This window comes from Rhododendron vialii, chromosome 4a (assembly GCF_030253575.1).
Source record: "Rhododendron vialii isolate Sample 1 chromosome 4a, ASM3025357v1".
Taxonomy (NCBI): Eukaryota; Viridiplantae; Streptophyta; class Magnoliopsida; order Ericales; family Ericaceae; genus Rhododendron; species Rhododendron vialii.
The window spans coordinates 16,340,566-16,412,065 of record NC_080560.1 but is presented as its reverse complement, the minus strand read 5'-3'; the positions used below and the strand labels follow the sequence as shown (position 1 = coordinate 16,412,065).

General features: G+C 39.5%; 4 protein-coding genes across 6 annotated transcripts; all 4 read right to left on the bottom strand.

The window, feature by feature from the left end:
- Nucleotides 1–29,230: 29,230 nt before the first annotated feature.
- LOC131323740 (uncharacterized) lies at nt 29,231–29,950 on the bottom strand. The gene is made up of 2 exons (XM_058355584.1): nt 29,825–29,950; nt 29,231–29,707 (listed from the first exon to the last, which is right to left on the bottom strand). The coding sequence occupies exons 1-2, from the start codon at nt 29,948–29,950 to the stop codon at nt 29,231–29,233; spliced, it is 603 nt and encodes a 200-aa protein (XP_058211567.1).
- Nucleotides 29,951–36,065: 6,115 nt separating this feature from the next.
- Nucleotides 36,066–39,349, bottom strand: LOC131322553 (transcription factor ORG3-like). The gene is made up of 3 exons (XM_058353913.1): nt 38,835–39,349; nt 37,539–37,907; nt 36,066–36,410 (listed from the first exon to the last, which is right to left on the bottom strand). The coding sequence occupies exons 1-3, from the start codon at nt 39,201–39,203 to the stop codon at nt 36,348–36,350; spliced, it is 801 nt and encodes a 266-aa protein (XP_058209896.1). The 5' UTR covers nt 39,204–39,349; the 3' UTR covers nt 36,066–36,347.
- Nucleotides 39,350–43,196: 3,847 nt separating this feature from the next.
- On the bottom strand, nt 43,197–58,227 carry LOC131322458 (uncharacterized). 2 transcript variants are annotated; one of them, XM_058353781.1, is made up of 16 exons: nt 57,851–58,227; nt 56,500–56,598; nt 56,303–56,394; nt 55,720–55,820; nt 50,557–50,647; nt 49,544–49,602; nt 49,323–49,443; nt 48,811–48,879; nt 48,531–48,583; nt 48,314–48,422; nt 46,729–46,899; nt 46,453–46,611; nt 45,852–45,944; nt 45,117–45,299; nt 44,780–44,991; nt 43,197–44,029 (listed from the first exon to the last, which is right to left on the bottom strand). In XM_058353781.1, exons 1-16 carry the CDS (start codon nt 57,981–57,983, stop codon nt 43,633–43,635), a joined length of 2,142 nt encoding a protein of 713 aa, XP_058209764.1. In that variant the 5' UTR covers nt 57,984–58,227; the 3' UTR covers nt 43,197–43,632. The 2 variants fall into 2 exon arrangements, with proteins under 2 accessions (XP_058209764.1, XP_058209766.1); XM_058353783.1 differs by lacking the exons at nt 50,557–50,647; nt 55,720–55,820 and having other exon boundaries at nt 57,851–58,082.
- A 2,258-nt stretch (nt 58,228–60,485) lies between these two features.
- On the bottom strand, nt 60,486–67,204 carry LOC131322784 (uncharacterized). Of its 2 annotated transcripts, none has more exons than XM_058354245.1 (8): nt 67,054–67,204; nt 66,182–66,456; nt 65,803–65,895; nt 64,165–64,309; nt 63,917–64,027; nt 63,754–63,836; nt 63,616–63,673; nt 60,486–60,838 (listed from the first exon to the last, which is right to left on the bottom strand). In XM_058354245.1, exons 2-8 carry the CDS (start codon nt 66,425–66,427, stop codon nt 60,759–60,761), a joined length of 816 nt encoding a protein of 271 aa, XP_058210228.1. In that variant the 5' UTR covers nt 66,428–66,456; nt 67,054–67,204; the 3' UTR covers nt 60,486–60,758. The 2 variants fall into 2 exon arrangements, with proteins under 2 accessions (XP_058210228.1, XP_058210229.1); XM_058354246.1 differs by having other exon boundaries at nt 66,182–66,452; nt 67,054–67,195.
- Between the last annotated feature and the right edge of the window lie 4,296 nt (nt 67,205–71,500).

Sequence of the window (71,500 nt, the reverse complement as noted above, 5' to 3'; positions counted from 1 at the left end):
TAAGGCATTAATACTCGCGCGAGTGTATGGAACTATCGCGCGATGGTTCATTTGCATGCAGGTTGATCCACGCATGCAAGTTAGCCATCATTCGTGCCAGTCTCATACAAAGCCCTGTTTTGGTGTTTTGATCACAAGTGTTGAGTTTTATCCCACTTTTATGTTAACATTCTATCCATCCACGCTATTTTCCATCACATCCTGCAAAATGTTATAGTTTTGAGCCCGATTAACTGTTTCCCCGCCCTAATTGGCTAAAATTGATTAATCAAAAAGAATCGCAAACAAACATCTTTCGCAAATGCCTAAGTAGAGACCGATCTCCGGATTGGGCGAGAGGGGTGCCATAAAACCCTTCCCCTCTCGTAACCTAGCTCCCGAACCCAAATATGGTTATGACGGACTGGTTCCTTAACTTTTTCAAATCAATCAGCAAGGCAAGTGCTTCGAAATACGGTTCCTTGGGTGACGGACCTTCAAACCTGAGTGGCGACTCTGTATTTTGTGAGCACTTGCTTCCCCGCTCGCGCTCCCTCGATCTGGGCCCTTGCGTTTTGGAATCCGGAAATTCCAAGGGCACGCTGCCCACAATATAAAAGTTATACATACCTCTTCTCTCTCAACGTAGAAAATATACAGAGAGAGAAGATATACTCCATTCAAACAAAACCACTACAATCTACAACCACCAAGCAACCTACCCGCTCACTACCACCTACAATCTTCAGTAAACTTCGAAGATCAGTAAGAGTAAGCGTACCAAGTGATAGGTAAAGAGTTCCAATCCCTCTAAATGTATCGAATATTCTCTATTTTGATGTAAATAAGGGTTTTAAACCCCAATCATCAATAAAATTAAATTATTCTAGTCTGTTTCTTGTTCTTTATTCTTCATTAATCGGAGGTTTTACTTTTTTTTAGTATGTAATTAACGATTTGAAATCCAAATCGGAAATAGGAGCCTACATATAAACAATCAACACTGTTCGCTTGAACAGTGGATATTTGAGATATAGATTTCGAAGTGTGGGTAAATTCTACAGTTTAAAATTTATGTCTACAGTTGCATTTAATGAGTCTGTTTTGTATAAAAATAGACAAAGTCAACCGATGAGGCTATTGAAAATTCAGACTTTGTAGAGTTTAAGGGGATCCCTGACAGTAATGTCTTACGGCCTCAAGATATTAATATACAACCTACTCCACAGGCATATCCAAAGACTCCTCCACTCAGGAGGTCTAAACGTACCGTTAAACCATCAATGCGTTATTCTCCTGCTTTACACTATTTGTTGTTAACTGATAGTGGTGAACCAGAATGTTTTTAGGAAGCATTGCAGGTGGAGACCAAGGGAGAGTAGGAGCGAACAATGGATGATGAGATGGATTCTCTCTCATCAAACCAAACTTAGGACTTAGTTCAGTTGCCCAAGGGGAAGAGAGCTTTACATAACAAATGGGTATACATGCTTAAGGAAGAATCTGATGGGAGCAAACGGTACAAGGCGAGGTTGGTAGTAAAGGGTTTTTGAGTAGAAACTAGGCATTGATTACACCGAAATCTTTTATCCTGTGGTAAAGATTTGTACTATCAGATGTGTACTTAATATTGTGGCTGTTGAGAACTTGCACTTAGAGCAGTTAGATGTTAAAACTGCGTTCCTTCATGGGGATTTGGAGGAGGATATTTATATGCATCAGCCAAAGGGTTATGTTGTCAAAGGGAAGGAGGATCAAGTATGTAAGTTTCGAAGGAGTCTGTATGGGTTGAAACAGGCGCCTAGACAGTGGTATAAAAGGTTTGATACATTTATGACAGATACAGGGTTTAGTAGATGTCATGGGGATCACTGTTGTTATTTTAAGAAGCTTGGTAAATCGTATCTCATACTTTTGTTGTATATAGATGATATGCTTGTTGCAGGTTTAAGCATAAATGAGATTGCTAATCTTAAGGCACAGTTGTCCAAGGAGTTTGCAATGAAGGATTTGGGTTCTGCGAAGAAAATCCTTGGGATGCGAATCAGTAGGGACAGGATGAACCGGAAGTTGAAGTTGTCACAGGAGGAATATGTTGAAAAGGTGCCAAAAAGGTTCAACATGGAAGGTGCTAAGCCTGTTAGCACACCGTTGGCAAGTCACTTCAAGCTTTCGAGGGAAAAAGGGAGAGTAACTGATGAAGAAAATGACTATATGGCCAAAGTTCCATATGCCTTGGCGGTAGGTAGCTTGATGTATGCTATGGTTAGCATGAGGCCAAACATTGCTCAAGCAATAGGAGTTGTCAGCAGGTTTATGGCAAATCTGGGCAAGGAGCATTGGGAGGCAGTCAAGTGGATTTTGCGGTATCTAAGAGGTACTTCTGATTTAGCTTTGTGTTTTGGGGGTTCTACTATTTGTTCGCAAGGATACGTGGATTCGGATTTAGCAGGAGACATTAACAGCAGGAAGAGCACTACTGGGTATGTTTTTACATTGGGAAGTGCAGCGGATGATTGAGTCTCACGACTACAAAAAATAGTAACTATTTCCACAACAGAGGAGGAGTATGTTGCAACCACGAAGGCGTGCAAGGATATGGTATGGCTAAGGAGCTTCATGAAAGAGTTAGGTAAGGAACAGGACAATTGCAAATTATTCAGTGATAGTCAGAGTGCAATACATTTGGCGAAAAACGCAGCTTTTCATTCGAGGACCAAGCATATCGACATAAAGTATCAATTAGTTAGCTCTTCGTTGGAAGATGGACACAGTTCACTTTGGAGAAGATTCACACAAGGGATAATCCGGCAGACATGTTTACGAAGGTGGTTACTGTGGAGAAGCTGAAGTCTTGTTCAGCTTCTATGGGTCTCCAACCTTGAGTAGGAGGCTGGATGCTGGTAGTGTTAATGATAGTTGATGATTGGGTGGATGTATGAATATGTCTTCATGTCGGAGATTGTTGAGATGTGAAGACAATTTGGAGTCGCAGTAAAAATGGCCCGGACTGTTTTGGGTTCCGCCCAGGGGTCGGGCTTGAAAAAAAAGACGCGGATTTTGGTTTTTTTAGGATTTTCTGTGTATTAGCTTGCTTGCGCATATAAAAGCAAAGCTAGAACTGCCTCCTATGGTGATTTTAAAGAACAATATATAGCTGCAGGACATCGTTTGGGAGTTGATTTCGGGGAAAATTGATGTATTAGCTACAAAAAAAATCGATCGACGTTGAAGCCGAGGAATGTACATAGAAAAAACAAATTTGCAATTTTACGGAGAAACATCGCTGCATGAAGTGTGGGTGGGTGCGTTGTCTGTGTGGGTCATGGGCGGGCCGTTGTTGCTATAGTTGTTTTTAATGGATGGATGACGTGCGTGGCGGTGGTGTGTCCTGTTTTATTTGTGGTGTTCAAATGCATATTTGGGGACAAGTATTTGGCTGTTTGGGGGTGTGGTTTTACCCATTCTAGCTAGGAATGTCAAACCGTTTTTTAAGCTAGGAAGATTCCGAATTGAGCCAGTGACGTACGTATCGTCAAGTGAACATAAAAATAGGTATTTGTACGTGGTCATGCTTTTTTCCAGCAGATATTTTTCGCTATCGATGAATAATTTCGAAAATTCGATTAAAGGAAACCCATAAGATGACAAGCATATTCTAAACAGTACGATATAGACTAATCAATGATCATGATTATCGGTTCGAGAACCCTTGCATTTGGACAATCTTTTTCTGTTCCCAAAGGGGGGCCGGGACCATTATTTTTAGACCTGTAACATTATGTTACTTAATTTCAAAGCCGACACTGAGTTAGAATTTGAAGTGTGGTCAATTTCGGCTTTCAAAAATTTAGTACAAATTTCAGGGGGCCCTCCAATATTATTATGTGTCCCTTGTAATAGTCCAATTTCGAACTCAGAAATTAACGGCTCAATTTCGAACTCCCAAGGATCGAAAACTTATTTCATGACAAAACCAATGAAATTAATTTTTTAAAACTATGGCAACGTATTTTATGAGGAGCGTGTCATTTGCCGAAATAAATGTAGTTTGAAGAGAATGTTGCTGTATCAACTATGTCACGAAAGGACTCTTCTACATAAACAGACCATGGGTACCAATCATGGGAACCGACGAGCACGCGGGCCCACTCCGGAATCCGCACGGATGATCCGAGCCATTTAATAACTTTAAAATAAAAAACAGTGTGGGCTAGTATAAAATCAGCTCAATCCGATATGTATAGGTGTTCGATCCAATCTTTTATTTGGTTCACGAATCCGAAAAAGGCATGAAAAAAAATGAAAGATTGGATTGAGCACCTTCACATATCGGATTGAGCTAATTTTTCATAAGCTCACTCAATTTTTTACTTTAAAATTATTGAACGGCTCATATCATCCGTGCAGGACCCGAAGTAGGCCCCACATGCCCGTCGATAGCCTTAGAGTTTCCATTCACGAAAAGATTGAATGGATTACTCATCATATCTACTGAGCATGAGATGGTGGATAAGACGTTTGTTCGGGCACATCTCCTACCCATACTCTATATCTCTATTTGAGAGTATCAAAGTATTTCACTTCATCCTCTCAATCCTCCTCCATTTGAGAGTATTGAATTTTGATCTTTTTTATTTAGAAGGTAAGAGAAATTATTGAATGGCTCAGATCATCCGTACAGGACCCGAAGTAGCCCCACATGCCCGTCGATAGCCTTAGAGTTTCCATTCACGAAAAGATTGAATGGATTACTCATCATATCTACTGAGCATGAGATGGTGGATAAGATGTTTGTTCGGGCACAGTTAGAGCATTTCCTATCCATACTCTATATCTCTATTTGAGAGTGTCAAAGTATTTCAATCCATCCTCTCAACCCTCCTCCATTTGAGAGTATTGGATTTTGATCTTCTATATTTAGAGGGTAAGAGAAAATATAGAGAATCATCTCCATAACATTATTCACCTTTTTAAAAGACTTTTTTATCCTTGTAAGCTTTTCTTACTAAATTTTTATACCAACCAACCATATCCTTATGAGAGTATAAAAAAAAGTTTTTTTTCCGTAAAGTGATTTTAGAGGGAAAAATAGAGGGTTTGTGGTTGGAGTAAATAGGAATAGTGATTTCCTCTAAAATCACTTTATGAATAAAATAAAGTATTGGATTAGAGATGCTCTTAATAGGGCAGTTACGTACTGCTATTGTTAAAACTGCATGAAGAGTGATATTTTGATATCTATAATTTTAAAATCTCGTAATGTCATTTTTTTGGAATTAGCAATATTTAGGTGGTGATGATTTTTAAATAGCTTGATTGGTTATTGTTTAAGGATTTTTTTCTTAATGATAAATACTTGTATTTATTTGTTCTTGCAAAGGAATTTTATCTACTTATCTTTTCTACATTAAGACTTGTAAAAAGACTCCATCTGTAATTTTTACTTCAATTCCCCATAAAGTTAGGGCTGACTGTACCTATTTCTTTTCAATCCCATCCAAAAAGAAGTAGAGAAGTTTTTCGTGAGTGATCCGCCAGCTACACGTAGCTCAATTAATTTTTTAGAATCAATTTCACCGTCCATTGTCCATATAGAAAATAAAGTAATGGTAAGTCGGTAAGTCCAACAATAAAGGTTTCAAACCAAAAATCCAAAAGAAGCGAACTCTTCGTCTTCGGTGTTTGATCACTAGGTCAAAAGTGGAGACTTGATAATGAGCCTTTTTATGAAAATTCCTAGATTGCCTAGGTACATACATCAGCTTTGTATGAACTCTCAATTCAACAATCACTAATCAATATATCAACCAATCACACAAACATGGCCTTCTTCGTTTGCTGGTTTTTGGTATTTTAGTTTTGGTATTGAGTGGAGAGAGAAATAGGATAATGATTGGAGAGAGAGAGAGCGCTAATGAGTAAAGAAAAAAATGAAAGTAATAATTGGATAAATAAGATAATGATTAGATAGAGAAATACGCTAATGATTAGAAAATAAAGTTAAAAATGAGAAATTAACAAAGCCAAAGCAATCAAACACAGAACACCAACATACAGTATATGTGAAAAACTGAATGGATAAAAATTACGGGAATAAATTAAAACGCTTCACTCAATGTGTAGTTATAAGCAATCTTACATACAATTATAAATCCTCACGAATCACCCTAAGATATGCTTGCCGAATTCTGTTTCACCACACTCAATGCTTAACCGCCGTTGCCTTAAATTCACAAGCCTTCCGTTTGATTCCCGGAGATCCACCAAATAATAGCTTGAATCAATGACGGGATCGCTTAAGTTCCACATGAATTGATCCAAGTACACCGCTCTTGTTTATTTTATTTGCGCTTAATGACAGTATTATAATAATCATGATAGTTCTACATCATGACTTAAATGTAAGTTGTTAATTATTTAACACCATTATAGAAAATTTGCAATAACATCTCCAGCTAAAACTATAACTTCACCACCATTAATTTGGTTCGCTCCTTGGGTTTAAATATCTATACATTTTTCTTTTAGGGTCTGTTCGGAAATTGAGGACAGGGAGAGAAATTAAATATGGAAAATGATTAAAAAGGAAAAGGCCAAAAAAGTAGGGAGAAAAATTTACTATTCGTTCTTCTCTACTTTTTCATGTTAATTTCTTCTCTTTTTCCACTATCTTTTTTTTTTTTTTTTGACAAAAGTGAGGTACTGTATTGACAAAGCTTAACGGCACTTACACAACGAAATTCATTACAAATAACTTAGACGAAGCCAAACTAATCATCTAATTGATAAAAAATGAGAAAGAACAAAGCGATTGATGTCTTTCATCTCCAACCCAGGCATGGCCTGACGCACCTTCTGCTGAGCGGAAAATTCATATATCCTATAGCAGTCTCAAAGAGAGATACATTGCTAGCCAAGAAAAAAATACAACAAGAACCCAGACGATCAGATGAATTTCGATCAGAAATGAACACACTAATGAATTTCTAGCAAACCCCTAAGTACTTATTTCACATTTTCACATTCAAAAATAATGTAAATGGAAAATAATTTTTAAATTTTTTTTGCACCGTATAAAAGATCTCGATGAGATCTATCAAACTAGATCCATATTGGTAGAAAAATTATTTGCGTAAACACATTATTTTTGAGCTTGAAATTGCCTTCTTAAAAAATAAGGACTTATATTGAGTTCCGGAACGGGGCCTAATAGATGCATATTAATCTTCTCAAGCCCGAATGGTAAACAATTCGCCAAAAGGCAAACTTTATTACTCTCATAAAGAGAGACAAAACTCTCCCAGATCTTGCTCTAAATCCAGCCGCCCAAAACCACCAAACGGATTGCAACCCTCACTGTTGCCACAAGGACTCTGGCAATAGATTACATGCGGACAAACGACTCCGGTAACGACGGAGCCCGCCGAACAGAGAGGGTCAGATCTGAGGGAGGAGAAAACGAAAAGAAAAAAACTATAGGGAAGAGGGGGAAGCAAGAGGAGAGCGGAGGAGGGAGAGTGGATGGAGGAGGAGGAGCCCGGGGAGGAGGGAGAGGGGCGCCTCTCCCCCGGGCAAAAAAGCAAGACGGCTGTGGCTTCTCAAAATCGCCTTAGAGCTCTCAAAACCCTAGGAGGAGGCACTTTTGGTTGCAACGGAACAAGGGTTTTTGTTTGTGAATTAAATTTCTTTTCTTTTCTCTTTCTTTCCATCAGTTCAAAACACTACACTTATTAGTATTATCTTAGGTCCCGTTTTCACTAACAAAAAATTACTAAAAATTTAACGCATTTTATCATCTCGTTTTCATTAACAAAAAAAATTTCATCTCGTTTTCAGTAACAAAAAAATTGTCAACAAAAATTGATTTTGATACAGTAACTCTACCCACAAACCTATCAACAACTTAGTCACTACCGCGCGAAAACAACTTGACATTTTTCAACAACTTATTTACTACCGAAAACACCTAATAACTTCTCAACCACAAATAAAAATTTATAAATTTTTCACTATCGAAAACACCCCGAAGCCAATTTAACAACATGTACAAGATTCCACCGGCCTGTGCGACTTGACATATATACCATTGGCATTTTTAAATGGTATAATAATCAAATCAAGGGTAATGGTTATGACTTTTGAGAGGGGTACGTACTCTTAATTCTTTATATGAGATTCAATGCATCTTTCGCTAAAAGCATACAAGTTGAGATATGCTGGGGATTTATTCTTCCTCCCTACGTGACCACAGAAATATCGGCTTCTTATGACAACTTGACTAGACAATAATTATATTGCTACCTAATTAATAGACTATACAAAAATCGCTTGTCAGTTCTCATCATGCTTTCTTGCAAGCTAGCTAGTTAATTTAATAAGTACTTACTTTGGGATGAGATTCTTCGGTCATTTTACGGTACTAGACCGAATAGTTTTTCGGGTCCACTCCGGTACCATCTTAGTTATCCAAACTAACTGCAATATAGATCCAGGAGAAGATCTTCCGCAAAAGTAAATTTGATATATAATCGGATCAATAGAATATATATATATACTAAATACAATTGCAAGTATGGCCATGACCATGAGAATAGTTGTCTATTTTTGAAGAAACAAAATCGTTTCCACAATTTGATATTAAAAAATAATACTTTGGTGAGACAGAGATAATGTAAAACTAAACGAAAAATTTAACCTCTACAAAGTCATCATGAAGTTGAATCCACATATATAAACAAAGGAGCATAAACTAAAGTACTAGAATTGAAACTACATAAACTGAAAGCTTCTTTAGCTAATAAGCCAGTAGCCCTATTTGCTTTTTTCCGCACTTTGGCAAATCTCCCGCACATTTGCATGGGTCATCATCAATATCCTACAATCACAAGTCCGAGCACTCAACGTCGTTACAATTTTGAGTGAATTAACCAAATCAATAGCACATTTGGCATCCATTTCAACAACGAGAGTTGTGATTCCAAGATTTAATGCCAAGGATAGACCATCACGAAGAGCCCAAACTTTGGTCTTTGTTTTATTTTTCTTCCGTGTCTTTAGATCAACGGCTTGTCATTTGATCTGTAAGAGTTTTGTCTTTAGTTTTCTCGAGAGTTATTAATTTTGTCTTTGGACGAATATTTCATCTGCAAATCGGGTTCTTTTAGGGACGATGTTGTTTCACAATTATATCTGTGTGAATAGTGTTCTTACCCTACATGATATTTTCGACGGGGCAACTCGTGGTGGCTTGTCAGATCTGTATATTTTGGGAATTTATAGGTGCGTCCTACTTGGATAGAGTTCATCTGATTGTCTGAGTACTTGTTGTCTTTTGTCTTTAGATATCACTTTATCTCTTTTAAGGCTGGTGATTTTAGGTAGGACTATACAACAGATATATTATGAGTGCCGCTATTTGCATCAAGCTCCACGTGTGTGTCGGGATGAAAGACATCGATTGCCTTTTGTTTTTCTCGTTTTACAATTACTAGATGATTAGTTTGGTTTTGCCCAAAATATTTGTAATGAACTTCGTTATGTAAGTGCCATTATGGGTATATATGAGCATGTACATACCATGCACATATGGATTTTGTGGGGCCCACCTCGGGTCCCACAAAGATGACCTGAACTGCCGATTATTTTTGAAACTTTTTTTATGGAGCCTTGTAAAATATTAGCTCAATCCGATATCGGTAAGAATTTTGTCTGAATTTGTTGATCGCGGAACTACTTAATTGCTTAGTTTTGCCCTTACGAATTCTGAAAAAATTATTACCGATATCGGATTGAGCTAATGTTTTACATAACTCAATTAAAAATAATGGGTAGTTCGAATTATCCTTGTGGGGTCCGAGATTGGTCCTACAAAATTCATATATGCATAGTATGTATATGCTCATATATACCCATATCAGTACTCGTTATTAATATATAATATTCTCCATTTTTTTTTAAAAATAAACAAATGACATGAGGTATATAAAACCGAATCAAAACATGATCACCTCAGTTAATTCTAAATGTCCATTCACACACGATACTTCTGTAAAATCTATGTTTCATACTATTATCATTCAAACCTTTTCCCATGTACCCAGGGGTGGGCATGGTCCGAATTGGTTCGGTTTTATAGTAAACTAAGAACCAAATCAACATATACGGATTGTGAATTTGAAAAACCAAACCAATCCATAGAATACATAGAACGAAACCAATCCAAACCATAAAAAAAAATGGTTCGGCTACGGTTTGAACCACGGTTTACCTAAAAATGGGATATCTATATTTATAAACTATTTAAATTAGTACTGAGAGACATATTATATTAGTCATTATTAGAATAAAACTTGATTTTTTCCTATGTAAAGAAAAAACTAATTAAGAGAAAAAATAATGGCTAACAAAGAGTGCATATTATTGACCTGAAAAGAAATATATGGACGCAATTTGCCAATTTATATTTATTACGTCAGGTTTAGATAGAATAGAAATATAGTTTCAACATAGAAATTTAGAGTATTAGATTAGGAAATTAATTACTATGACTTAGACTAACTTTATTTGGTGTACATATATATACATACATACGGTTCGAATCCCGGTTTAGATTGATTTGAACCGAATTCGCGTGATAGATGGTTTTTTTCTCACCCCTTAATTATACCCATTATACTTTAGGAATTTATAAGTAGTTTCCAAAGATCCTACACGACCTTTTTGTTAAAAAATAATTATATATAAACCCAATGACGGTGTGTACAGCCGTGCTACCGCGGTACAAGTGGTAGGTTGAATAATACTCCTATAAAGTCAAGCTGCCTACCCTAATAAACGAAAACAAAGTAATCGGTCAGTGTACCTTCTGGGTGGGGGTCGGGTCCCTATTAAACCTCAAAAATAACACGTCAAAATTTTGATTGTTGTCCTGATACACTGTACTGTACTTTTATAGCCCACAGAAAACCTCGGCGGTTTTTCTTTGCAAAATACTACTACGTACTAGTAAAACGAGACCACACGTGTGTACATACACGTGAGTTATGCTCGAGTAATGGTATAATTGTTCTTGGCTAACTTACAAGTTACTTCTGCAAGGGATCAATTTAATTATGCATATTTTGATGAGTTGTTTATGGATCAATTTCATCATGCGTCTACTGGCGAGAAGCCCAGTTAAAATCGAGACAAATATTTATTATGCCGACAATCAACCTCAAAATATCGTACGTCCACCGGCAGAAAGCGCAGCTAAAATCACGACAAAGTATTTATCATGCCGACAATCAACCTCACAAAATTGATAGTTGGTAAAAAGTAAGTTAATTTGAAACAGACTGCCCAGTAGTTGGAAAACAAGTTCCTATGCTTAGAAACTAACTAATACCATCCATCCAACCGGACCTGCTCATGTCGAGGGAAACAACTACTCCTCCACCATTGGTTAATTATTTCCAAACATTTTTTTTGTAGGTTTGTAGTATTTCTAAAAATTTGAATAATAAAAACTACAAGACCATTATAAATTCCTTACAAATAGATTTCATCACAACAATCAAAATCGGATGCTACCCAATCGGCCCATCCTTCAAACTGAACACCTTTTGCCGATGAGAGAGATAGAGAGACTATGCAGAGGGAAAAATTAAAAAGTGAACAAAATTTAGCCCCCAGATCACTTGTACCAACAACATACGTCTGTCTGGAAAATACTTATGTGCAATCCTGCGACTGAAAATGCACGAGAAGAGAGGATTTTTCGATACAGAAGATACGAGCTAGTTCTTTACAAGATTTAGAGAGAATAGGCAGCAACATTGGGCACTTTAGAAGCAGACAAGACAAACACTAGTACCAAAAGTGCCATTATCAACATCGGAATAACGAGAAGCGTGGACGGAGGCGGAGGAAGCGGCGCCGGCAAAACCAGCGGCAGCACCACGAGCGACGCCGTTAACACCACCATAACCACCACCGACCCAAAGCTGAACATCAACCCAGGTGACGACCGTTGATGACCAAACTCGTAGTTAATCATCATCATCTTCCACCATCTTGGCACCATGGAAACACCAAAACGCGCAGTTTGCGTCAAATAGACAGTGATGGTGAAACAGATGTGTGCTCATATTGATATGGGCATATACCCATACGCAGATTTTATATGGGTGTCTGTATATGCAAAGGTATAGAGAGAGAGAGAGAGAGAGAGAGAGAGAGAGAGGTGGGGTTGGAATTGGCAAACGATATGAATGCAGGGGGAAAATGGAGCGAGGGATGTGACTTTGTTGGTAACGTCAAAAGGGAGACGTCAGCAGGCCAACCCAAGAGTTTATAATTCAAAACATGGGCTGGCTATATACATCGTACCTGGGGATATTTTCGAGATTTTAATGAAGGGCAATATCATAGTTGTTACAACAACTTGACTTTACTTCTTTTTTTCTTTTTCTTTTTTTGGGATAAAGATTTCATGCTCCCTTGGTTTTTTTTTTTTCCTTTTTGTTTAAGCTAGTAATTAATTTATATAGAATAATTTTTTAGTTTTATGTTCATTTAATTTTTTTTGCATTTGTTAGTTTTACGTCAAATTTTTATGTGATATGAGAGAGTAAGAACGAGAGAAATCGAAAAAGCAAAAAATTTAACTTTTACACGAGTATTTTAAAAACTATCTAAAGAAAATCTCAAAAAAAATTGGCATAAAACTAACAAACGTAAAAAAAAAAATTGAATAAGGACAAAACCAAAAAATCGTGATTTATAAGTTAATCACTAGCGTAAACATGGTTTGAAAAAAAAAAGTCAGATTATTGGTTTATTGAAGTGCAATAATCATATTCAAAAAAAAAAAAAAAGTGCAATAATCATATGTATGGACTAAAAAGAATTCCTCACACGATTAACTTTTTTTTTCAGCTAAACCACCTTGGCTAACAGGCCAATAATCGAACGAGAAAATCGGTGTGCTTAATTATTTAATTCGAAAAAGCTACGCCCACCGAGAGTGGACTTACCAATTCTTCACTGACGATCACATGGAGCTCACTTTAGATTCTACACAAAAAATTTCGAGCCATTTAATAATTTTAGGAAAAAATATTTGAGTGGATCCATGAAAAATTAGCTCCGTTCCGGAAATAAAAATAAGTACTTATTTTTTAAGAAGATAATTTCAAGCTCAAAAATCATGTGCTTACGCAAATAATTTTTCTATCAATATGGATCTTATTTAATAGATCTCATTGAGATATTTAATACGGTGCAAAAAAAAACTGAAAAATTATATTTCATTTACATTATTATTGAGTTTGAAAATATTAAATAAATACTTATTTTTTAAGAAGGTGTTCTAAAACGGAACCTAAAGTTTAATCTGTAACGACCCTGATTTTTGGTAAATAAAAATTTCGTTAAATATTTAAATTTTATCTCAATTACTTGGATTTGCTACTAAAAATTTTTTTTTAATTTTTATAATCCGTCATAATTAGATTTGAAACTTATAAAATTATATCTTTCACGCCGAGCAATCTAGTCATTCTCTAAAAATAAGTATGCTTATAAAAGCACTTGTATATTTTCCTAACAAGTTAGATAAAATCTTTAAATTATATTTCTTGGCTAGAAATCCTACTTGGCGAGTAAGGTTAGTTTCCAACCGACTTGTTGGACAAACCAAACTACCATTTCTCTTAGTTACAATTCCCTAACCCTAGGTGGACCTTTTTGACCGTCTTTGAGCCTTTTGAACCCCCGAACCCTAATTGAACCCTTAGACTTTTAGAGGTAATCATTATACCCCATGACAAGTCATTTCCAACCCTAATTATGACCAATATTCCTTTACCCCTTGGTCCATAATTGTTAGGGGAATTTTTGTCCCTTGATTAATAGACCTTTGACTTGTCAATAAGCATGACAAGACAAGTCATACAAAGAATCCCATCATTTTGCTTCCAATGGAAGCAAGGCTAGCTTTGTCATGCATGCACACCTATGTTCTAGTCTTAAAATCCTAGACTTACTTTCCTAGATTTTCTTGGATGTATATAGATACACAAGAGAGAGAGAGAGAGAGAGAGAGAGAGAGAGAGAGAGAGGGCCGGATGGAGAGAGTGGGGTGGAGTGTGTGCATGAGTTTTGATTACTTACACAAGCAACATTATAGCCTTAAGCCTATTTTTGACCACTTGCCAACCCATTTCTAGTCTTTCAAAGTACAAAGCTAGGCCATGATTATATTCTTTCTTGCAAGCAACCTCCCCATAGACTTGACAAGTCCAAAACCCTTCATGATGGCCTAAGATTTGGCCTAAAATGGAAGTGACAAGTCATGCAAGGCTATGACTTGATTGAAAGACTTGAATTGACCACGCAATGGAGCAAATCCATGGGAGAGAGAGAGAGAGAGATATGGCTGGCCATAGAGGAGGGAGGAGGAGCTCAAGTGTTGGCTATAAATAGCACCCCATGCCTTCCATTCAACTCACACCCTCACTCAATAACCATTTCCATTTTTCAGACAGCTTACTGCCCTTCACAAATCTTCATTTTTCTCCCGCTTAAAGTAGTTTTTAGGACCAACTCCCTTCGGAAAAGTTGTAGAGCACTTCGAAACCTTCAAGTTAGACCCAAGAACCATTCCAATTGGTGAAGAAACGACAAAGATATTGGCATCCGAAATTCGGTAAAAATCTCGAATTTCCATTTCCAGACAGCATACTGTCTCTGCCTTTATCACCATTTTTCTTCTACCTAAAGTAGTTTCTAGGATCAACTTCCTTCACGAAAGTTGTAGAGCACTTCGAGAGCTTCAGTTTCGACCCAAGAACAATCATATTCGGGCAAATATTGACCGAGTTACTGCCATCCAAAGTTCAGTCCAGATTTGCAAGTTTCACCGCCCGTAGAAAACTTTCAACTAGCTTATTCGGCCCCGACTAGTTTCGGATCAAGGTAGATTTTCTCTACTCACTTCCCTAAGTATACGTAGAACCCTAGTCCAATAACTCTACGTATAGTATAGAATCTACGTTAAAAAGTAGCATGTTCTTGATTCAAAGTATCACTATCGTAGATAAGATTATCTATTGTTTGGTTTCAAGTAAATAAGCTTATCGTTTAAAATGCATGATTGTCAATAAGTTTATCTCACTAATGGAGGTATGAACATGTTGGATAAATGACTTTGTCTTAAATAAACATATCTTGTATTGAATTTCTCAAAAAGTAAGATATAACGATTTTCGAAGGATAAGATTTTAACGCTTGATTTGAAGTATTCATATTTTGATCTTTTCGAGCATGCTTAGTAATATTGAGTTGAATGATCTTGCTAGTGTAGTTTCAATAAATGATTTATGCTTATTTTTGTGAAAAGTTCTACCGCGGAGTCTATGCATGAAAACGTGACACGGAAATCGAAAAAGTTAGAAACATGACACCTAGGGTGTGGTTAACGAAAAGGCGTGTTTTGAAAAGGTGAAATGTTTTGGAAACCGCAATATGGCCGGACATGGTAGCCCATTGTATGGTGTGTGTTTTGTGTGCCAATGGGAACCCGGTGCGGCGGAACCATTGTGAGGATACTCGGGAGACCGGAACGGCGGAACCGAGGTTGGGTGTGTGGCTTGGTTATCCGCGGTACGGAGCCAGTGCAATCGTGTGCCAATGGGAACCCGGTGCGGCGGAACCATTGTGAGGATACTCGGGAACCCGGAACGGCGGAACCGAGGTTGGGTGTGTTAAACAAATGATTTTCGAAAGATGGATTGATATGTAAAAATGGAGACACGGTCTACGATGAGTCGCGTAGGAGAAAATCCGAAAATCTTGGACACCAACAATAGATGATTAACGAATGTGGATGTGTCATTGTTAACTGTGTATATACGTATCATGTGGAAATTAATGCTTTATTATAGCCTTGTTTGTAAATTAAGGTTGGTGGGTAAGAATTTCCTATTGAGCGTTGTAGCTCACGGTGTTACCTTTTTGGTGACCCTGACATATTATATGGGTGGCGACGCCGGTATAATGTGTCAGACTTCTTAGATGAACAGGATAAGATGTACACCGTGGAAACTTTTGGAGCAGAGGAGCTTGCTAGGATGGAAGAGCAAGCAGAGTAGTGTTAGGAACCCTAGTTTCCTTCCTTGTTGAATAAATGTATCCTTTCCTTATGATGTATTTATGATGTAATAATGAGCCAGACTCTCTTTATTATATAATAAATGCCTCATTTAACGTACCCAAAATTGGGGGCGTTACATAATCTAATATGTAGTGCTCAATCCTAAATGAGCCCTGTTCAAAAAAAAATTTCCTAAATGAGCCCTGCTTGGCTGTCAGTTGAGAATTGATAAGGCCACCATCAGTGGCTGCCGAAGGACTCTATATTTAGCTGAATAAACCAATAAGACAATTTAGCGAACCGGTATTCTTCTTCTTTTATTCTTTTTTCTGTCTCTCTCAATTTCACGTATAAAATTGGGATTTCTGGCCCTCTCCCATGCAACCTGATATGAAAGGAACCGAAAGCCATGAAAATGAAAATCGAACACATTTTTCTTAATATTAACTTAAAGTGTCTAGACCAGTTAATGCGCACCTTTAATTAGTCTTTCAGTACTAATCTTAGTGTCAAATTGTCGGCCCTTAATTAAAGCTATCAATTGACTCTATAAGAATTGATACCATTTGAGACTTTTGGAGTGATCAAGCCTTGTTCGTTTTTCTTTTTGAAAAAAAAAATCAAGTCAAAAAATATTTATTTCCTCTATTTCCAATCATTATTCTCTACTAATTATTCATGTATCCAATCATTATTCTCATTTCTCTCTACACTCATTACCCCTACTTCCAATCATAACTCTCATAAAAAATTTCTCGAAAATTTCTCAAAAACTCATCCAAACACTGCACAAATATTTTGTATCATTTGTATTAATGATAGAAAAATATTTTTTTGCTGATAAAAAAAATGCGCTTTTTGTTTCTGAAGGAAAGGAAGAGAAGAAAAAGAAAGATAATTACAGAAGAGAAGTAAAGAAAGTGCAGAGGCTGTGTTGTAATTGGTTTGCTCCTTGCAATCCTTTTTTTTTTTTTTTTAATTTTTTTAGGTGGTGCGTGGCGTATGATTAACTGAGGCTTAGGTGTCAATATCGTTGAAATGTTTGCTTTTAGCTGTTATGCTATGGATTTTTTTTTAAAATTCTTATTTTCTTTTTGTCCATATGTTCCAAACAGGCTATTTCTCAAGCCTTTACTACCTGAGAGGTTTTCATACACTGTTACGCATCGGTTTATCTTTGGTTCACAGACCAATTATGATAAATTCAGCCACTACGACTGGTTAATCTAATATAATGGTTCATTGGTGATAGTTATTTTCAACCAAAGAAAAACAATATTCATGACCGCAACATCCGATTTCTCATATTACATATTTTTGGTCTCTCTCTCTCTATATATCATGAGTAGTGGTAGTTCATAACTGTAACTCATCTGTCCTACTGTTGTTATTAAAAATACACAATAGAATATATCTCTAAATCTTAATACCACTATCATTCTAGGTGAGGGGAAAAAAAGGTTTTAAGCTTGGAAGGTTCCGAATTGAGCCAGTGATCGATAACGTCAATTTCTCAGAAAATATATCCGTATTTGTTCGTGGTCATGCTTTTTCCGGCAGATATCTTCTCTATCGATGAATAGTGTAGTATTGATGATTAGATTAGACGCAGGGCGGCTCCACCATATAATTATCAGGGTTGGAAGCCGATCGAACCCGGGTTCAAAAAATACATTAAAATTTTGTACTTTTTTTAATGTACATACTTCGATTTCTCTTTAATATTGTCGGCAATGAATTACTGTAGAGTAACTAAAATAAATGAAAATTCACTAAACTTTGTAAGCAAGTACTCCTTCCGTCTCAAATTGAATAACACTTTTTGATATTCGTGCCAATTTTAATTTCTTATATCTTTTAATATGAATCTTGTAGCAGGCCGAGCTCAACCGCAATTACACCAGGGACCACCTCTACTCCTCTGCCACCGCCAGCTGCCGCACGGGGCAGCTGACCCACTCCACCGGGGCTCAGCCTCATCCGAGGCGTACCAGTCGTCGGTTCTGCCTTTGCCTTGCGTCCGGCAACGGAGAGGATTTGTGTCAAGCTCGGCCACCATTTGGGGGTTGCTCCGCAGATGACGTTGGCCTAGTCCGAATTCCCTTCGGGCTCGGCTTCCCTTCAAGCTCGGCAACCGACAGGTTCTTATGGGCTTGGCCACCTGCGCGGCCACGTGCCTACCCACGCGCGGAGACGGTTATGCCAAGAGATAATCGAGAACGCACATGGGAGTGCCAGCTCACCCCCAGAAGCGGTTACCAGATCTGTTCAATGACGTCACTGTGACGTCGCCTGGCCCGCGCAAGGCACGTGCCTGTGCTTGGAGAGCAAGTCAGGGAGGCTCTATAAATACCAAAGGATAACGCCTATGGGGAGGTACTCACTCTACACTACCTCAAAACCCTAACTTCTCACTTGATTCTCTACATATTCTCATCCTCTCGCCTTAGGGCATTGCCGAGCAACCCCGGCTAGGTCTTAGTCGTGCGTTTACTGTGCAGGACTCAGGGAGAAGACAGGAAACCTATGAACCAACGGAGGAGGGTTGCAGATTAACGAATCACGGGCCACACAAATCTCAAAATATATGTAATATGAATCTTGTTTAAAAGTTCTCGATTAGTTCTATTATACAAAGTTTTCAAAATCATTAAAAACATTATAGATTGAAAGATATAAGTAATATGAAAAATGGCACAAATTTTAAAAATTGTCATTCTTTTTTAAACGGGGGAGTAGATAATATAGTTCAACAAAATAAAATAAACCAGACCCAATATATTATCAACCAAATTAAATTAATTTATTATATATAGAGTTTTGTATGCTGAAATTTTCTTTACATTTTTGTCACCGCTAAACTGAAAACCATGGAGCCGCCCCTTTCTATTGAGAAATTTTTTGGTATTGGATGGGTATATCCTACGTGGTATCCGTTTAGCACATCTGAGCTGTCCTATATACTTTTGGACGGTTCGGATTGAAACCCTCTCTCTTTTCATCCCAACACTTTCTGTCCTTTTTCTTTCTCCAAATCTGAGCAGTCCAAAAACGTAATGGATGGCTCAGATGTGCCGAACGGACACCACGTAGTACCCACCCGGCACTGAAATTTTTTCCCCATTAGTGGGACCCCATAAGATGAAAAGCATGCATTCTAAACAGTGATGGGATTCAAGTTCAATGATCACGAATGATTATCAGTTCAAGAACCTTGCATTTGGACATCTTCTTTTTAATTCTGTAGCAAAAGAGGGGCCGGGAGCATTATTTTTAGAACATTCGTGTAATAATACTATACCTATTTCTTCTGAAATATCCCGTTCAAAAAGAAGTGGAGATTTGACAATTGGCCCTTTTGTTTTTTTTTATCAGATCGGACACATCGATTATATAAAAATAAATTAGGGTTTATTTTATTGACTAAAATAAGTATTTATTTAAATTTTTTGAAGTAAAGGTTATATATTATGAGAGAATAATTAACTTGTCTCATAGAACGAAAATAAGTATTTAAAAAATAAAACCTTAGTGGAACGGGGCCTTACCCTTTACCAGTGGCGTTTAATACAGCCTCCTATGATTAGCTGTCTAGATGTAAAATTTTGAATTCCTTTTCCGCTTAGCTTCCTTTCTAATTTTAGACAATGAGGAAATCACGTTGGGATCTGTAAGGCCTGAACCACCCAACATTAAAGTAATCTGTTGATAATACTATTAACTTTGATTATTATACCGATATGGTTATTGGTATTTAACTCTATTGTAACAAATTCAAGTGAATTTCTGTCTTCTAAAATTTTCTCAAGTTTTACTACAGATAAAAAAATAAGTTTAGGCATGGAAATTTAAATTGATTAAAGAAAAAGAACATCATATATTTGCTGTCGCATTGGGTGATAATTGTGATATCAATATCCAGCGTTTATAGCATCACACAAAAAATAAGTTACGTTCACGGGAATTATATGTATCATAACTTTCTCACTGCTATCTTGGTGTTTGATGGAGTCCTCTCTCTCTCTGTCTCTCTCTCTCTCTCTCTCTCTCTCAATACAATGCATGAGGACTAATTACATGCATGCTGTCACTTTCACATTTTTAAATTCCATTACCATTCTTTAATGCTATTGGTTACAGTTGGTGCACAGGTGATGAGTCATTTTCCTTTCGTCTCTATATTTCATAATTGTGATGGAGATCCCAATCTTTACGACGCATTTTTTATAAAAAGAACAAACTCAAAATCAAATGACAAATTCTATGAATATAGCCCGAAAGAAAAAATTAAAGAAAAAAAAAACAACATTTTTAGGGGATTTTTAACAAAAATAGGCTTGCTTACTTTATTTGGTTGCACAAGATAACTACTACTTACTTCGTACCATAAAGAATAATCGTTTTCAAGAATTAATTTTTAACAAAAATAGACTTGATTTACTTTGTTTAGTTGCACAAGATACTACTACTTACTTCATCCTGTAAAGAATAGTCGTTTTCAGGGATTTCTAACAAAAATTGATAGACATGCTTTACTTTGTTTAGTTGCACAAGATACTACGACTTACTTCGTCCCATGAAGAATAATCGTTTTCAGGGACTTTTAACAAATGTAAATTAAGGTAGGTTTTTCGAGTGTCAAAAAGATAATAATCCACGTATGATAAAAAAAAAAAAAAAAAAGGAAGAAGAAGGGATAATTATGCGGCCTCAGGGATTTCAAAGTCAAACAGCAACTTGTCGGAAAATTACTCTCCTATGAATTCATCACCGTTATATTTGACCACTTTCTGAATGATTCAATGCACCCCCCCACTCCAACATCAACACACTTACCAACTACTCCATATGAAACAAAATTCAAATCTACATCACCTCTCTCTCCCTCTCTCTCTCTCTCTCTCTCATATTGGACATACTAATAAAGAGAATGATTGTCCCCAAATCCAGTCATTATCGTCCTAGATTTTCAGCTAGCGGAGGAACTTTAGTGCGACGGCTCGAAGTATACAGGAGGGAGAGACCCTCGATGTAGGGAAGAGAGTTGAACCCTTGATTTCGCATTGAGGTGCAAGGTTAATTTGTGACAATCATGCGTGTCTAATTCTGAATTTTCGAATTAAAAAAAAATTCTGAATTTTCTGAAATTACGAATGAAGTATGGTAATGTAATAATAATTAAATGCATTTCAAAAAGACAAAAAGTTATTTCCGGATGAGGTGAAAATCATAGGGTTCTCGCCTCTTATTGTGGGCCCCATCGTGTATTAATTGCGGTAATTTGAACCGTTCATCTTATAGAGTCTGCAGAATAGAGTGTTCATACAAAAAATTAGCTTGATCAGATATCGATAAGTATATCAGAACTTAACTTTTGGTACATAAAGTTGACGGTCATGGACATTTTAACTTAGAAACTATTGACAGAATCCAGGTTGTCTGATTTATAAACCGAAATTCAATTTTTGATATACCTATAGATGTCCAATAAAGACGACTTTTTGCGTGAATACACTACTTGTAGGAGGTGGGTTTCGCAAGAGATTGCTCATGTGTGAATGTCCGTGAGCTGGAGAGGTGCGATTAGTCGATGATTAGCGAAGGGGAAAGGGAGATAAATCTTGTGAGGTGAGGGGAGGGGCAGGAGGTACGGAAGGAACAGAGGCAGCGTGTCCCTCGTGTTCTCCGCGGGGTGTCTGACCTTTTCCAAGCTTGAGTAAATGAGGTCACTTCTTTTCTCTGAGAAAGAATGTTCTCATTCCTCAAATTCAGTGCTCACATACTCTTTCTCAGAAAAGGGTCGTCACTAATCATTGGGAATGTCAGGGGTATTTATAGGGCACCTGGGCCTAGGTCAGGCCCAAGACAGCGCTCCTATTAGACCCTGACACGTGTTCCCTCTGTAACTCCTGGCCTTGGGGAAACTTGCCCTTCCGCGGATGCTTTTCCACGAGACGGCTTGTAATCCTGCGGTGATACCTCCACCTCAAGTCACCAAGCCTCAAGAATTTCCCCAATTCCCGCTGGAGCGAGGTCGCGGCCCGCGAAGATCGTACTTTCTTCGCAAGGTTCCTTTCGGACCCTGCCTTTAGGCCAGGAGAGAACCCTGAGAACTCTTCATTGCAACTTTTTGTGATTACGTGGTCCCAGCGACTTGCGGGCTCTTAATGCGGTCTCCCACTGCTAGAACTATTCTGGGGGTGCATTTTACCATTCCGCGGCACCGGTGGGGCTTCGTGGTAACTTCCCGCAGTGATCTTCCACAGGGGTACCCTCGTGTCTTATTTGCACACATGCTCTCTTCTCATTGGGTGGTCAACTATTCTTCTCCGGGTGGGGATTTGACTAAGGCCACCCTTTTCCACGAGCCCCGTTGCCACGTGTCCGCAAGCAATTGAAGAGTCAAATAGCCTCCCTTAGTCACAAGTTAATGATTTTGACCACACCTACATATGCCCCCCGCATGCAAACGGCGGGTGGATGTCGTCCGCGTGTGTACTTCTTTCGTAGGTTTCCGCGGTCCCCTTTAGGATGTCTCTAGGGACATCAAGCGCCATAACCGTTGGAGTTGTCTATTCGTGTACCGACGTGACTCTTGGTGTATGGTCGCCATAAATGCTCCATTAACCAACTTACTATATAAACCTTTCACCCGTTATTTCCTTTTCACCTACCGTTCAAACCCTAGTCAAAGCTCTGTCATTTTCCCGTCCGTCCCGGCAGGCAATCTTTTTCTTCTTTCACTTTCCCTTTCTACTTTTTGAAATGTCCTTTTCTTTTCACGTAAAAATCCCAAATGGCTGCACGGGGCGTAACCATCGAGGAGCCAGTGCCCACCGCGGACCAATGGAGGAGGGCTCCGTACTTTCGATCTGTGAAGGACCCTTTTCGGACCCTAGCGGGGGCCTACACCACTGAAGGGCCTTCCACCTCCAATCCTACTTCTTTCACGGCTCCTGCTGACTTGGAGGATGCAGAGTTGGTCAATCCGTCTTCTGTCTTGCGCCTCCGTTTAGAGCGCGGGGACTTCCCCTATTCAGAATGCCGCTTTGGGGCCCAGGCTTCGCCACCCTCCGACTAGGCTGAGTGGGTCGACGAGATCCTCGGCAACGTCTCTCTCAAGCAAGTTCTGATGGCTGACGGTACTTACGAGGCCGTGATGCTGTCGCGAAGTCTGAACATTCCGAGGCAGGGAGCGACTATCAGAAACTTGAACCATGCATGCTCGCGCTGGAGCATTGATACACATTCTTTTGCATGGGCATGGGGTGAGAGCGGCCTCACATTGGAAGATGTAGTAATTCTCACTCGCCTTCTCCTCTGCGGGATCACACTCCTCGGCCTCAACAATCTTTCTCTCGCGAACCAACAAGACACCATGGAGTTGTGAAGGCTGGGCAAGCTGGCTCAGTCCGGTCCCATGTTCACTGCTCAGAGTGCCCGCAAGGACAGCGCAACGAATGCCAAGAAAACCTCTTTTGCGAGCTGGATCCGTTTCTTCTTCAAAGATCTTCAGCCCGTGAAGACAGTGGTTCCGAGAGTTCCGCTAGACTTTGTTGTTGGTCCTGATTACCAGGGGCGGCTCCATATGGCTGGCTTTTTTGCCTTCTTCCTTTCTTACTTCGTCTTTCCAGACTACCCGACAGACAGCCCTTCTCCAGCAGTCTTTCCACTCGCGGTGCTTTTGGCCCGCAGCGAGTGCATTGCACTGGCCCCCTTATTCTTGGGGTCACTTCACTATCAGTTGAACCTGGTTCATGCTAACCTTGCGAGGTCCCTTGGAAGGTGTGACCACCTTTCTATGGTTCACACCAGCTTCTTTCTCGCCTACTTCTTTGAGCATTTTCCTACCGTTGCTCCGGTCCCGCGGGATTTCCAGGCGTTCGCCAACCGGTCCCGGTCGAAGCGATGGTTCAGCACTAGCAGCGACGTCCTCTGGTACGAGATGTGCGACGTCGCGGATAATTTTTTCTCGCGCCCATACACCTCCGTCACCCCAGGGATAGTTGGCCTTGGCAATGCCTTTTGCCCACCCGCTCTTCCCTCTCAGCCGCGGGTGGGAACAACTCGATAGCCCGTGGAGTCATTAACTCAGCTCTCATCGCCCTCCCGGGGTGGATCCCCTTTCTCAACAACGAGGCCCACGGGGTGTCGGTCTACCGGCCAGATTGGTTTGCGAGGCAATTGAGTTTTGACCAAGGGGTACCCGGGTACGTTCCACAGGTATCTAGCTTTATTGATTCTCAACTTTGATTCACTCGGCCTCATACTTCCGACGTCCTAGCGCAGCTTGGGGATCTGCCCATTCCCAGCAAGGACGATGTTGGGCGCTATACTTCGGAGTTCCACCAGTTCTGGCAGAGAAACTTGGATTCCTTTCTTCTTTTCGTCTGCGGGGAGGCAGAGGTCCCAGAGGTGTCCGAAATTCGCACGCGGGATGCTTCACTCCGGGCCGTTGCGGAAGCTAGAGGGGTTGACTGGCGCGGGACTCATAGCATGTGGGTGGTAATAGATGCTGCCCCTTTGAATGGGGCCTTTCCGCTGGGGCTTCCACCCGTGGCTCCAACTGCCGCGAGACACATTCGTACGCGGGGTGCTCGAGGAAAGGTGCTCCACCTGGCTCTTACGGAGCCATCACAACCGACTTCTTTAAGGGCACCCGCGACGGGAGAAGGTCACCGCCGTAAGCGGCTCCGCGCGGTATACTTCTTTCTGGTTATCATTCCGTAACTCTGATCTCCTTTACGACTTTTAAAAATATCATTCCTTTCTTTCAGTGGCAAGATTTAGACCCCAGCACTTTCGTGGCGTTTGAGCCAGAGGCGGCTGCAGTGGCAGAACAGGCTACGCTGCAGGAAGTCGAGGAGGACGAACCGAGCACACCTATCAAGAGGCAACACTTCACTGGTAAGTTCCAATTACCTCAACTGTTGCTTCGGCTATTTCCTCCCTTTTTTTCTTTGGTTTCCTACTCACCCTTTGTTAAACAAGAAAAGTTTCTCGAACAGCTGTGGCGGAGTCTGAGGAGGAGGACCGGGGCATGGGCATGGGCGGTCGCGATGATGTCTGTGCCGACATCGATGATGATGACAACGATGATCAGGACAATGTACCGCTAAGTGTCCACTTTGAAGCCATGCAAGCCCAACTTTCTATTCTTGGGGGGGATACTGCCGAAGGGAGTGCTGCAGGGGCGAGAGAGGTGGAATTGCTTCAACCCTGCGCGGGACCGGTCCCTTATCCACAGCCAGAACCCGAAACTTCCGCGGTGGTAGGAGGTATGTTACCTGATGAACCCTCGATCATGGACCTCGGAGGGGACCCCAACACAATTTCTATCAAGTCGTCTTCTTCCTCCAAGGAATCTGATCACATCATTGTCTATTCTACTGATCGAGACCCCTCCCCATCCCATGCAGCAACTTCAGAGCTCTGCGAGCCCCTTCCGCAGATGGATTCTCAAGAATCCATTGGTCAGGCGGATATCACTGCGGAGCCGGTCTCCGCGGTAGCAGTGCAACTCCTGAGGGGAGAGGAAGAAAATGACATCGAGGAACTCTCCCTCCCTATTGCGAGGGATTCTTCTGTGGGCCAGCACGGAGTTGCATCCTCCTCCACCCCTTCAGGCTCCCGCCAACAGTCTTTCAGCCTCCGGATCTGCTCCACTGAGAGTTTTCTAAATAGGGTTGTGGTCGGTTCTCCGGGTGTTTCCAACGCTTCTTTTCTTCAAGGCACCCAATCAACCACGGGGAGGGACACAGCTCTGGACGCAACCAGTTCCCATTCCCGAGTGTGCTTGACTTCTCAAGTTCACTCTCCCCGCTTATCCGCGAGGCGCACAGCGACTCCTCCTACTCAGCCTTCCTTAAACGTTGAAGATAGACAGCTGGAGGTAGACGAAGAACTCCTTGGGGAGCCCACCTCCATTACTGACTCAAATCTAAATTCTCTATTTAAGGACATGACTTTCTTGCCAACTAACAATGTTTTGGGAGGACAGGGGAGCCAAGCTATTGGGGACTTCAGTGCTGACTTAGATGCGGGAATGGGTGAGCAACAGAGGGAGGAGGTGGAATCCAGGGAGCGGTCCTCTCCTAGGCGGAGCCCTGCCGCGGACCACGAGAAGGGGCCCATGGCCACTGAGATGGAGGTGCTTGTGCGTCTCTTCCCCGCGGGTTACCCCGTGGACAAAGCCTACCACCCACTCCTTAATGCCATAACCTGGGCTCATCCGGAGACATTTGCCCCTTTCAATCCATGGTCAGCTCAGCTCGAGGCGCTGCTCCTCAGGGATCTCCATGAAGTGCTTACCCCTTGGACGCAGTTACGCTTCAGCGACTTTAATGCTAACACGGAAGCCGCCCTGCAGGAGGTCGCACAGGACATGGCTATCATGGGATTCAACCTCGGCTGGCCGAGTGCGAGGAGCTCCGCACTTAGGGCCGCGAGGGAGATGGTGGCCTTGAGGCCTAAGCTTCAGAGTCGTTCTGCGCAGTTAGAATCCGCTCGGCAACACGTGGCGAACCTGGAGGCCAGGTTTGCCCAAATTTCACAATATGACACGAAGCTGGTGGCAACGACGCTAAACCTTAAGGACCCTGACCCTAAGGAGCTCGTTTTCGTGGATTGGCTGGTTTAGACTTTACATGTATCATCATTTTTTCATTTTATCATTATCATTTTTTTCTGTTTTTTTTTTAATAAAGATGTTGGTGAATCAATAAAGTTGTCTTGTTTGATTCTTTGGCCGGGGGCCGTGTTTGGGCCTTTCGTGACCTAACATTATTTCTATTTTATAATGATCAAATCCAGAGCTGCGCGAGTCACGTTCTAACCACTCGCGATGTAAAATGATAAATGTTAAGTCTGAGGCACACGGGTCGTGGTCTGACCACGTCGCGACCCAACATCATCTTTAAATGAGAACTGTCAAGCTTGAAGCACGCAAGTCATGATCTGACCACTCACGACTTAATGAGAACTGTTAAATTTGAAGCACGCGAGTCATGTTCTGACCACTCGCGACTTAATGAGAACTGTTAAATTTGAAGCACGTGGGTCATGTTCTGACCACTCGCGACTTAATGATAACCGATAAGTTTGAATTAATAATTGTAAGATGGGCGAAACCGCGGAGTTGTTCTCTGTGCGTGGTCAAGCTTTTCATCATTACATGCAAATCAAATAGATAAAATGGGAGAAAGATAATCTTTTCATTTCATTAAAAAAACACTCAGAAGGCCTGATAGTTCAAACTTACAAAAAGATTCCCAGGAGCCTAATGGGATGATACCATTTTCCATTAAGCCTTGTAGCATCATTACAAGAAAAGAAAGGACATAAAGAAGATTTTGCAGACGAAGTGAAAATCCCACCTCTTCTCTCACGGGTAAAATTTCTTGACATATTTCGAATTAACCGCTCCTGTCCGGAATCCGTCTTCCACGCAAGCCAGATAGTAGTGCCCGCTTTCGGAAGCGCTGATTACCTCGTAGGGCCCTTCCCATTTAGGAGTGAACTTTGGAGTCTTCAAATCTCTCATCACTGCCGTTGTCTTCCAGACTAAGTCCCCAACCTTGAACACCCACAGAACCACGCCTTTGTTGTAGTAACGTGCCACGGACTCCTAGTACCTTTCGTGAGCAAAGGCAGCAGCGACTCTTCTCTCTTCCAAGGCTTCCAAATCTGCCCTTCTCCTTTCCGTGGAATTCTCCATTGCAAGGATCATTCGCGCGGAAGGGACACTCGTGGACTTCCTTTTCGAAGTTCGATAAGCCCAGAGGGCTATCGGCAGATGATCTGCCCAAGTCCCACTGCATTCGTCTAGCAATTTGCTTAGGGTCCTTATCAGAGTCTTATTTGTCGCTTCTGCTTGCCCGTTGCCTTGTGGGTAGTATGCGCTGGAGGTATGGTGTTCAATTATGTATTCATCAAGGAGACTTCCCACGTGGTGATTGATAAACGGAGTTCCATTGTCAGAGAGGATCACCTTGGGTATCCCAAATCTGCAAATGATGTTTTCCTTCATGAATGCTGCTACCGTGTCCCCTGTGGCCTTCTTCAATGGGGCGGCTTCAACCCATTTGGTACAAATTTCCGTGGCTGCCAGGATCTACCTATTCTTCCACAAGGCTGGCCTGATCGGCCCGACTAAATCCATGGCCCACGTGTGAAAGGGATATGGGGCGCGAATCGAATGTAATTCCATAGAGGGGGCATGAATCAAGTTGCCAAACTTCTGGCACGCCTGACATCTTTGCATGTGTCACTTATAATTGCCCTCCATGGTGGGCCAGAAATATCCCAAATGGACCAACTGTTCGTAGAGTTTCTTTCATCTCGAATGCTTAGTTCCATGCGTCCTTCTCAAAACCTCCTCTGCTTCTTCTTTGTCTATACATCTTTGAGGCATCCCCTCGAGGGTCCTTCTGAATGGATCCCCTTCTCCAGGAAGAAACGTAGCGCTCCACGGATGACATTCGCGGATTTGGTCCGCTCCATAGGCAAAGATCCCTCCCGCAAATAATCAATGTAGACATGCCGCCAATCCACCTCTTGATTACTGGTGGCCACCATTAGACATTCTGGCCTAACCGCTACAAGGAACACCACGTGTAGTTCTTCGCAACCGAGTCGACGTCTTTCTTCATGTTAGGCCAGTAGTAACCTTGTCTCTGAATTCTTTGGTATAGGGCTATCTTGTTGTCCGCACAGTTGTTGTTATGAATCCGATCTAGGACGTCACCTGCTTCCTTTGCGTCGACACACCAGGCGAGCCATCTTTGCGGGGCGCGATGATACAGTTCTCCGCGCAAGATAACAAAGCATGAAAGCTCCGTGGTGGATAAGTGCCCTACCCCAGTAGCCAGTTGTATCTTGATGGCTTTGCGCCAGTCCTCTGTTGGTTCGGAAAAGTCTTTTAGAGCAGACGGCTCAAACATCTTCACAATTTCTATACAGCCTTTTCTTTTTCGAATTCCGTCCTTGCTCCCAATGTTGCGAGGGCATCCGGGAAATGGTTTTCTGACCTGGGCTTATGAACAATGCTGATGCTTTTGAAAGAATTCATTAGCTTTTGAACTGTCATTCAATACGGCACCAATGTTGGCTCCTTCAACGCGTAAACCCTTCTGTCTGCAGAATCACTAACTTTGAATCTCCCACTATCTTCAGATGTTTGATCCCTCTTTCTTTTGCTGCTACTAGATCCAAAATCAACACCTCATATTCTGCCTCATTGTTAGAGCAAGGGAAGCTCAGTTTGTAGGCTAAATGGAATTTCTCTCCTTTTTCGCTCTGTAATACTATTCTCGTGCCTCTTGATCCATTTCCCACGGCCCCATCGAAGCTGAGCATCCAGTGCGGGTCATCCGCGTTGGCTGCGAGAGCTTCGAAACCATCTCTAGGCAAAGACTCTTTGAGTGGTTCGCACTGGCCGCTTGGAAACTGGGCTAAAAGGTCCGCTAGGGCTTGGCACTTAATTGCTTTCGATGTGGCACATGAAATTTCGAATTCTGCTAGTGCCAATAACCATTGGGCGACCCAGCCCATGAGTGCAGGGCGTGACAGGAGATACCTTATTGGATCACACTTAGTAATTATATGTATAGGGAAGGACAGGAAGTAATGTCAGAGTTTCTGTGCAGAGAAATCAAGGGCTAAGTAGTGTCGTTCAATGGCTCAGTATCGTTCTTCCAGTCCTTGGACCTTCCTACTGATGTAGTAGACTGGGTGTTCTGTTCCATCTACTTCTTGCACCAGCAGGGCCCCAATGGATCTCGTGGTGGAGGTCAGGTAAAGTATCAACAATTTTCCCGCGACTAGAGCCACCATTGTCTGAAGGGAGGTTAGAGCCGCTTTAATCCGCTTGAAGGCTTACTGGTGCTCCTGCTTCCATTCGAATTTTGCATTACCCTTTAATAAGTCCGTGAAGGGAGCTGTTATTTCCGCCAATGCAGGAATAAAATGTCACAGGTAAGAAACCTTCCCCAGGAATCATTTGAGCGTCTTCTAAGAGTGCAGCGGGGCCATTTCCGCGATAGACTTAATCTTGGCTCCATCTGCATCAATACCATGGCGATGTACAAGAAAGCCCAAGAATTTTCCGGCAGTGACACCAAATGCGCATTTGAGAGGATTCATCTTGAAGTTGAATTTCCTGCACCGTTCAAACACAGTGGCTAAATCTGTGAGGTGGTCTCTCGCTCCTTCGACTTTACCACAAGATCATCCACGTAATCCTCTATTATCTTGTGCATTAGATCATGAAAGATTGCTGTCATGACCCGCTAATACATTGCCCTTGCATTTTTGAGTCCGAAGGGCATCACAACGTAGTAGAAGTTTCCCAACGGGGTCCGAAAGGCTGTCTTCTCGGCGTCTTCTGAAGCCATCTTGATTTGGTTGTAACCTCTGAACCCATCCATGAAAGAGAACATCTAGTGTCCCGATGTGGCGTATACTAACATATCAATATGTGGGAGCGGGAATTCATCTTTTGGGCACGCCTTGTTGAGGTTGCAAAAATCAACGCACACTCTTATTTAACCATTTTCTTCTTTACGGGGACAATGTTTTCTAACCACTCAGGGTATTGGATGGGGCGGATGAAGCCCGCTTTTTTGTAACTTTTTGACTTCTTCCTTGATCTGTCCCTCCAAATCGGGGTGGTATTTCCGCTGGGATTGCTTCACTGGCTTAGAATTTGGGAAGATGTCTAAATGGTGCGTGACTAGCTCCGGGTCTAATCCTGGCATTTCCTCATAGTGCTAGGCGAAGCATCCGAATTATTGCGTAGAAGTGAAGTTAATTTCTCGCGGAATGTTTCGTCCAACTCAGTACTGACAAACACTGGTTTCCGCAGGCTCACTCCATTGTTTAAGTCAACTTCCTCGAGTGCCTCTTATTGCAGTTTGGGCTGGTCTTGCATGCACTCCGGAGCGGGTTCTGGCTTTTGGATTACCACATGTTCTATTGCAGCACATGTTCCGCCGGAGCCAACGGTTTTACATTCAGCCGCTGCCCCGGTGGACCATCATAAGTGATACACCTTCTTGCCCCCTTATTTTGTCTTAGTGATCTTTCTGAGGGCCGCGGGCTCTGCGCGGATGGCTCTCTTGCTCAATTTTCTAGCTTATCATCTTTTATGTCTTCCCATTTTGGGATTTTTACGCCGCGCGGCTTGCCGGTGATTGCTTGAGACATTTCGTTTAGCTCCGAAAAGTAGATCGCGTCTGAAAGGTGTACCTTGTTGGTATCAAATGGGTTTTTCGATGCGTGGATGGTGATTCTTTTTCCTGCCTATATCCCTTTCAAGCACTGATGGTAGCTTGATGGTACGACAGCGTACTTGTGCATCCAGCTCCGTCCGAGAATGATGTGGTAATTTGGGTCTGCATTGATAAAATGAAATTTAGTAGCGGAGCGAATCGCCCCCACTTCTAAATCCACCACAACATATCTCAGAGACTGCTTTCTATCTCCTCCAAACCTTGTGATAGTGATTGTTGACTCTACTATCCGGTTGTCCTGGATTCCCAATCGCCTGAATGTTGAAAAGGGCATGAGATTTATGGATGCCCCACCATCAAGAAAAGTTCTTTTCAACTCTGTCCCATTGACGAGGGACGTGACGTACAACAGGCGGTTATGAGGGTACGGTATTCTCCGATCTGCATTCGAGAAGGTAACGAAGTTGGATTCATCACGGATTGTCCGCGGGACGGACCCTTCCGCGGACATGCACAATTCTTGGTGAACCTCTGCGATGTTGATAATTGCTTTGGCTATCTCCAATCTTGCGGCCGGGGTAAAGCCAAAACCATCGAAGAACGCTCGAAATTTCATGTTGTTTTGCAGCGTTTTAGCCGAACTATTGGGGTCTAGTGTAACTGTAGAAGTCGTACCTTCCCCGAATTCTTTGAGGATCTCATGGCAAGAGACCATATAAGCCCATCCGTGCTCCTATTCTTCTTCCAGGTAGTAGTGATTATCTGCTTCATCTTCATCCTCATACATGAACGGGTAACATTCCACCATGTTGACTTCTTCGTTGTGGTTTCCATGGGCCGGATAGGGTTCCACGCGGATGTCGCGCCGCCCTATCCGTAGCTCATTGGCGTTTCGTTTTCTCTTGAACAGCCGCTTTAGGGACCAACAGTCGCTAATTGGGTGTTTGGTATGCCTATGGTACATGCAGTACCGCGGATGCCCACGATCTTCCCGTGTCGACTGGTAATCCCGCGGTGATACCTCCACCCCAAGCCACCAAGCCTCAAGAATTTCCCCGATTCCCACTAAAGCGAGGTCGCAACCCGCGACGATTGTACTTTCTTCGCAGGGTTCCTTCCGGACCCTGCCTCTAGGCCAGGAGGGAACCCTAGGAGCTCTTCATTGCAACTTTTTATGATTACGAGGTCCCAGCGACTCGCAGGCTCTTAACGCGGTCTCCCACTGCTAGAACTATTCCGGGGTGTATTTTACCATTCCTCGGCACCGGTGGGGCTCCGCAGTAACTTCCTACGGTGATCTTCCGCGGGAGCACCCTCGTGTCTTATTTGCACACGTGCTCTCTTCTCATTGGGTGGTCAACTATTCTTCTCCGGGTGGGGATTTGACTAAGGCCACCCTTTTCCGCGGGCCCCGTTGCCACATGTCCGTAAGCAATTGAAGGGTCAAATAGCCTCCCTTAGTCAAAAGTTAAAAATTTTGACCGCACCTACACTACTCTACAGGTCATACAAAATGAACGATTCAGATTATCGCGCACAATGAACGCACGGTAAGACTCACAAATGGCGGTGGCGGAAACCCTCATTCGGACAAAATTTATTTTCTCTTCAAAAAAGCCTAGCCTACAAATTTCTTGAAGTAATAGCTAGTTAAAGTTGGAAAACTTTTTTTGTTTCGATATTTTGTTAAGTACTTAAGTGGAATTCTACACCGAAATAATTTTAGCATTTTATACCTTCTACTTTATAATGATGAGTTCTAACATCTCCTTTTGACTATATATGTGAACTTAAAAGGAAAAGAGATTTTCTTAATTATGTGGCTCTTCAAAGGGCAAATAGTACAATTCACGTCCTCGCCCTATATTTGTGTGTCTATCAAAAATATTCCTCTATCTTTATTCCCACGTATTTTCAATCGTCGCATGCTTGCATAAAAGGCTCTGGCCGGTAATATGCGTAACATCCCTACAATTAAAATTGCAAGAAACAGAGGTACAACGGCAAATGAGTAGATGTGATCTGATCCCTAACCTGTGGTTGTAGATTGATATCACAAACAACGTACAATCTAGCTATAGTGGCTTGAGAAATGAGAAAAGTAAAAAGGAAAATTAGGAAGAAAAAAGATGTTCAAATTTTGTGTGCCCTCATGCTTAGACCAAAAAGCAGTCAATGGTCCAGAAGGAGAATAAAAGAAGAACAAAATCTCTCATGCATATGCACCTCTTTCCATTTCGAGAAAAGAATGGTGTTCTGAGACAGCTAGCTAGTGCACATGGGAAAGTGCGAGGATTAAAGGCTAAGAAGGGGGACTATTCCGTAAAGGGTGAGACAAAGTGGGACATTCTTCAGATTTTCACACAGATTACAGACAGTGAGATTCATTAGTAGAATTATTATGTCTTAATTGTGTCTTGCAAATGTGTAGTTAAAGGCGATCGAGGTTTGTTGAAATTGTTTGGTGAGTTGGTCCCCACCATATTGACCGAAAGTTAATTTACTAGGGGTTTTTTCAAAATAATCCTTTTAAAAGAAGAATTGGCCGAAGTACTCTTGTTTTCAAAAATAATTGTAATAATACTCCGAATAATCGCCTTTTGAAAGAACGCCACCATCAAAACAGCCGTTTCGTCTACCTCGCCTCTCAACTCTCCCTCTCTGCTATCTTAAACCTCTCTCTCTCTCTCTCTCTCTCTCTCTCTTTACGAGCTCGCCGTCCATTCACTAGCCACACTCTGCCACCAAATCCGCTCTTTCATGATCTCACCTCTCTCTCTCTCTAACAAAATATACGTATGTATATGTATATGCAAATATATGTGGGAATATATATATATATATATATATATTTTTTTTTTTTTTTTTTTTTTGGCATACCATTTTGTGAAATTGGCCCAAGGAGGAGCCAAATCCTTAATTCAAGGAGATATTGTGAAGTTGTACTGGCATGTGTAGGTGAGATTACAATAATTAGTGTTGCGCGCGCGCGCTTGAGGCTTAAGTGTAGGATGAGGGGCATCAAAATCAAAAACAATTTATATAGGCTTGGTTAGTTATTCTTTTAACCCTAATGTACTTGTATTCCTAGGTTCTTTAACACTAGTGTCAATAAATCTGTCTTTTGAGGCTTCAAGAATAATAAACCAATTAGACTAAGTGTTTGAGTGTCCATTTAGGTGATTACTAAGTATATCATTGCTGTTTTTTTATTTTAAACGGCGAAAAAGAAAATTTTATTAACATTTGAAATTGTTACAAAGATTAACAAAAGTAAAGAGAGAACAATATAGTGTTTAATCCGAGACCCAAATCCTAAATTGGCAAGTTGCCAACCAAAGGATACACCAAAGTGGGACAAGCCCAAACATTTGAAAAGCCTAAAAACCACATACATGGGACAAGCCCAACAGTTAAATCAAATAGGACACAGCTCAAACCCTTAAAAGTCCAAAATACAAGGGACTAGCCCAAACAATTAAACCCAAACAAACCCAAAAACACAAGTACACAACACACCCCAGCCAACACCGCCGAACTTCACCGCCCACCACCACAATAGTAGACCGCCACCCAAGAAGATGACAAACCATCGCCGCCGCCGCCCCACGATTGCTGTTAGTAGGTCGTTCTATGCAAAGGTGTGTTTTTTTTTTTTTTTTTCTCTCGTAACAAATATATTGCATATCTTTCAGTCCATATGCAAGTTATAGCCGCCAAAAGCAATCATGCAATAGGTCCCGTACAAGCAAAAGTGGCTGTATTATAACTCCTATAATCTTACAATCTTACTGAATTCAAGCAACATGCATATTTGAAGAAATTCTGGCCACTAGTCGAAATCATGATTAGTGGGTTCCAAACACCTACAGTGGCAGAACCATCATTGTATCCATAAAAACTCACTTCCTCAAAAGGGGCAAGCAAATTAGGACGGATGGTGTAACAATTACCACCCAAGAAGTAATAACTTAAAAACCCTATTATAAGAAAATATACAAGCCAAGTAGAACATCCATTTATTGAATTAAGTTCACGTGATCAGTTTATTTCTTATGGATAGTTTTCGATGGGTTCAAGTAGCAAACTTTTGGACTGAAACGCGTAGATTGAGCCCATGCCCCCCAAGAGGCGTAAACTTCTGTTTTTTTTTGCTCAGCAAGAGGCGTAAACTTCTTGGTGAGTGAAAATAGGAGCAGAGATGTCAAGATACATGAAAAACTGTCTAGGAAAGGAAATGAATGATCCAGATTTATAGTACTGTGAATCTGGACCATTCATTTTTTTGTGTGGACAATTTGGGCTGAAACGTATAGATTGAGTCCATGCCCCATAGATTGAGCCCATGCCCCATGAGAGGCGTAAAATTCTCAGTGAGTAAAAATAGGAGCAGAAATATTAGGATACAAGAAAAATTGCCCAGGAAAAAAATGAATGGTCCAGATTTAGGGTTCATTTTCTTTCGTGGACAATTTCATGAACTGTTTGGAGTATATTGTACCACACTCTAATAGGAGTCTAATTCTGCAATCGTTTGGGCCCAAAGCTTGACCCATGTCCCAAGATGAAGATCGACAACTAAATATCATAGCAGCTGTTTTTTTTTTTTTGGGGGGGGGGGGCCCAAATCGGGAAGAATGGTTGGATGGCATTTTTGTTTTATCGGAAACAATTATATTGAATTGATAACCCAACAAGGCACATCGAGAGAAAAATAGGGAAAAACACTCATTAGTCGTTACATGGTTCGATGGCATTTCCACCAAACCGGATACATCGATCTTTCTGAAATTTATCAAATCTTTGGAGTAATAATCAGTTTTTGTTTTATCTTTTCTCCCACCTTCATACGGCATTTACTTGTATTACTGGCGTTTTGAAAATATAAGACGTCCCTTTTTTATTGTACAAAAACTCAAACGCTCACATTATTATTTACAAAAAGTACAGTGTACCCAGGACCACCAAAATCCATAGGAAGAGCGCGCGCTCTCTCTCTCTCATACAAATGACAAGAGCCTCTCCCTTAAAGTTTCAAACTCCACCCTCTGACCTCCTTGCACCTGTTGAATTCAAAAACAAAAACCTTAATTAGCTTGATAAGAATGTTTTCCAGTATTTATGGAGTAAAATGTTATTTTATTTATTTCTTAGCCCTTTAATTAATACTTCGTAATTTTTCTTTCCAAATCAACTTTATGATTCAGTATGCAGTCAAGGTTATGTTATATTTTATACTACTATATATATCTCTGAAGTATCTGGTTCAGTAAAAACACCTTATAACTAAAAATAAGTGCCCTTATCGAGTTATCAATATACATCTTTTTGCTAATCAAAAGAAAGAAAGAAAGAACAACGTCCTTAAAACCATGCACAATCAATAAGCACAAACTGGTCGAGATTTCAATCTATACTCCTTGTTGAAAAAGCTATGGGAACCAACCTAATAGGCACGACCGTGCACAAACTGTACGCGAGGCCCACTCCGGGTACCGTACGGATAATCCGAGCCTTTCAATAATTTCAAAATAATTTTTCAAGTGGCTCGGTTGGAAATCAGCTCAATTTGATACGTATAGGTACTTGATCCAATCTTTCAATTTTTCATTCAGATTATAGGAATTTGAATGAAAAATTGAAAGATTGGATCAATCACCTACACATATCGAATTGAGTTGATTTTTCCTCCAAGGGCCGCTCAAAATATTATTTTAAAATTATTAAACGACTTGGATCATCCGTGCGGAACCTAGAATGGGCCCCACGTGCCAGTTTGCGCATCATCAGTGCACAAACCATCGGCGGCCATATGGTTCGAACAAGAAAGTGGAACCTCGATTAGATATCCGTATATCCAATGTAATGTAATGAGATCCAAAATTAATGTAAATGTCTTAATTATTTTTTCTTTGCTGAATATTACTGAATTTGCATTAAAGTCTTTTCTTCAAATAAAAATAGATAGTGATTTTGTCACACCCTTTTTTGATAATGCCACACCCTGCAAGTGTATTTTTGAATTTAGTCCAAATTATAATCTGTAACATGTACCAGACAAAAATTGTTAACCTTATTATGTGTCGTTAATATATGTAGTACCATGGAGATTAAACTATAGGACCACTAACTAGCAAAACTTAGCTAGTAGAGTGAAAGAAATTTAAAAAGAAGAAAAGAAGTAGTAGTACCTCAAGATGAATATTGTAGAAAATCTTATTTCCATAGGATTCAAAGCAAGATGCGTTTAACAGAATCAGCCCATCTTCCTCCAAATTCAGCAGAATTTCCGATATCAAAATACTCTCCTCAACCTTAATTGTGCAAATTTGGATCAAAACTTCTCTCTCTCCCAACGGACTCGCCGAAACAACCGATAAGGCATTCTGATTCACGCACTTTGTTCGCCTTTTGATGTGAGCTGAATCTTGTATTTTCCTGGACTTGTGAATTCTTGATACGAGCTCTTCCTTTTTCTCAACAAGTCCTTCTACTTCCCTTTGTAAGTCAGGTATGTATTTTAGTACTCGCGATACCGTGGCTGGAATACTTAATTTCTTCTGTAATAAGTGGGAAAAAAAAATAGCAGAATTCGCGAATGTGAGTCGCATTCAATTCGAAATTAACCGCAACTTTTATCGGTCCAATATTGAACTAGATAATGAGTTATTACAAAATGAACTATTAACTTTTGTACAACCAGGGAAGCGCAAAGGGCCGAACTATAATAGTTCTTAAACAGGGAGGGCCGTATTGTGAATTAAGAAGAAATTTCAAAATTTCTTGGGATTATGAAGAAGTTGGTTGGGCTCTCCTCCGGGCTTGATGTCTTGTGCTTAGGATCCTTTTAATCTTTATAATTTATTTTTAAAAATTAATAAAAAAATCCTTCTCTGCAGTTCAAAAAAAACTGTATGAAGGTCAGAGTCCAGGCATGTTAGCCCAACCCCCTCTCCTCTGTAATCTCGTCTTGAGTCAGGGCAAGCTAGCCCAACCCCCTCACCTCCATAGACGAGATTACGGAAGAGAGGGGGTTGGGCTAACTTGCCCTGACTCTGACCTTCATACTATTTACTAGTCTCCCAACTCATATATGAATTAGTTACTCCCCAGCTCCGTCACATTTTGATAGTCTTATATCTCATTTTGCGACGTCCTACAATACTTTTTGATGGGACATAATTGAAAAGTTAAATATTTTTTAATATAATCATTGTACTCCTTTAAAAAGTTGAAATCTCTAAATGAAACGGAGAGAGTATATTTTTCGATTAACATTGGATGACACCTTTTGCATTTTTAGGAAACTTAACCCCTGAAATGAAATGATGGTTCATATGGAGTACTCTTAACAACTACTACTAGTCTCCCAACACTCCTTAAATAGCTTTCACCAAAAAAAAAAAAAAAAAGGAAGGAAAAGAAAAGAAAAAAGCACTCCTTAAATACACCAAAGCTAAGTAAACATATACGTACATGGTTCTTACCGTTTGATCAGCTGCCGGAAGAAGTGAACGGAGGGAAGAATACAAGTCATTAATCCTCTTCCGGCGGTCGCGCTCGCTCGCATTATGGCTGAGTTTCTTCGCCGTTATCGTTGGTGTTGTTGTTGCGATATTGTCATCGCATTCACGATCAACATCATCATTCGAATGCTTACATTCGCCTTCGCAACTATTAATCGCGATTAAGGGCTCATGAGATAAAAGAGGAGGAGAGTTAAGAAATGATGGAGTACTTGAATTAGCTTCTGCTTCTCTGGTGAAAAAATTGTTTTCTTCATGGGTTATAGATACAGAAGAGTCTTCCAAGGGCCACCCAAAGGGTGAAAACAAAGGAGGGGACCAAGATAGCATTTGTTGAGAGAGAGAGAGAGAGAGAGTTTGTTTTTGGAGGAGAGAGAGTTGAAAATTAAGTAACAATTACTTAGTTTGATAAGGAAGTGGATATGATCAGGACTTGTATTTATAGAAACTCAAAATCAATTAAGTACGTAATTAATCAATTAATTACTGGTAGATATGCGTTAACAAAGTTTAGGCAGTAATTAGGGAAGATATATTAGGATAAACCTTGATGTTAAGAATTTACTAGTAGATACGCGTTAACAAAGTTTAGGCAGTAATTAGGGAAGATATATTAGTAATTTTTAAGAAAAATGAATGGGAAAATGACAGGTTTAATTAGACATCTTAATTATTAATTAGCTAGTTCGTCATTTGATGTGTGGTATTGTGTGTCTGTATGTACAACGGCTATTTAATTTCTTCAAGACTAAATCATCTTTCTTGTTTTTTTTTTCCCCCCTTAAAAAAATGATGCATTCTTGCTCTTAAAACCTTTTAAAAAAAAAATGATTAGCATGTATTAGAAAATGTATCAATGTCATTGAAGATCTAATTGTCAGATTTTGGAAGATTTGGGTTTGCAATTTTCTTGATTATCTCGGATCAATATATATATGATTGAACATCTAATGTTTTTTATTCTAAACAGTAGTAACTTAAAGGCCTTTTGTGTGCTTTTCTGGGCCTTTTTCTGTTTTGTTTTCTTTGTTTTTTCTTTCTGTTTCAGGTGGGTTGGTGCTTTGGGTTCTCGGATTGGTGGTCGGAGGTCAATGGTTTGGCGGCGGCACGACGGCGATTGGGGTTTTTTTGGCAGCAGATTGTAGGTTTTGGGAGTTTTAGAGGTGGTGGTGGAGGATGCGGCATGTGGCGACTTCAGTGGTAGTTTTGCAAGGAGTTTTGCGGTGGTGGAGCATTGACGGCAGTTCACGGCGGTGGTTTTGCGGTTCACTCACGGTCGTGTGGTGTTGCGGCGGTTATGGGTGGTGGTTGGGATGTGGAGCGTTTGCAGCTGGCTCGGAGCGTTTTTGGGACCTACGACATACAACGGGTTCAAGGCGTTCTGCATGACAATGGCGGCGTTCCTTATCCTGATCGATTGTTTCTGGGTTTTAGGCGGCCGCATGTTTCATGGCGTTCAGAGGCAATAGTTCGGGTTTCAGGGTATTTTTGGGTTTTGTTGGTCCTTAACCAGAGCGCTTGGGTCTCAGGTACCAAAGGAGATTAAGTAATTTTAATTTTCTTGTGCTCCTATCCTTTTAATCTCTGGAATTTTCGAATTCATTGATTAATAAAAAAAATTGATGATCAAAAAAAAAAAATATGAAAGTGGCCTGAAAAAACCCACAAATGGCTCAACAAGATGGTCTATTCACTTTTAGGGAACGAGAACATCTTCATCCAAACTTGAACTAGAGAAATTTGTAACATTTTTTTTTGGCATATAAACTACATGTAATATCTAAATTACCTTTGATGTAACCCCCTAATTTTCCTCTTTAATACTCGATAATGACACACGCGCGCGCAGAGAGAGAGTGGCGAAACTAGCTGGTGGGAGGTGGAGTAGTTGCCACCCCCACCACTAGTTTCAAGCCCAAACTTTTTTTTTTACACTAAGAAAATTCAGTTAGGTACCTATCGGTATTCGGAGAACTCCAAATTTTAAACACACCTAATGCATATATCTCTTTACACAAAATGAGCAGTCTGGATCATCACAATAATATCTCAATGGCTTTCATTTAAAGACTACAAAAGAGTTGGTCCAAACTTTTTTCTTCTCAATTTTTAAAAAAAAAGGCCCACGACAAAGTTTAATCATATGAATATCAACGTAACCTTATTTTTCACACCCTTACGGACAACACACCACAACAGAATTAAATACTTATAGAACAGTGCCACTCCCACCCCCGAAATTCAATCCTGGCTTCGTCACTCAGAATTGAGTGTGTGGACGTACAAAAAGTGTGTGGCATGCATGGCATGCACAAGCCCAAAGTAGGCTTACTGGTCATATGCTCGAGCACAGGCTGCAATGTCACGTGGGAAGCACACTTTGTACTCACTCTCAACTGAGTCAACTCAAGCCTCCAAATTAAACTCCACCCTCAATCCCCATCGCCATCAGAAACAATTAAAAACTTGGACTTGTGTGTTTTGGTTATAGAGTCTATGGCTTCTCATCAACATATAGAGGTATGCATGGTGTAAACCATCTCTCTCTCTCTCTCTCTCTCTTACAGGTGGACATAAATTATGTTTATGATAAAATCATCATAAAAAAAATATTAAAAACTCAAGTTTGGAAATTTGATTCTGATCACCGTTGCCAAAAAGTCTTTTAGGCTATTGAAAGTTTGTCTGTTGTTAATTCTAAGATTAAAAATTAGTTGAGGTGCGCGTAAATGCAATAACTAATTTGCATATTCTTCTGTAAAAAAAAAAAAAAGAGGAGGAGGAGGAGGAGACATCTCATGAATTGTAAATACATCTTGCAATCTTGAAGCTTCGCAGTGAATGGCTAAGGATAGAATTATGATCTATCACTAAATAAAAGGTCCAAGCTTTCTCCAAGATTTGAGTGTCAAACTATATGGTGTGGTTCCAGAGTCGTCGGAATCAACCTTTCTAAAAAGAAAAAAATCATGGGGTAGAGCACCGTGAGTTCGCCTCATCTTCGGTGTGAGTTTAAAATGGAGCACATCGATATATAATTTCCGCAATTATAATGTCATAAGTTGGTACTCGTGTTGATAAATGTAAAAATTATCTAATATTTATATATATGAGTTTAAAATGGAGCACCGTGAGTTCGCCTCATCACGGTTTTCAGTTTTTCTTGTAAAAATCATCCAATCATCTAATAAAACACACACACACACACACACACACACACATGTCCTAGGAGAGAAAAAAAAACGTGTATGTTGTGTTGTAACTAATCTGGAATTCTGGATAATATTTGTGTACTTTACTTCATGTGTATGTTGTGTTGTAACTAATCTGGAATTCTGGATAATATTTGTGTACTTTACTTCATTTGAATGCTACCTGGTTGCTACCTTTCTAGATATAATGGCATATTGTAATACTTGTTTTTTTGGTGGCAAGAATTTGGTGGGTTTTTTTTTTTGGATTTGAAATTTAGTGATTATGAAATGTAATCCGTGGATAAAATCGGAACTGAACCGTGACTTACGGATTGGATTGGAACCGAACCATAGGACTTTGGTCCTGACATGGATTGTATTTTCTAAAAACCGTGACTCGCAGATTAGAATTGGATTCGTGGCAATCCGGTCCAATCCGGACCGCAGACAACCCTAGTGGCAAGTACAAGTTGTTACTTGTTAGAGGACATGTAGGCAAAAATAATAAAGCTATAAAGGAGCTTGACAATGTCCAAAATTCCAAGGCCTTCCAAAATTTGGCATGGTCAAAGCACTAAACAATCACATAGCATTGAGGATAGCTCATTTGCTTTTCGAGCTCGACAACATCATGCGCTCCAGTAGAAGTATCCTTTCTCCCCATCCGTGTTTCTTTACGCAGGTGCTAAGATTGGAGATTGCGGGAAGTGATTGTAAGATTGCTCAATTGGAGGAAATCAAGAAAAGAGTATAGTACAGAGCCATTTTAGCTGTGGAGGGTAGGAACCTGGATTGATGGGGAAGTGATTGTAAGATTGCTCAATCCCCAGACATTCTCACACAAGATGGTAGAAAGCTACATATTGTACCATTACTCAAGGCCATAGGCAAATGTGCGCATCTCCGTTCTACGGTTAGCTTCACTAATGAAATCGAAACACTTGATCCTCACTCCAAACACAAGGAAATAGATGTCGAGTTCACAAAATAGGTCTACAAACCCAGCGACATCAACTTGGCAAGACGGCGGTCATCAACTATCGAATTCCAAAAACTCTTGGCAATACCAAAACACCGTTGTAGGGTATCAAAATGCACCTATACATGCCAAGAATTGAACGTCATTGAGTTATCAAATTAAGATGTCATTCATTTCCTGCAACATATCTTGAGATCTCGATTTAATTACGACCCGCTCTGCAATTTCCAACTTCAGTCAGTATTTAGAAATTGCATATCTCTTCGAGTTTAACATCGGAGGTCTAAATTGGTAGGAAATACAGTCAGACATACAAAACTTCATAGAAACAAAAGCATAAAAAGATAACTTATGTACCCTCCCAACCATAAGGTAGAAAAGAATGGGAGAGTGAGTTGAATCCTTGATCGCAGAGCACGTCTGAAACCATATCATCTTGAGTGAAGTTGAACACGTATATTGAGCAATTTCAGTCGAGCTCTTTCTTGTGCATGTGTTGTTCATTGAGTCTTCGAAAACTGGTTCACCAAAGAGTGATATCCTATGCAAACACACCAAAAAAATACCCTTCGGTTTCAATGGAAATTCAATGCCTGCCTCTTCCTCGAAACCCTCCTCTTCCTCTGCCCCTTCCACGACTACCTCCTCCACGACTACCTCCTCTTCCTCTTCCTCTGCCTCTAAACCCCGACGGGCCCGATCTATCTGGCTTGAGCCCCAAAGACTGCACTCCCCTTCTCTTTCCATGCCGTTCTTCCTTATCGTCTTCCTCATCTTCCCTGTACTTTGCTGAGCTTCTAGAAACAAAGGAAATCTCTCTCGACCCTCCTGGACCCGATTTGACTCTGTTCATACTATGTGAAGCCTGCCGTTCGTTAGTCAGAGCCGCCACCCTTTCACCCAAAGGAAGAGCATCCTCCTTTGCAAGTGAGATCTGGTTCGCAAATGCTTCTGCATGTCGCTCATCCTTCACTTCATACAATCTACAGGTTTTGTCAAGGAAAGTATTTAGAGAGGGTTGAGAATGCACTTCCATTAGATTCCTACGAGATACTTGAAAACGAAAAACAACCCAAAGAAATGAATGTGATTATCGGTTTAACAACGAAATCCAAATGGTTGCATGCAATGCCTGTTTTGTCTTTATTTTCTGTTGTATTGATGATGGTAGATGTTTCCGCACCTATTGGCTAGGACATACAGACAAGGGCTGTCGGACAAGAGGAAAGTGGGGGCGCCTGAACTCACTTTTCAAGATCACCACACTAGGCGTTTATTAAAGACTTAGTAGACCAATATACTTAATTTGGTTTCAATTCAGCCCTCTCCGGCCCTTCTTTTTCTTTTTTCGTCCCAAGATTTCTTAGCTTCTTTCCCTCTCTAGTGGGCCTCAAATTTCTTCTCAGCCTTCTTTCCCTCTTCTCTCTCCTAACCACTACAATTACCTTTTTCTTCTACCACTATTGACACCTTGGTCGAGATCTCACACCATCGTGTTGCATTAGATATGCCAAATGTTTTCCCTCATTCGTAGTACCTTTCCTACATCCATATATAAATCTCATGTATTGACGCCGATTAACTTTTCACAAATTCAGTGGGTACGCATACACCATTTTGGACCACTTTATCGTATGTCCGCTCGGTATAAACCGGAACATGAAGTTTATGATTACCACACACACACACAAAACAAAAAAACACTCTGTATAAACCAGTGTATGAACATTAACCTTAGAACCCGAGATCTTTTTTTAGATTTTCTTTTGTCATTGGTGTGGTCATCTTCTGATGAATGAGAAGCCGTTGATGCATCGGAATCACTTGGACTATCCTCATCCTCCATAACTGCCTCAAAATGTTCATCAACCAAAGACGGTTTCTTCATCGATGCCACAGGATGCAAAGCCAGATACTCAGCTGACGTTTCATCAACTTCAAAGTCCTGGAGACAACAAGAAGGAAAAAAGGCATCATAGATTGTACAGACTCAAAGTGCTTGTATGCTTTTACGATACCTGTTTGTCAAATACCTATATCTCAGGGAGATAGATCTTAAACATACCCTACCTTATTTTCAAACATCGCTGCAAAACGTTCATCTTTGAGGATTTCACTGCTGAATCGTTTCCTTTTCTTGGATTTTTTCTTGGCATCAGCCCCATCTTCATCTTTTCTTTCATTTTCCGCTTCTTCATCTTCAAGAAGACGAGCTGCAAGAACCCGGTTGACTTTAGGCAGTTTCCTCTTAATCTGCAGAAGAAACCAAGGAGTTAAAAAATGAGAGATCCAGAATGGCAAGTGCGCACAATGCACATAGTTGTCACATTAGTCACAAACTCCCTCCATCCCTCGTTAGTCTTCTATTTGCAAAATGTTTGTTCTTTAGTGAAAAGTTGAAGAAGCAAGTGTTTAGATATCCAAAAATAACTCCAAACTGACTAGAAGTTCTTCTAAAAACTGGGAATCAAGGGGCAATGTTGGAAATCAAATTTAACATTTTTTTCCTTCAAAATTTGAAACCCTGAAAAGGGATTTTAAAAAAGGGGTGGAGCCTTGGAGGGAGTAAGAAGGAATGGATTATACAAAAAGTTCAACCCCTCCAAGAAGGTAGCTCACACTCCAAGTGGCTGATGGGAAACAAATCTATGGATAGGATCATGTAGTCGTGGGTAATTATTAATTCAATAAAATTAAACTAATAAAATTAAAAGAAAAGGAAAAAAAAGGCCCAAACATCTGTATAACAAGCCAAGAATGCGAAGGCAAAGGCAAAAATAGAGGAATGAAAGATGAAAAACCAACCGTAATACGAGAGGCACGTTCAGCCTCCAGTTTCTCCTGTTTTCTCTTTTCTATATAATCATCGTAGGCAAATGGATCTGCCAATGCTTGTGCCTGCAGAAATGAACATACAAATAAGAATTTTGAAAAACGAAATCACCTTTTACATTTTAGTCAGAAAAGGTTTAATGCAATACTATGACTTGATTAACTCAAATCCCAGTTACATGGCTCTTCTAGCTAACTATCTATAGAATGTCAAGCACGAGGATCATAATCAGTTAATCACTATAGAGGAAGTAATAAGGCAGCTACCTATGTCAGATGACCAGAAAACAAACACACTGTATGTCTGTAAGACTAACAAATATATCCGTTTTTCTCCCTATTCAAACAATGCTACATTATTAAATACATCAATCCCGATCACTGAACTGCTCTGAGTGATCTGACCATCTTTCTTATTTTTCAAACGATCAACTACAAATTTCAAATGGAAAAGCTTTATCATTGACACGAAACAAAAGTGTTTTTTCATGGAGAAGCCACAACATGCTTGATATTTCTCAGAAGATGCAGCATTTAATCACAAAATAAAACAACGCAGATAATGAGTCATCACCTTCTTATACAAGCGATAATCAATGAAGAACCCATGCATGTAAGCTCTTAGAAGATTGGTGCCAATTAAATTTGTCAAATTCAACCTCTCGAGATCTTCTTTGGTTAAGAATTTGAAATCATCATAAATAGTTGTTTGAGCACCGTCCTCCATCTCTTCCTGCAGGGGGGAAAAATAACACAAATATAAAACTACAAGTGCAATTATGATACAACGGGAATGGTCCTCAGACATACAACTTAAACAATCCCATATAAAATCGTCCAATAATCATACCGTCAAGTTTTCAAGGTAAGAACACCACTTCGGCGCAGGTCCAAGGGCTGGTATGAAATAAGATGGTATCTGGCTGCAGTCCAGAGCCAACAGTATCAACCCACTTCCATCAAAGACGCAAATATCATTTATTGCTCCAGCTGTTGGCTCAATGCTGGTCATGCCTTCTCCCTGAAAGTACCAGAAAAATCAATCAAACCCTCATCCAGAATACTCCCATCTAGGAATGTGCTATAAAATACAATCAACAATATCCAACATATTTGCCTATGTGGCATTATGGTGATCGCATTTGCCAAAAGTTCAAGAAACCCTTACAAGTTACAATCACTTTCCAATCTCATACGCTAAGATGACAAATCAAAGAAAACATCAAATCTTAGGTCGGTAACCAACTAGTATTCATTCAAGTTATCTGCTTCTTGCCTTTCCTATTCAAATGAATGGTGAACCTATATTCACATAAATTAATTACCTACACGCACAAGGCAAAAATATAAAGAAAAGAACACCCTAAGAAAAAGATCTTCAACAGTTCAACTTGTGCTGTTATACAATCTTATGTGAGCTATACTGCAGCCACAATCTTTGACACATAAACACAAAGAACTAAAGCACTAGAGGGGGCACAACCTAGATCTAACCAAGACTATAGGCCCATAGGGTCTCCTACATAATCAAAAAAAGAGAAGAGAGACTCCGCAGAGTGTCCGTCCAAGCTAAAATGAAGCTATGCAATAAAGAAGTTCAATCTATGAACCAACATCTCTACATCCTCTAAAGTCTTAAGTATGTTTCACTCTCTTCAGATGGCACCCACCCACTCAGCTTCAAAAAGCTAGAGGATCACTCTTGGGTCTTGGCATAACCCACTACACCAACAAATGGAAAAAAGGAAACTCCTAAACCCACCAACCACCTAAAATTATGGAGAATGTGAGCTGATGTCTCCTCCGACTTCCTATACTGCATCCACTATTACCTACAAAAATCCATTAATTACCTTCTTTTTGTCTGCAAAACTCAAAAGGATAAAAACCAACTGGAAATGCAGAAATCGCATCATATCTTCAGTCCACAATTTGGACCAAAATGGTCATAAGTTATAAAACAAAGACACACCAACTAAACATACAGTACCATGTCCATTCCTCTAGCACCAGTACATGTATTGATAAGCCAATAAATCATGCACACCGTCTAGCCATTCTTACATGTTCTAACAATTAAGCACACTTCATCTTATAAGTTTTGAGACAGTCTAATAGCTTGTTCAAAGCAACTATGTTATGTCATATTTTCATGAGGTAAACAAGAAAATGGCAGAAAAAACATCGTATAAAGAAACTGTAATATAAACTCTAGAGTCACAACGAATGAATGAACACGATGAATGAATATGAATTCAATAGTCAGACGTGCCCAGTCATAACTTGAACTACAAAAGTTTGAGACAATCTTATATGATATAATTACATGAAAAAAGTAGAAAGCAGAACAAATAAATCCAAGGTCCATAATCTAAAACAAAATACCAGCTTATTAAATTCTACTCACTCAAAAGATATTGGGGAGTATTGCTTACCGTCTCTGGGTCCCAAATCCTGACAATTTTATTATCAGTAGTAATTAACTTCGCTCGCTCGGAGTTAAGAGTTTGATGCCACTTAATATTTGAAATTGGGCTGCCATACCTATAGAAGAAGGTTGACAAATGCAAGGAGCTACGCATTAGAAACAAAGAAAAACATAACTATCATTGGATACAAAGACAAAATAGACAGCCTGTAGATGTAGCTCACATGTGATCCTTCACTCGCATTGGTTGTGAAGAACGCAAGTCATAAATCAATACCTGCATTTAAAATAGCAAGCATTAGTGGAGGAAAAACTCACCAAAAGGACAATCAACATTTATCCATAATAATTACGAAAACCACTACAAGTGGATGTTTATAGACAGGATTTGTTGTTCAGTGATGATTAATAAGTTTTTTCATGATTAATGAGATTAAAAATCTAGGGCAGATATCATATAACACAGGGAATATGAAACAATCTCAAATGATGTTTTAACCATACCTTTCCCGCACTACTTCCAACAGCCATGAGGTAGCCTCCTTCCCCATCAAACTCTACTGCAGTGACCTCCTGCAAATCCGTAGGCATTGTTAGAGCATTTCTGATCACCAATTGGAACCTAAAGCTCAACATCTTTTTCTATAACATGGTGAAAGATGATGCAGAGAATTTACTCCTTGATCCTTTTATATGTTCCTGTCAAAAATTACATAGGAAAGGAATATGAAAAAGAACTACCAGAGGAGTTTAAAATAAAAGAGCACTGATATCCAAAAACAGGCCATCAATTGAACTTCAGCTCGAAGGACATGCCACAAGGATCCAGCAGGTGATCCATAATGATAGCATTTACATGTAAGCAACAAATGCAACCCCATCAAGTTTGGTACTTTTTGGTTCCAAGGCATCTGAAGTTTAGGCAAATGGATTCAAGTAGCGAAGTATTCCCCATTAACTAGAAGTAGAACTACTAAATACCATTGAAATAATGTACCAAGAAACAGATTGGGTACCTGGTCAATATCACCAGCAGGAGCAACAGCATTTATTCTTCCGACTGAAGATCTCACTCTCATGTCAAAGCATTCCACTGCACCGTCTTCTCCACCACATGCAACTAAACCGTGACGCTTGCTGAATTAGAAAATATGATTCCCACAACAACTGGATAAGCAACCAAAACAAACAAGCCTCTAACAACTATAGCACTAAAAAAGACATAAGTTACACCAACCTTCTAGTAACTACGTTTACAGCTGGGGACTGTGTGTTGAGTGATGAGAGGAAACGTCCCTGCAAAAGAAAAAACTCAAGTTATATAAATCAGAACAAGCAGCAGCTAATTAATTTTTTTCAACCGGCCCAAGTAGCTAATTAAATCTTATAAAGGATATTCTGAATCACCAAAAAAATAAATCTCTTATAAAGAAATCAAATGGATCAGAAAGAGAAGCATGCTTAAATCGAGTTGGATTTGAATCCTATGGAGCTATAGATTATGAGGCAAATGTAGGTGTGGACTAGGGAAACTGGTAAATAAACGAGGATCAACTGATCATAACATACCTCTAGTTTTTCATCACCTTTCTTTCCCTTGGTAGAGAGAGCAATTTAAACAAAAGATTGCTAAAATCAAGATCATAATCTCAGGCAAGCCTACACCATCCTATTCTAGGGGAAGGAAAGAGGGCAGCAGGTCTCAAGCTGCCAACCAGGTGAACAGGAGCTTATCGGGTTGAACACTTGGACAAAATCCCGTGTTCCAAGTGCTCGGACACATGAAAATTATATTTTTCTTTAACAAGCAGAAGGCATCCCCCAAGTAACTGCAAGAAGGTAGAAAAAAAGGAAAAAAAATGCTGGAGGCAGATCACTTTGGCAAAACTTTCACTTGCTGTAGAAATTGCAGATACTAATCGACATAGAGCTCCGTAATAACTACAGTTTCTGATAATAGCATCATAACAACTCTGAGTAGTGGCAGAGGCTTATATCTATTATTATTCGCTCCTATAAAAAATTGGTTACTTTCTCTTTTCTATCCTTTTCTCCCTTCTCCTTTTCCTGTTCTATTTTTCAATAGTTATCACCCCAAACACAAATACTGAAGCAATAGAGAGCAACGAATAATTAACCCTCCTTTTGCTTGGTTTCTCATTGAAGAGAGCTTCCTTATTTATCTCTTACTCCTATAAAAACAAGAATCGTACAAAAAAACACTAACTACGACAAAGGACAGCCAAAAACCTGTTCCAAGTTTATTCTGTATACATCCGGAGAAGAGGCAGCACAAATCAAGTCACATGACCAGCAATCATATGCAATATCCCTTCCCATCCTGTTAATATTATAGCAGACATACACACGGTTAAACAAACACCAGAAAAAGAATAAATTACAAAGAGAACAGGTTACAGAATGCAGAAACTGAAGACACTAGATAACAGCATAACAGGTAACCCTTCTGTGCAAGTGTTAAGCATTCAAGTACAAAACTTCAGGGCAACATACAGTTCTTAACTTTAATAAAGTGGGATAAGGCAAAATAAAAGAACAAAAAGCATATGGACCGATGATGCTGGTGGATAGCTCGATAAACAAACATCCATTATTGGGTTCATATGCCTAAAAGCTTTAGCTTTAGGCCCAAATGGTGATCGGAAATGGCACCAAAGCTTCGGATTCTCGCAGGTCTTGGGGCCAAGTCTCTCAAGTTACATTAGCTTCACATTTGCATTTACATTCTCGAAATATTTTCATCTGAAAAGGTTACACACAGGGAGGAAGCCGTATATTCTCACCTAAATAACAGTAAAGTATAACGCCTTTATTTCAGCATCCTCTAAGTTATTTTAAGTTTATTTTGTTATTAATTTTTTGGACTTTGTTCTACACTGTCACGTAACCACTCATGATGTGTATGGTAAGGAAAAAGAAAAAGAACGAAACTAAACGTTGATTGTTAGCTTATAAATACTGTTCTACATAAACAAAACTATGTATAACATGTAATTATGTTATGAAGATCCAAAAAAGTTCCGTGTTCGACCTAACGTATTCTGTTCCGAATGTGCGGTCCAAATGAGCCTACCCCTACTGTACCACATTCCGAAGGGGGTAGGGAGCTACGTTCCCTTTCCCATTCCGCTCCTCGTACCGCAGCGATCCACATTCCAGGTAACCTTGTGCCGGATAGCGTGATACATGTAATATTTACCATTATTCAGAAGTAGAGAACTAGAGATGATCCAGCCAAGGCAGCATTTGGAGGGAACCAAGAGGGGCATCGCAACACATGTTCAGGTCATCTGTACACTACTCTAACCACTAAAACGAAATGAGAACTAGACTTAGTTTCTAATACTCAGTTCATAAGAGTCCAATCATAATCTATGATTTAACTAGCCCTGCTCAAATGATTTACAAACCTATGGTGAATCAAACATCAAGAAGGCTATCAAGGAAAGAACAACAAAAGGCCAGCTCATTCGCCAATCCACTCAACAAGACTTTAATCTCAATTACTTGGCATCAACTACATGAATTCATTTTCTCCAGCTGAAGCGTTCTTTTTGTCCACTTAGCTATAGCCTCTATGAAATGCCATTAGTCATCCAAGAAATTGACGTTACGAACTTAAGTATCAAAAAGTTCACTGAGGCAGCTGCAATTTGGCAATGAGGGAACAGATCTTCACCAGTCCACAAGGCTTACGCTAGCAACTGGGTCTTGGAGGGATAGTAGGTGGACAATCTACTCTTCCGAGTAGAGGCTGATTCATGCAATTCGAACCAGCGCCAAAGTGCTGCAATGGTAGAGCACTTGCATCGTTTCAGGTCGTGACCTCTCGCTTTACAATTAGGTCTTAAAGGCAAAAGCATAGTGAACGTAAGCTTAATTTTTGCACAGTTGCACCAAAACTACACTGATGGAAAGGAAAACTATACTACAATATCGAGAGCTAGAAATTCCAATACAAGTACATGAAAAGCTACACATAAACTAATAGCAGCCAAATATACTCTTATCCAGCCCCATCCTATATCTCATTTGGTCAAACTTCTTCCCCTTATCTGTTATTGGAAAAGAATTGAAATTTTACTGCTTTCTTGACTTCAATACTCTAAACTTCACCTTTTCTTTGATGAAAAACTAGATAACCTTAGCATAAGTTGCCATTGGTGTGGAGTGTGGACATGGACGAAGAACGTCACCATCCTAATCCACTTGCTGGAATTCCAAATCTTTCATAATCCTATGTATAGATGTTAAAATATTAGCACAAAGATTGCTGCAGCCGAAACAGATACAGCACAGTTTCACTAGTTTGATGCAAATAAGAGCATGTTTTACTATCAACTGTCCCTTGGCCTTATGTTCATACTTGAGGTTTAAATAGAACATGTTAGAAGAGAGTTCTTACAACAACAGTTTCACACCAAAGACTTGGGTAAGTTGCATTGGACATTCTAGAGGAGACTAGTGGATTGGGATCAAGGCCGGTAGAGACTCCTATGGATCAGAATGTAAAACTTTGTGGTGATCAGGGGGAGATCCTTCCTCATCCAGACCAATATCGTCATGGTTGGCAAGCTAAATTATCGTACCATCACACGTCTTGATATCTCACTTCTTGTTAGTACGGTGAATCAATTTATGTAAGCTCCTCGTCTACCACATTGGGAAGCTTGTCTCCGCACATTTTAAGTACCTTAAGGCTAATCCCAAACGTGGTTTGTTTTACAGGTCTAATAGGCATTTGCGTGTTTAACCCTTTACCGATACTGATTGGGCACCATCTAATAGGCAATCAACAACCTGGTACTGCCTGGAAGAGACAAAAGCAAATGATTGTTGCGAGGACCAACACACAAGCAGAGTATAGAGCCATGGCTCACACCATAGTTGTCAAAGGCGAGGCGAGGCGAGGCGCAACCCCAGCGCCTTGCTGGCCCCAGGCGAGGCAACTTGAAAAAGGCGAGCAAAAAAGTGACTAGGCGAGAAAATCAAAAAGGCGCAAAAAAGAGCGCTTCTTCCAAATCGATCAAGAAGCGTGCTTTCTTTCAAAAAAGCGCAAATGACAATTATTTTTCCGCATAGGTGCGCATCTCTTCAAAAAGGCACATGCCTCGCCTTGCGCCTCTCGCCTCATGCCAGTGATTTAAAAAGCGCCATGGCGCTGAGGCGAGGCGAGGTGAAAGGGCTGCGCTTCGAGGGGGTGGGCTATGGCGCAGAACACTAAAGCGCACTAAAGGCGCTGAAGCTCATGCCAAGGCGCATGGCACTAAGGCAATTGCCTTTTGATATTCCAGCCAAAATCGATCTCGGCCGTTAGATCTATGATGCAAAAAGGTTCGTGATGCGCTGAATAATTTTCTTCTATGTAAATCAATCTCAACCTAGAGAGGATCGATCATAACAGCAGTCTCAGCGACAGCCCCTAATCTTCTTCACCTTCTCCTCCTCCTCCTCCTTTCTTCTATGTAAATCAATCTCAACCTAGAGAGGATCGATCATAACAGCAGTCTCAGCGACAGCGCTTCTTCTTCTTCTTCAGCAGTCTCAGCGACAGCGCCTAATCTTCTTCTCCTTCTCCTTCTCCTTCTCCTTTCTTCTATGTAAATCAATCTCAACCTAGAGAGGATTGATCATAACGCGACAGCGCCTAATCTCTGTGTAAATCAATCTCAACCTAGAGAGGACTTCTTCTTCTTCCTTCCACCGGCTGCTTTTTTTTTTACAGCTCTGTTTTTCTTTTCACTTGGTGCTATTTTTTTTTTTTTACAAATTTTGTTTCCAGTTCCTCTCCTTCTCACGAATAATTTCCAGATCTGTTTTTCTTTTCTTTTTTTTTCTTTTTTTTTTTTTTTTTTTTTACGGATTTTGTTTCCACCTCTCTGTTTACCGTTTATGGTATTTTTTCGTTTATTGTATCTTTTCTATTTGTTCATCATAGATGACATCCGTAAATAAGTGATTGTGTTTGTTATGTTTTATGACATTTGAAAGTTTTATAAGTGTTTGTTTGTGTTGAAACTTGTTCGAATAAATTGCGCCTTGCTGCCAAGCAAAAAATATATATTTGTGCTTCGTGTCAATAAAGTGCGCACCTCACCTTGCGTCTTGCGCTAAAACTTAGGGGACCTTGGCTTCTCAGTGCGCCTTTTGCCATTTAAAACACTACCTCAGGCCCAACAGAACTTTGCGCCTCGGTGCGCCTTTCACCCTTGACAACTATGGCTCACAGTACATGTGAGATTATATGGGTGCAGGCTTTACTTGAGGAGTTAGGGTTTGGTGTGCAATTGCCCATACCTATGTATGGGGATAACCAGGGAGCAAACCATATAGCTTCAAATCTGGTATTTCCTAAGAGAACCAGGATAGGTAAATTATCATATTGTTCGAGAAAAGGTGAATAATGGATTGTTGGCTACCCTTTATATCTACAGGAACTCAGTTAGCTTCACCAGATCTTTGTTCAAAGAGCATCTAGTGTTGTTGTGTAGTAGGCTGGGTCTTTGTGATATCTATATTCTAGCTCGAGGGGGAGTGTTAGAATCTATAATTCAAAGGCAATTGTGGGGGGCACCTCGAGGCAAAGGCATAGCAAAAACACCTTTGGGTGTTGATAATTAGGTAGAGTACCACAAAAGCATTCGCCAATCCGTTGGAACCATATAGAGGCATATGCTTTTCACGCATTTTTCACCCAAATGATGGAGACGAACGTCTCAGAAGAGTCAGTTCTTTTCCTTTTGTAAGGAAAGAGTCGGTTCATTTAAAGTTGTTGCGGCAAAGACGCCAGGGTTTGGCATATTTGTGAGGCAATTTAATATGCTTTTAAAGGTTGGATCAATTAATACACTAAAACATTTTTTTTTGTGAATTCTACCTACAATTAACTTCTTCTTCTTCTTTTTTGAGACACCTTTGTATGGCGCAAACATTATCCCCTATTATTATGGTATTTTTAGTTAATTTCATTAAAATATTCAAAGACTAATGCCTCAACACCTTGAGGCCTACGCCTCGCCTCATGAGAGGTCTATAGACTCGCCTTGCACTTTTGCCTCTAAAAACTTTGGTTAGAATACAGTTAGAGGTAGTTAGGTCTTTGTATCGTATTAATCTGCTCTAGATATTAATGTCACGCGTATATTAGTGTTAAACTTACTAACCCTAAAAACTTCTCTCCCTAAATAATACAACACAATAACAGGAATGTGCTGGCACGAGGAGAGATAAGACCAACAAAATGCTTGCCTAGTGACACAAAAAAATTCCTATTATGGACTTGACTTCTATTACGAACAAAGAGACGCAAACAATGGTAAACCTCATAAAGTCGAGACAAAAAAAAAAACAAACACAAAAAGAAGCGCTCATTGAAAGGGGCAAAAGAAAGACCTTGGAATCCGCAAGCTATAGTGACTCCCATATTTTGCATGTAGACAAACAGATCGATCAGCACATAGAAATGCCATCTTCGAGTAGTCATTACCCAAAACCTGTTGCACAATAGAGGACAAAACATAAATCAAATTAAGCATCATTCCAAAACCAAGCAATAAATGGGGTTCTCTAATAAAAGGAGTAAATCCTTGCCCTTTCACAAGGTATTCAGGAGGAAGTCTATGCATATTAACAGTATGGTAAGTGAGGTTGTTTCTTGAACTACGAATAGACAAGGACCGCGGGTATGGCTTATAGGGCGACAAACATTTTGATCAAGAGATCTTGAATTTGTTTACATCTTGACAAAGGTACATGTATAGAACTTACTACCGTAAGCCGGCTTCTTGGTTGATATAGGAACAAATGGATGAAAATTCCCATCCATAACGAAAGCTCACAATGACAAGTCCTTTCAACAGCTATATTGTATTTCCTTGCACAGCATGTGTAGCCTCTTACAAGCCTAATCTTTTCAACTAGTATCATAAAAAATTTGGTGACTAAACTGTCCCAGATACAGAAGAAGGGAAGGTACCTCAAAGTCAATTATCTCTGAAATGAAGTGCCGCTCAAACTTCAACGAAAGTTCCCTCAGCTCATATACCTTGATTTGTGGAGGATAAATACCTGAAATCCGAGAATAAAGGATGATTGATAGAAATAAGGACAACCGTACATGGTTGTGACAATAACACGATAAGCTGGAAGTGTAAGTTTACAGTTTCAAAGCACCTGACGCAATAAGATACTCCCCATCAGGAGTTGCCTTGATTCTACTTGTCGCTGTTTCAAATCTCAGATCCTGGACCAAATCCACCCTTTGCATATAATCTACCATAACGAGAACATCAATAAATTTGTAAATGGAAGCAGCTTAAAGTTCCAACTTATGCGTGATAAAGTTTTTGTGGAAGCACATCCCAGGGTAAAATGAACGAACTTAAAATGTTGAACGACAAAAAACACCAAAACTATTGCAAGCCCGTAATCAAGTTGCCAATCATACCAGCTTTGGAAAACCAATTCGACCACTTTCGGATTAAATAACAAGAAGGTACTCAAAGCACATAGCAAATAACTATTCTTGGGTAGTTGGGTGACAATGAAAATATCCAAATTCGAAGATGTACAGCACCATTTTCCATCGTTATCATTGTTGCTCCAATAATATGACTGACCTTTTTTTATACATTCTGTACAAGAATACGCCATACCACATCGAAGAACAATTGAAAGTCACTTCAGCAAACTATAAAATAGGTAAAGATGCACAACAACGAGGGAGTCTGAATGTCACATACGCCAGCGATGGATAAGGGGCGCTGGCACGAGCGGCCCTATCCCTAACTTTGCAGAATCCAATTATTACAGATCATAGTTTACAAATTTGTTCATGTTATACAGGTTTGCCACTCCATGTTTTTTGAAAAATGTAGCAGCTGACATCCCAAAATCAATCTGACAAGCATAATCTGCCACTCAAAATACATTTGCACCCCAAAGTCAGGATATTGTGCCTGTCCTTGCATAAGCACCCGAATCCAATTCAAGATCCCATACATAACGGGCTCATTTGTCAATTGACAAGTGCTTATCATCAAGGCTTAGAATCATTAAACTTCAAAATATACAAAACACGCGTTTAAAAATGCCTAAATGTATGTTAATTACTTAATTTCAATAAGAATAGGTGAAGTGAATCGAAAAGAGTGAACTATGAAGTGCATTTTGGCATTATTTGCACCTCAACTGCCACCAACATTGGTTGTTGTTAGCATGACCGTAGCTTAAACATACGAATTCTGATAGTTTTGTATCTGCATTTAAATGAGGGAAAAGTTCTGCATTCGAACCGATGGAGCAGCATCGACAACCCTTCTTGTACTCTAATTCATTATAACCCAAACATACAGATACGTGAGTCTAGGAATGGAGTTATGTAGCCAATTTACATTAGAACACGTTCACCTCTAAAACGCAATGAAATGCCTATCAGTTAGAAAACTCAGATAGATACACGCCTGCAATCAAGGGGAAGGGATGGTAATCGTCTAAATAAATAAATAAATAAAGTGCTGGGTACCTTTATCTTTGCGAAGAGCTCTGAGCTTCTTGGGAGCAAGCCAGGTGGCCAAGGAACGGTGTTGGCCAGAAATAGTGTACATCTTCACCCCATTTATGGCTGTCGACTTCAAGTTACCCCCTTGGGTAGACATCTTCTGGTGATGTTTTTTTCAAAACACAGCACACCCAATAGTTTGTTATAGCAGAACAGAGGGAGAGAGACGAGCTTGATAGAGAAAGAGGGGGGGGGGGGGGGGTTGTGGTGGTGGTGTTGGGGGCCGCCGTGAGGGCAAGAGGGTTCGGCGGTTTGGGGTTTATGGTCGCTTGTGGATGTCGCAATTTAGGTTTTGGGAAGTTACGGCCTGTTTGCAGCCAATTTGATGGGCATGGATGCTCTCTTTATTTAATTGAAAAAAATGGTACTATTAAATCTCCACATCAAAATTATTTAAAAGAGAAAGAGTGTGTGTTTTATGATATATAGCCGCAAAAAAATTGCAATTTTACTTACTATCATTTAACTGACTTTACTTACCATTTATTGTGATAAAAATTACTCCACTACAATGTAAGACCATACTTATTGCAAAGGGGTTCGACCAATGGTTGAGATTTTAAAAAAATCCAACGGTTGATAGAAAATATGGACATGGATGCCATGTCGGAGCCATTTGGAGCATGGCGAAAGGAAAAATAATTAAAATACAATTTTTACAGTGGCAAAAAATTCTTGTTTTTAACTCTTAGTTTTGTTATTTATCCGTTTCCTTTCAAACCAAATAAGGAAAAAAATGGAAACACTTAGCACAGCTCTTTAGGCAATGGATAATATTTGAAAGTATATTAATAACCATAAAAGAATGTACAAAAATTATAACTCGTTTGGCATTATTATATTCATATTGTCTATTGCCTAGTGAGTTGTGGTTAGCAAGACCAAAAGAAAAGGTTTAATCTCCTTTCCTTTACAAACAAACCCTTAGTATATCGCAGCCACTCAACTAAAATGTGAGTAGACCGGTTAAACCAGTGTGAGAAATAGCTCTATCATAGCTAGACCGTCCTCTGATCGAGACACAAATCTTCCGTCTTCACTCTCATCTCTACTTGAAAAGGTTGATAAAAACTGTCAACGAACTTTAGCCTAGCGGCACAAGTACTCAGGGGAGGTCTCAGTTCAAACTTAATTTGACTTATATGCTACTTATAACAAAATAAATAAAGGATTAATAAGAGCATCTCCAACCCATCCTCTAATCCTTTATTTCTTCCTCTATTTATTTATTTTGGAGGTAATCCTCATTCCAACCCATCATCTATTTCCTCCTCTATTTTGGAGGATAAAATTTGATACTCCACATATAGAGTATGGGAAAAAAAGATAGAGGATCCTCCAAAACTACTTTTTGAATATAAAATACAAAAAATATTAAATTTGCATTGAGAGTGAATAATGATAGGAAAAAAAGTGAGAAAGTTTTTGAAATAGAGAAGAATGAGATTTGTGATTGGAGTTTGTATGAAATGTAAACTTCTCTATATTCACTTTTTGATTGAAAATTATTAATTCAATCCTCTTAAATGGAGCAATTGAGAATGTTGGGTTGGAGATGCTCTTAATGAATACTATAAAAGACACAAAAATATAAATTTTTCCAAGCGGATGCTCAATCTTTCTAAATCGGATATTTTATTTTCAGAAGTGCTGAAAGAGAACATTACTTTCGAAACAGGATACTTACAAGGCATGCCGGGCCCACGCATAACACACCTATTCTTTATGAGTGTATATATATATATGTGTGTTTTGGACTTCTGGTTTGTGGTTCTGGAGTTTTTTCTAACGAATTAAAATTGACCCGAGCATGAAGCAACCCCATTAAAATTGATGAATTTTCCCTCCTCTGATGTGGCTGTTTGGTGCTTATTTGCTGGATGTTGGCTTGTTGGGGTTCGACGTTTGATTAAGTGATTTGGTTGCTTGTTAAGGTTCGGTGGCAGTGGTTTTGCGAAGGGGGTGGAGAGGTAGGAGTTTAGTTCGGTGGTGGTTTGTTTGCGTATAAGTAATTTACGTTAAAATAACCACAATTGCATTATTTTCTTCATTTTCTCTTACCAATTTTTACGCTGTAATTGGCTTCTCGACTATCTACTTGCATGAAGTGTGTTACGGGCACGCAATGCTCTCAATTTGGAGTGCTAGAGTCACTTGGAATTATCATGATCATTCTTCATTCACAAGTTGCATGCTCTTCCCCAACATCTAATCGTCCGAACAATTTTACTCTCCTTGAAAGAGGGTGAACATTACTCTTCCTCTTATTGGTTAAAATGGTACAAGTCTCATCCATGCAATACGTTTTTTTGGTAAACATGACATCACTTTGTAGTAAGATCCACACTATTTCAACCAATAGGAAAGAAAGTGAACAAAACTCAACTCAACATGGATGTGTTATTTTTCTGATTAGAACTCTCTTAATGCTAAAGATATTATTTTCACGAGGAAAGCGAATTCAAACAATTGTCATGAGCTAAAGTTGAATTTACTTTCAATTAAGCGTAGCATTATCAAACACTATCTTAGGTTGCAATTTATTGTGCTCGTCAAAAAAAAAAAATTAAAAAAAAAAAAATCAACTCTCAAACAGATATGACCGTGATTATACTTAAATAATTCGTATAAGGAAATTTCTTGCAGATGTTTTTAAAAGGATAATCCATAAATAAAAATCCCTGTTTCCTTCCTCATATTACAAGTGCAAGATAGAGGAATATCCCTACTGTGAGAATTAAAAAAAAAAAAAAGGAACAAAACCAAAAAAATAAAATAAAAAAGATTAGAAAATGGGTAGAAACGCGTATTCCCATTTATCAAAACTTCCAGAAATCCTGGGTTCATGGTACCCTCATTCTGGTTGCTGGGTTTACAAGATATTCCACTTCTGCTCCAAACCACAACAAATTCTTCCAATACAGCCCGCCGCACTCAAGGGATAACCAGAAACTGCAAAAGATGGGAATAGAAAATTTTGTTGTAAGAAAAGACAAGAAAGAATGTGTAATACTTGAGTTATAAATCGCAACTGAAATGAACACCAGAACGGAAAAAACATAGCACCAAAGTTTGGACTACCATCTGCTTAAACATTCTGGTTAGGGTTGGGGCAGGTGAGCGGAAACCTAAGTTACATGAAACTTGGTTTAATGTTCGAAGTATGTATGTCCACATGTTTGAATTTTTCTGCTTCCGAAACTCCTATTTTTTGTTATTTGCAGCGTTCAATATGGATACATGAACCATCTCGCGCTCCCTTTATTCTTCATTTTAGACAATTTTGCCTTTTTACTGCTATGCAACCGAAGAAACTGACAGTAGCATCCATCAATAATTGCCCAAATATAACAGGAAAACTCAGTAACAAAAAATCCTAAGCAAACTCCGTGCAAAAATCTCATTTTTTTCCTTGTTCTACGCAGGGGCGATAGAAAGGAAAGAAGAATGAAATCTCAATGACGCCTCAGTCCCAGTCACATAGTTTAGCATGTGTAAATGCGTACGATTTCAAGGATACCTGGTTCTAGTAGCTGTACTGGGAGACTAATACTTTGGTGTATGGGTATAAAAATGAAAGGCTCCCTCAATTGGTTTCAAGGATTACCTGGTTCTAGTAGTTGTACTGGGAGACTAATACTTTGGTGTATGGGTATAAAAAAGAAAGGCCCTCCCTCTCTCATTGATTAGCATGTGTAAATACGTACGATTTCAAGGATATTTGGTTCTAGTAGCTGTACTGGGAGACTAATACTTTGGTGTATGGGTATATAAATACGTACGATTTCAAGGATATCTGGTTCTAGTAACTGTACTGGGAGACTAATACTTTGGTGTATGGGTATAAAAATGAAAGGCTCCCTCGATTTCAAGGATTCCTGGTTCTAGTAGCTGTACCGGGAGACTAATACCTTGGTGTATGGGTATAAAAATGAAAGGCCTCCCTCTCTCATTGTTTAGCATGTGTAAATACGTATGATTTCAAGGATATCTAGTTCTAGTAGCTGTACTGGGAGACTAACACTTTGGTGTATGGGTATAAAAATGAAAGGCTCCCTCCCTCGCTCCCTCACACACACACACACAAAAACCCATTCCCGCCAATTGACTGCAGAATCTATATTTAGACCTGTCGACGGATTTTTCAACCTTAGGGCATCTCCAATGCATGCTCTATTTCTCCATTTCTTCAAGATTTGGAGGAAAATGCAAATCCAACCAATCCTCCATTTGAGAGGATGAGATTTGATACTAATCAAAAAAATAAATAAATAAAAAGAGAGAGAGAGAGGATGAGATTTGATACTCCAAATTTGAAGTAACAAAAAATTTATGGAGGATCTCCTCCATTTCACTATTTTCATTTTCAGATCCCACTTTTGTCCTCATGAGCATTTGATTCTAAATTTAAATACCATGTTCGTTATGCATTTTGTTGTAGTTTGATAAAATGTCTATACCTTCGGTATTTATAAAGTTGGTGTCGTTGGAAACATAATAGTGGTATCTCTAAAATGAGACTATCATCAAACATATTTATTTGAATTATTTAAGTAAAATTTAATCAATAAATAAAAGTTTACTACAATTAGGCACCACATGCACCTTTCCTACCCCTTTATTTTTTATGTACTTGTTCAAAGCAGTAAAGGTTGGGAAATTTAATAGCATCTAGTGCTATGACCAATCTGTTCAACACTTCCAGGGACAAGTCAAGTCTAGAAAGTTTTAAGGTTTAATTTTAGAGACGAAAAATGGTAAGGAATATGATTGGAGGGAGAGCACTTTTGGAGGGAAGTGAGCAGAGGGAGTTTTGGAGGTTAAAATATTGGAGAGAAACTTGTGGAGATGAAAATAGAGATATGTGGGTTGGAGTTTATATGAATAGTGAATTCCTCCAAACCCACTTTTAGAACATAAAACTATATTTGAATCCTGTCAAATGAAGAAATGGAAGAACTTGAGGATTGGATTGGAGATGCCCAGCACCTTAATGAATGCAAAAAAAATATCTGAAATATTTACTGCAACCTCCTTCTCGGAATATTAAAATGTCTCACCAACAGCGCAAATCGATAGATAGACACAAAAGCGACACCTATCCTAAACCTACCTTCATCTATGCAGGTACGGGGTTTGAATGTTTGTCCAAGCGCTACAACTTCCCAAACTCCCAACGGTAACATTGAAGGATATATATTTAAAAGTTGGGACACGAACACGTCCTAGTATAATATTTTCATATAAGAAATGGGGTTTGGGGGGGGGGGGGGGGGGGGGGGGGGGGGCGGGTGTGGGGGTTTGGTGAGAGAAGGGGGTTTTACATTTCTAATAATGTTTAAACTCCTAAGAATCCCAATGTTTAGTTTGGGTACCGTGATAAGACACATTTCTGATACCAACTCATAACAAGTGGACATGCAAATATCAGAATTGGTATCCATGCAAGGGTGTTCCCTGACCAGGAAAAACTAACATTGCTGATTTTACTTGGCTACATATAGCTGTGGAGCTTAATTCACCAGTCTCACCACACAATACTGCTATTCCTTAAATACTAAGTAAGATGCTAAACCATCAACCATCACCCCCGTCGAGATAGCAGTAGCAAAGATGCCAAACTGCACGAAAAATTAAATGCCAAGTCCTGATATCTTCATAGCTGTTGTAATTTCTACGAATACACAGTCAAAGAAAATAAGGGTAAACTGCAAACTAAGAAAACTTACTCGAGATAAAATCATCCACATAATCATTCTCGATTTTCCCATGGGCCATAGCGCCGACCTGTACATGTGGGGTTAACATTGTAGATCAAATCAAGTGCATCAAAAATTTCAAAGGCCAAGTTACATTAAGGAGCATACCACAAAAACAAAGTTCAAGTCATCGTTAACAGAAGCCACGTAGTCTCTTATATCAACCAATTTTTGCGAACTAAATGAGAAGCCTGAAATGTAAGAAAGCAGTATTATCATTTGGGCTTGATGCCATCTCACCAGATCAGAACTTCTAAAAGGGATTGCTTACCTATTTTGCGGGAGTTGAGGGGTAAATACTGTGTTACAGGGTTCTTGATCACACGCAACAGTTTTTCACGCTTACCAACGGCAGTGATATTCAATTTTTGTAGCAACTGCACTGAAATGATTAGGAGGAGTGTTAGAAAGCAAGAGAAACCCAGAATGGAATAACTAGAGACATAAATGCAAGAACATAATATTATCATAGCCTTCTAATACAAATAATAGATTGGATTAGAATCAGTCGCAACTTACACATGATACCAGAAAATCGCTTATATGTCCTTGGAATACGAACATGTGGTTTAACTTCAAATAGAACACCCTTCTCTGTTTTCACATACAAAGCTCGCATTCTTCCAGCTTTATTTAGGGGGCTATCTAAAATTGCTAGGATAGCCTGGGAAACATCAACTTTAAGATCAGTATTGGATAAAAAAATTACCAATACAATTCAACTACAACCTAACTAATGAAGTAGCCAACTGTCAAACGAAAATCTGTAAATGATACTATGTAGTTCTAGATAATGCAGCTTCGCGGCAATGCCCTAAACCCAATTCTAACATCACAAACTCAAACCAACTAAAACAAATAATGTAATCGTTTTCAACTAGATGAGCTAGAGATTAATGAAAAAACAAGAAAATATAGCCATAATAGATTCTTTATTAATAAGAATTTAATAGCTTCATACTCCTGCATCCTAAACTATTCTCCACTTTGGAAGTGCGCAATGACATCAAGAAGCGCAGTGAACACATTTAGACCAGTTGATATTCTAATATTCTGCATTCTCCTCACAAGGACTTTGCATTACTAGTTCATTTTTGCAAAGTGAAACTCAATAATAGTGTTTGAGTTTGTATGCATGAGTATCTTCACTTGCCAAGGTATGTGGATTACCACTTTTGTAGTGAATGTAAGACAAGAAGCATGATGGAATCATGGGACCCCAGAGAGGAAAAAGGGAAGAAACATGTGACTAATGAAGGATAAAGCCCTGAAACAACTGCGTCACTAGGACCCCAATATGCCAACGTGTATTACATCGACTCGGCAGTATGTGGGGAAGTACCTCTGTCAACAAGACAATAAGACCGATGCAGATTTGAGACGTGTCGGATTCATCACCTTTCTATCGGACACAACTGAATTGAGGAGAGGAAGAAGATAGTCTTACAAAGAGACATCGGTCTGTGCAGAGCACTAAGAATGAAGAAGCAGAGGGAAAAGAAGAAATTAGAGACCTACCGGTTTATACAATACAGCTATGTTTCCTCCCTCTGAGTCCCAGTGATGAACCGGGGAAGTTTGTCAACTTGCGGAACGGCAGCACTAGGGCTTCTAACAAGATGCCTATGTCCCATTTACGTTTAATGTGATATCAGCATGAGCTGGAGAGATATAAATGTATTATACACAATCATCATGGACTGAATCGCATGTTGCTCCAATTTAGGCAATCCAGAATCTGGTTTGGGTCATTATACCAAGGGTAGATGAGATGTGAGTTTTTTTCCTTTACATGGGCCGACCATTATAATTCTAAGCAAGAGCAACGCCTTAATTCACACCACCTAGAAATGAATAAGCAAGTGGCATATAGAACGACCATTATAATTCTACCCAAGAGCAATGCCTCAATTTACATCACCTAGTAATGAATAAGCAAGTGGCATATAGACTCCCACCGTGCTTGCACATACTACACCAATTAAGGTGGACTTTTTCCAACTGTTCACTCAACGTTCTACAATGAAACTGGTATCATGTTTTTGGCGCTGGTTTTTTCCGACAACTGCAACTTAGACCTATAGTTGATAATGTACAGATATAAACTTCAAGACATCAAAGCAACTAACTTTTGATAGCAATTAAAAGTTCAATAACCTGGTGAGCAATATCTGGACGGTAATCAGCAGGATTCTTGTTATTCCTTCGCAAAAAATTGGCATGATCATCCGAATTCAATACCTGGTAAGTCTGCAAATAGGAAGAAAACCATATTATGCAAGATACACACCCACTTGCATACACACGAAAGTGAAGATATATTTAAGCCTAATACTGCAAGGTACTTAAGAAATCACAACCACAATTTAATGACGAGAGGCTGGAGCAGTAATCCTGAAGTGCTTAAAAGTTAAAAGCACTAAAAAAGACACTTAAGAAAGACAAATCGCGGCAAAAATCTTAGAGCGCAACAATCCCAAACCAGAAACTGTTAAGAAAACGAATGTAAGAGAAAGATTACAAAACTTAAGCAGACCTTTCCAACTTTTGCTACTTCCAATGAAGCCTTCTCAAGAATGAAAATAGCGCCAGTCTTGGTCCCCCGATCAAATGGTTGAATTGGAATGCCTGCAAGTTCATGTGTACCTGCTTCTTTATCCTCATCTAGTGTCTCCTCTGTGCCAGCCGCCTCCTCTTTTGTTAACTCTTCAATGTCTTCTCTATCATAGTTATCTTCTCTCTTCTTTCGTTTGCGCCCTTTTATTGCAAAAGGCCGTACCATTTTTCGTCCAGACTACAACGCTTTTCTATCTAGGGAAAAAACAAAATTGATAAGCATGGGCACTACAATTCCTATTCATAAACATGTAAAGAGGAAACAAGTATCAGTGCCTTCCCGCATCTCCACCCCTTACTCAGATTTGAGTAAAAATATGAGTGAAAGCTTCATTTGGTATTGTGTGCTCCAATGGGCAAACTCAAACCCAAGCACAAATATGGGTAAAAACTTCATTAATGGGAGAGGCGTAAATATAAGGGTGTGAAATTTGCCTACAAAAATTTGAGTAAGGGTTTGAGTCTAACTCAATTTGAGTTTAAATTTGAGTTTTAGGTTTGAGTTAGGAGTGGAGCCTTTTTAAGGATTTTTACTGAAATTTTGAGTTTGAGTCAGTAAAAGAGTAAGGAAGGAGTGGAGATGCTCTTTGCTAACAATGGGAATTAAAAGACACAGAACAAGAAAGCAAAGGACTCATCTATGTTCCATGGATCCTTCTAAATTCTTTTACTCAGATAAGCGTATGGGATGGGTGTCTGACATATTTATTTGGACATTCACCAAGGAAGATCATTTCGTTTACGAATTTAAATGAGAGAGAGAGAGAGAGAGAGAGAGAGAGAGAGAGAGACCTGAAAATTAATTCGGCGACTGCGTTTATTTGGAGATTTTCCCCTTTGCTGGCTGGTCGGAGCAGCTGGGTCTACTCTTCTTCTTCCTTCGGTTATCACGAATTGCGGCTAGGGCTTTTCTGCCACTTTGTTTGTTTACGGGTAAATTACACCGAGTCTCCCTTTAGGTTTTCGGACAATGACATCCACTTCTCCACCGAGTTTTTAAAAATGACAATGAGACCCCCCACCTTTGAGGACCTTGTTTGCTAGACACTCCTAACGGAAAACGGGTATTTCTGCAAATAAACCCTCAAGTTATTTATTGAGCACAATGTCTAACTTCGTATTTTTGTAAACAGAATTCTAGTAAGGTAGCCTTTAGCCTATATTTTTCAAACTTTTTTTAACCAAGACTTCTTTGTTGTTTTCCCTTTATTTTTATTATATTCGGGTCAAATTTTTGAAATTAATCATTCGTGTATCGACGAGAGAAATTGGAAATGTTTAGAAACATATACCAAAGTCGAAAAAATGACACTAAAAAATGAGAAAAGTTTTTAAAAGACGGAAAAAATATTCTTTTAGCGTATTTAGCATCGCCTTATACGAACATTTTTTTTTTTAAATTTGGCCTATATTTTTACACTTGTCTGATTTTCCTTTTGAGACGAACTATGTAATGTAAAACTTATGGAGAAAAAATCCAAAAAAAATAGGTAACTAAAATTCAAATAATCCCAACTGTCTTTGTCAAAAATTAATTTAGTCCAAATGCTACCTAACACTCGATAACAACATCACAAAACACAACTCATTTGCTTTAATTTTACCTCCGATCCTCAATCATAACCGACCCACACGGCACACTAACAAGATCGTGCATCCTGAAATAAGGGTGGAAAAAAAAATTATGGCTTCTCAGTTCGGTGAGAAACAAAATAGATCCTTAAAAAAAATACTTTTTATATATTTCTCATCCTTTTTACCATTCTCAATTATTTGAAGTGAAAGAAGAAAGAACTCTTCTTTCTTTTCTTTTCGTTTCTCATCCTTTCGTCATGGACTCATTCATGGACTAATGGAACTGCAGGGGCGGAGCTATGTTGGGGCCTGGCCCTCCCGGTTCCGGCTCCTCGAGCGTCTGAGTTTTAAAATTTTTATTTTTGTATATACCTTATTTTAAATATTATTGATAATTATTCGTGTATAGTTACTTATAATCTTAATAATTTTGGTTCAATTTGATAAATAACAAGTTATTTTATATTCTTATTTTCTTTCATGAATAAAAAAATAAGCACATGATAGGTGATGTAGCCGAAAAAATCATATTAATGTACAAATGTAATGAATAGAAAAGCAAAAATCTTATGATTTAATAAATATACATTTCGATAAAAATATATGTCTACTTTGGCAGTGGCGGAGCCACCCTATTCCCACTGGGGGCACCTGCCCCCACTGCACCTCTTTTTTTTTATTTATGAAATTGGTAGTTTGAGTTTATCAAATATTTAAAGCAAGACACATGTTATTAGATTAAATAATTGTTAAAATACGAATGACTTGTTTGAATTGTTACACAAATAAGCTCCACAGAATCAATGTCTGCAATCATATCAAAGTAAAGATTCGGTGAATTTATTGAAGAGTAATACGCACATGTTCACCTAGTGTTTAAGTGCATGGGTGAACAAAATAGTACTACAAAACTTGAAAACTCTCTTTTATAACCTGATGTAACAATCAACACGAAAATCACGCCGCATCACTAAGTCATGGGTCAGTGGGATGTTGTCGGGAGTTGGCTATCGTCGGAGATTTTGTTTTTATAATGCCCCCACTGATGTATATTCCTGGCTACGCCCCTGTACTTTGGTCGAGGCCCCCCAGGATTAAAATTCTGGCTCCGCCACCGTGGAAATATATCTGAAAATCCACACACAAACAAGCCTGAAGGCTACATTCCTGTGTGTGTGTGTGTGTGTGTTTGTGCATTACATAACTGCTTCCAATCATATCATACACTTCTATATATATTACTAATCTCATCTGCCAATATATATCTCCCTTGATCGTCCATGGTTTTCGCCTCTACATTCTGTTGAAGACTATATGCCTGTGTGTACGTGTCATGTTCTTGTTGTTGTTGTTGTTGTATATATATAGTACGACTCCTTTGATCTTGGTCTATGCAAATCGCAGATTTTGAGGCTTAAAAAGCAAAGTTCAGTTTAATTGCTTACGGTTTCCCTATGAGGCTAGCTATGACGTCCAGTACAATTTACTTTGCTCTGTTGATATCCCATTTCGGAAGTAAGTACGTACGTTCCCATTCTTGTTTCTTATACCGGAACGTTGCCCGTTCTAGGTAAATAGGTTACCTTTCTTCCAATCGTCCAACCCAGGCCAACTCAACAGGCTTGAGCAAGCTTATCCGAAACTACTTGCGCTGCCAAATAGGAAGTATACCTTTTATAGTGTACTAGATCATACTATTTTTTCCCTTCCTTTTCTTGTGTTTTTTTAACAGAAAAAAAAATAACTGTTTATAAGTTGATTGCTATTGTGGCATACAATATAAGTTCATTGCTATTTTTTTTGAAACGGGCAAAAATATTAGTAAAGAGAAACTCGATAATGGGTACATCGAGGGAGATATAGAAAAGAAAAAGAAAGAAGAGAGAGGGAGAAACTTCCAACAAGAAGTTGAGAAGAAAAAGGAAAAAAAAAAAAATGTTTTGCCCTGAGATTGATATATAGCCCGCATACGATTCAGCATCAAAACTTCATTCAAGCTGATTGCTATTGGTACCTAATGGTTAGTTTGGTTTTACTTTGGTACTGTCTTCGAGTCTTTGACAGTACACTTATGGGGAGTACGGGGAAGAAACAAAAAACTCTTTTGAGCCAGGAGAGTCCTTGCAGGATTGCGAAGACTTGGAACTCAAAAGTGTTTATTCCAATCGATCACTACTCTTCTTTTTTCTGGAAAAAATGGTATGCAAATATTCATTCATATATTTTTTCTCACAAATGATGGTGAGAGTTGCAATTACGGTTGCTTTGTGTCTATCAGGCTTTTCTAGTCTAGGGTTTCAAAAATGCAGGTGAATGCATAATATCCAATAGTGCATGTATATGTTATTGTAACTGTAAAATTTGCTTGAATGTTAGGATATAGTTAATTTGGACATTTTTCAATATTAACAAATATTCTTAGCTTGTCCTTAGCAGGTATTAATTATCAAAACACGTCCTGAGCCGTCATTTTCCCATATGTTGTTTGTTATTGAAGAGCTTTAGACGTGCTATCTTTTGGACTTCAAACATTTTGATATACTTTATGTTTATTATTGTGACTCCAAGGCCCAACCCAGAAAATATTAGGGGGACACCTATGGTTCCTATTTTGAGATCTCAATGGGGAGGAGACCCACACAAGGCCCAAAGAGCTACTTTTAAGAGCACGTGCACTATTTTAGGCAAATTTTGAGTTAAAAGTGCTCGTGAATAGTGCACATTTTTTCTTTTTACCTACCCCGCTTTTTTTCAACACTTCAACAATACTATCCATTTTACCTATCATTTATTAAAAATTATTTCCCCATTTTTTAAATATTACCTAAATATTTTGTTTATAGATATATATACGTATATATGTGTAACTATTAGTACACCCATACGGCCATACCCAAAGCCCAATCTTCTATCTAGATGGTTGTCGTCCGAGGAACTCGTCAATGGACTCACACTCCGATCAGAACGTGCAGTCGATTGGAACTTTAAAGCCCTAATTTTCATTTGAAATTGAAAGGTTTAACACACGGAGAAAAAATAGAAGAAGAAGAAAGGGAGAAGCCGTTGCTATAAACAAGAATGGCCAACTTGAAAACTAAATTGGTCATGAAGGAGACAAAACTGCGAGGGAAATGGAAGAAGAGGGTGAGATTTTCGAAAAGAAAAAATAATACAAAATCTATTGCTGGTGAACAGTGGTACGGTAGACACACCGAGTCACTGTAGCAAAAGTTGCACTTCTATAAACTACCTATGGATATTGCTAAGCTGCTGCATGACGCTTTTTGTGTTTTCATTCTCCAAAATAGCTAAAAATGGCTTTTACCTATGCTGTTGTACAAGCTATAAGCTGGGCCACATTATTCCCCTGTTTTGGAGTGGGTTAGCTTCCAGTTTTGCTGTTAAAAATAAATAAATAAATAAAAGAAGTGGGTTTGCATTTTTTATTACTTTTGCACAATACTAGAAAGACCCGGGGACCCTGCCGAGCGGCACCCTTGCCGAGCGGGTGCCGAGCGGCCAATCCAGTCATTCATCTCGGAATCAACGGTCCGGATCGAAACATCTTTTTCCTTTTCCTTTCTTTTTTTTGTAAATCCGTTCAGTACCTTTACATCTGGACCGTCGAAAACACTTTTGGACGGTTAAGATGTGCTCGGCACCC

What these genes read in the sequence shown, in the direction of transcription:
- LOC131323740 (XM_058355584.1), bottom strand. Translation starts at nt 29,950, where the DNA reads ATGGTGGCTCTAGTCGCGGGAAAATTGTTGATACTTTACCTGACCTCC. An exon ending in TCTACTACATCAGTAGGAAG is followed by an intron (nt 29,708 to 29,824) that starts GTCCAAGGACTG and finishes ATAATTACTAAG; the next exon opens with TGTGATCCAATAAGGTATCT.
- LOC131322553 (XM_058353913.1), bottom strand. Translation starts at nt 39,203, where the DNA reads ATGCTATCTTGGTCCCCTCCTTTGTTTTCACCCTTTGGGTGGCCCTTG. An exon ending in TTCCGGCAGCTGATCAAACG is followed by an intron (nt 37,908 to 38,834) that starts GTAAGAACCATG and finishes CACTTATTACAG; the next exon opens with AAGAAATTAAGTATTCCAGC. An exon ending in TCTACAATATTCATCTTGAG is followed by an intron (nt 36,411 to 37,538) that starts GTACTACTACTT and finishes TGAATTCAACAG; the next exon opens with GTGCAAGGAGGTCAGAGGGT.
- LOC131322458 (XM_058353781.1), bottom strand. Translation starts at nt 57,983, where the DNA reads ATGTCTACCCAAGGGGGTAACTTGAAGTCGACAGCCATAAATGGGGTG. An exon ending in CAGAGATAATTGACTTTGAG is followed by an intron (nt 55,821 to 56,302) that starts GTACCTTCCCTT and finishes ATTGTGCAACAG; the next exon opens with GTTTTGGGTAATGACTACTC. An exon ending in TATAGCTTGCGGATTCCAAG is followed by an intron (nt 50,648 to 55,719) that starts GTCTTTCTTTTG and finishes TAATATTAACAG; the next exon opens with GATGGGAAGGGATATTGCAT.
- LOC131322784 (XM_058354245.1), bottom strand. Translation starts at nt 66,427, where the DNA reads ATGGTACGGCCTTTTGCAATAAAAGGGCGCAAACGAAAGAAGAGAGAA. An exon ending in GCGATTTTCTGGTATCATGT is followed by an intron (nt 64,028 to 64,164) that starts GTAAGTTGCGAC and finishes TAATCATTTCAG; the next exon opens with TGCAGTTGCTACAAAAATTG. An exon ending in CCTCAACTCCCGCAAAATAG is followed by an intron (nt 63,837 to 63,916) that starts GTAAGCAATCCC and finishes CTTACATTTCAG; the next exon opens with GCTTCTCATTTAGTTCGCAA.